This window comes from Mauremys mutica, chromosome 1 (assembly GCF_020497125.1).
Source record: "Mauremys mutica isolate MM-2020 ecotype Southern chromosome 1, ASM2049712v1, whole genome shotgun sequence".
Taxonomy (NCBI): domain Eukaryota; kingdom Metazoa; phylum Chordata; order Testudines; family Geoemydidae; genus Mauremys; species Mauremys mutica.
This window is the reverse complement of record NC_059072.1, coordinates 240,786,844-240,858,932: the sequence shown is the minus strand read 5'-3', so window position 1 is coordinate 240,858,932 and position 72,089 is coordinate 240,786,844. Positions and strand designations below refer to the sequence as shown.

At 43.0% G+C, this 72,089-nt stretch overlaps 1 protein-coding gene across 2 annotated transcripts; it reads left to right on the top strand.

Annotated features, from left to right (window-relative positions):
* Positions 1–29,493: 29,493 nt before the first annotated feature.
* Positions 29,494–42,356, top strand: SHOX (short stature homeobox). 2 transcript variants are annotated; one of them, XM_044986770.1, is made up of 5 exons: positions 29,494–29,877; positions 33,200–33,408; positions 37,503–37,560; positions 37,692–37,780; positions 40,000–42,356. In XM_044986770.1, exons 1-5 carry the CDS (start codon positions 29,604–29,606, stop codon positions 40,243–40,245), a joined length of 876 nt encoding a protein of 291 aa, XP_044842705.1. In that variant the 5' UTR covers positions 29,494–29,603; the 3' UTR covers positions 40,246–42,356. The 2 variants fall into 2 exon arrangements, with proteins under 2 accessions (XP_044842705.1, XP_044842698.1); XM_044986763.1 differs by having other exon boundaries at positions 37,692–37,783.
* The last annotated feature ends 29,733 nt before the right edge of the window (positions 42,357–72,089 follow it).

The window sequence follows — 72,089 nt, the reverse complement described above, 5'->3', positions numbered from 1 at the left end:
TTATAAACTTTTAAAAGTTTTAATCTTTTTTTAATTTTACCTGTTACAACAACAGAATACAACAAACAGAAGTGCAGTGTGCATGTGTAGGCCTACTTTGAAATAAATTAAACACTGAACTATGCAGGCCTTTTTGAGTCCTTCCCGTATTTGTGTAAAATTAAAATAAAACGTAGCCCACTTTAATATAAAAAAACATATAGTTGCAGCTTAGCAGTTTTAAAAAAGTAAACATAAAATTAGGAACGTTTTTTGACAAGTCCATTTCAGTGTGCTCTCATCCTCTTCGGGTTTCTTTCTCGGCCAGCAATCAACCGAAGCACCTGAACATACAATAAAAAACTACATCAGCTCCGGGTCTGAAATAAATGTTTTTTTCTGAATAATAATAGCCTATTAAATGCTAGTGTTCTCACCTGTTTAATGTGACTTCTGTTTCTGAAGCTCGATGCTGATCTTCCCTATGTCGGGGCTGTAAGATGTGACTTTGATCTTCACACAGGACTGTAGGCTCTCATTTGTGAGGCGGGAGCGATATTTGGACTTTATGAAGTTCATGCTCGCATAAGTATGTTGAGCCAAAGATGGACAGGACTCCAAATGCATACTTTTTCATGTTCATATACGTGTCGGGAATGGCACTCCATGTTTCAAAAACAAGTTTGTCGGGTTTGGGGAGGTTTTCAATATCATTCCATTTGTGCTCTTTAGCGAGAGTGGCCTTCTGACGGGCGACTTCTTCGAGATCCACTATCAGGCTTTTGAACTTGGACACCCATAAGTCTTTATCCGTTATGTCGGCCAGTTCAATTTCAAGATCGGGCTGACTTATCCCTGTGAATGCGGATATGTTCAGCAGGGATGGGTCGATGTCCAGCGGTGTGACAGGGAAGGACAGAGTGTTTTTTTCCTTTCTGAACTCGCTGAATCTTTCTCCAAATGTAGCTTGCATTGCCATAATTGCACGGTGTAAATAATCACAATTTATGTGATTGTTCTCTTCTTTGAACTCTCTCAGGGAGGGGAAGTGAGAGAGCGTACTTCTCTGTACATCTCTGGCAAACACTGTCATCTTGCGCTCAAACGCCAGAACATCCTCCAGCAACTGCAGGGCCGTGCTTCCCTTTCCCTGGAGATTTTTATTCAGCGTGTTTAAGTGACTTGTCATATCCACCATGAAATAAAACTTTTCCAGCCAATCGAGGTCTCCCAGTTCGGGATAGCTGAGGCCTTTGCTTTCCAAGAAGGTTTTCACATGTTCCAGACAAGCAGAGAAGCGTTTCAGCACGTCTCCCCTTGACAGCCACCGAACTCTGTTGTGCAGCAGGAGATCCAAATATGCGCTCTCGACTTTATCTAACCATGAACAAAACTGTCGGTGGCTTAACCCGTTTGCAATTATTTTGTTCACTATCTTAATAACGAGGTTCATCGCTTCCACACATTCAGGGGGGAGTGTTTGAGCGCACAGTGCTTCTTGGTGCAAGATGCAGTGAAATGTCATCAGCTCTCGATCCAGCGACTTTTGAAGTAAATTCACAAAGCCCTTCTGTGCTCCTCTCATACTGGGTGCACCATCAGTAGACACTGACACCAGGTGAGTGGTGTTTATTCCTTTGGCTTTTAGACAACTCAAAACAGCCTCACAAATGTCCTGTCCCCGCGTTTGGCCCTTTAGCGGTATGAGTTCAATCAGTTCTTCCTGCGGCCCATCAGAGTTCACATATCTGCATAACAGTGCTGTCTGCTCAATATCGTTTACATCACTTGACTCATCACAGGCAATTGAATATGCTTGAGCTGAATTGATGTCATCAATTTGCTTACTGGTGATGTTTGTTGCCATTTTAATGGTCCTGTCCTTGACGGTCTTTGCAGAGAGAGGCATTTCTTTAATTTTCTGAATAATTTCCTGTTTGTTTTTGAATTCGGAGAATAGATGCTCTGATATTTTTATGAACGATTCTTTCATGTATTCTCCGTCTGTGAACGGCTTCCCCCTCCTTACGATCTCATGAGCTGCCACAAAACTAGCAGCTGTAGTTGAGTTTGGAGAGTTGATCCACTTCTTGAAAGTATGTTTGCTCTGCTCAACTTTCCGTAGTAGTTCCGAAATCGCTCTCTTTCGCCCATCTTCAGTTGGGTACTTTTTCAGAAAATGCTGAGTGCTTGTTTTGAAAATGTCTTTCAACGTTACATTTTTTGTTGTTTGCTAATTTCTCGCCACATATCAAGCACACAGGTAAGCCAGAGTCGTTGGCAGTGAAGGCAAAGGAATCTGTCCATGCAGAATTAAACTCTCTATTTTCTTCTGAGATTTTTCTTTTTTGGGATGTATTCATGGTTAGCTTACCGCGGGGGTCGCACACTCAAGAAGCCGCCTGCAGGTAAAGGCGAGGGCTATAGACGTGGATGTGACGCATATTTTAATTGACAAATTATAAAAACTTTTTAAAAATTCGATGTTAAAGTATCACCTCGAACTCCAAGATAACTGTGCAACAAAATAAACAAAAATAAAATAATATATAAATAAAAATTAAATTAATAAATAACCGTTATTCTTTTTTTTTCTTTTTTTTTTCTTTTGTCCAGGCCGAAGGGAGCCACAACAAGGAGGCTGAAGAGCCGCATGCGGCTCCGGAGCCGCGGGTTGCAGACCCCTGGTCTAGATAGTACTTAGCCCTGCCATGAGTGCAGAGGACTGGACTAGTTGACCTCTCGAGGTCCCTTCCAGTCCTATGATTCTATGATTCTATGAAACATACGTAGATTGGGGTTAAACAAAGCTTGGCAACAAGCCCTAAATTTGCTTTTGGCAAACATTTGCATGACCAAAGCTTTTCTCACATTAATGTTCATGAAAAATAACTCAGAAGGGAATGAGCAATTCTGTTTCTGATTTTGTTTAGAGGTCACCAAAATGTTTGTGCGTACAGTAGAGCTGGTAGAAAATTGTGACATTTTTGCAAGAAATTTGTTCCAATGTTCAACCTTTGCAAATTTTCAACCAGCTCTATTTGTGAATAATTTTTCTCACTATCCATTCAGTGTATATATTGGGTAAAATTTTCCAAAACCCCTAAGTGAAAACCAATGGGCATCAGGCTTCTAAGTCAGTTAGGTGCTTTTGAAACTTCTATCAGTTAGCTTCTGGGTCAGCTATAAATTCCTTCAAACTCATGCTTTGCTTCTACCCAGACTTCCTCAATCCAAAATCCACTTCCATTCCATCCTTGAGCCAAATTTTTCATTCCACCGTTTTGCCAGGAACCGAGGAGTCTAGCTTGTTCCTTAACAGTGCAGTTCCCTTCTTTGTTGTGCCTGCCAGTCCCAGCTTGCCACATTTAATTTTCTCCTCAACCGTGGCAGTTCATCTCACTTGTACTTGGACGTGAGTATTCATCACACTCATCCTCACAAATCAGGAATGGCTTCTAAGCACTGCTCCCTTTTAGGGTGAAGGCCTGGCTGCATTGAAGTCAAAGGGAGTTTTGCCATTGACTTCAGCGCAGGCAGGTTTTCACCTCTGGTGTTCAAGGGCCTTCATGAATTTACTTCCTCTACTTCTCTGATATCCTCTCTGCCTATTCAGTCACTTGCTCACTGTGCTCCTTAAAAACTGCATTTCTTTTTGTTCCATATCCTTTCTTCTGCACAGGGAATGGTAACTCTTTCTCTTATACTGTTCTCACTATCTGGAACAGACTTCCAGGACCTATTGTTCTCCTTGTGTCACGTTGTAGCTTTTCTCAACAGACATCCCATTTTTTGTACCCTCAGCTCCTAATCAGCTGTCTCATACTAAAAAATCAAATCCTACTTTTGGAGCTCAGTGGTAGCTTTTCAAAACTTTTAGCAGGGAAGCAAACAAATCCTTGCCCTCTGGTGATGGGCATGGCATAAACACCTAGAAAGATGGATAAGAGGATTTGGCTCGTAGCATAAAAAAATTGTGTGCTATGGTTGAAAGACAAAGTCCCTATAGAGGAGCCTGGGGGGATCCTTCTTGGGAAAGCTTTTAAATAATACATATTATTTTATTCAGTCTGGTGTATTACAAGTCACGAAAAGCACTGATACTCAGATCTCTTGAAGTACTAGTGTACTAACCATTACAACTGAGCATGAGTCAAATCCCTCAGATGAGTGTGGAATCAGAACTGTTCTTCCCCCTCTACATCTCCACTGAATAATTATGCCAATTCATTTCAAAGGGTGGTGACACTATGGATAGATTCTGTATGACACATTATTCTTTCCCCTGTCTAGCTATCACGAACAAGGAACGGTCAATTTCTTGATAGTGCATTGGAGGTGTGCCCACAAATCCCACTGACAAATCAAGTGTGGTTGGCAAAATCATTTTCTAGATGTCTTGCTTTAATTATTGAAGAACCAAAATGAGTCAGATTTTAAACCGTAAAAGGAAAAGAAAATGACAAAACTGTTGAATGAAAGATTTTATTCACTGCTTTGGGAGTGTGTGGAGTGTTTATCGCCCTCGTATCAGTGGATTAGGAAACTCACTCAATACTGATCTGTCTCTAAATCTTCTGTAGTGACCCCAGCTTGTACTGGTTTTATAGCTGAGGAAGGAATGCCTAAAAAGTTGGTGAATTATGTTTCTCCTTTTCTATAATGTATTGTTGGTGGTTTTGTAGAATCAGCAAGTATCCTAACCACCATCCTGCCTTTCCACTAATTGATACCAAGCCATCTGGGGCCTGAAATTTGGTGGGTTCTTTTTATTTTGGTTGTAAAATATACACATTTGTCTAGGGTGACCAGACAGCAAGTGTGAAAAATCGGGATGGGGTGGGAGGTAATAGGAGCCTATATAAAAAAAGACCCAAAAATCAGGACTGTCCCCAGGAAATCGGGACATCTGGTCACTCTACATTTGTCATTTCTTGGGCCTGATTCTCCACTCACATCTTGTGTGAACTGGAGAGAATCAGGACCCTGATGTATTAATAACCAAATGTCTCTAATTTCTTTATGTAACTTCACTGCATCTGTTGCCTGTGTTGAAAAATAGGCAGTGAGGCTGAGATTTCACTTAGGAACCTAAGTTTAATTGAAAGTCAATGGGAATTAGGCTCCTAAGTGCCTCAGTCACTTTTTAAAATGGGACTTAGCTCTCTAAGGCTATGTCAACACTGCCCTGCAGTTCAGACTACTGGGTATAAATAGCAGTGTGCACCAAAGTGCTGCACTTTAACTCCGCTGTGTAAATGCTGCAGGCACAAACTAAAAGGTTCCCAGTTTGCATTAATGTAATCCTGTTGGAAGAGGACTACCTTCAGGAATCTTTTAGTTCATGCCCGCAATGTGCACACAGGGGAGTTTCACTGCAGATCCTTGGTGCGCATTGCTGTTCATACCCCCATGCAGTCAGGACTGCGGGGCAGTGTAGACAAGGCCTATGTTACTTAGGCCTTGCAGCAATGAGTGGGACAGTGCCACCTTTAAAAGTCTGGGCCTGAGTTTACTTATTGTATGAAATGTGAGTTTTAGAAACATTGCCTTCTAGAGACACTGGGCCAGATACTCATCCAACTTAAACCAGCTTGACATGCCTATAAATCCACTGACATCAGCAAAGTTACCCTGTGAGGACATGACTTGATTCCTGTTTGTTGATAGTGACAGAAGCAGCAAAATAACCAGTGTTATTATGATAAATACTTAAAACTACCCTGCAGTGGACAAACTAACAGATTTAAGTAGATTCTGTGTGGCATCATCCTCACTTTTTGTGTTTGTTCATTTACTAATTCACAAAATCCAATATTTTGCATTGGGTCTCCCAGGCATTAGTGTGCATTAGTGAGGTTCTGCTACATATCGTACAAATTGAGTAGATTAATCAAGGGCTGATTTCAGGTTGATTTAAAAAAATCAAGGCATGACATTATTCTGTCAGTCTCACACATACATTGGTGGTAGCCAATGATGTCATACTCATGCCAAGCAGGAATGGAAAATGCCCTGTAACACTTTTGAAATAAAGAGGAGAAAACTCTGACCTGGGGGTCCATTCTGTCCTCTCATTTTCACAAGAGGGATTTTTCCTAGTGCTCATGCCAGTGAAATCTTGCAAAAAAGTGAAACCAAGAACTTAGTTAAAACCAGAACATGTTAACCGACTTGTGGAAGCACCAACTTTGCCAATTCACGGGTCAGAAATTTTCCATCTGAATGAAACTGACAAAAGCGTTGCAAAAATATTTGCAATGCCTCCTCATCCACCCCGTGTTTCTCAACCAGCTCAACCAGGGCCTAATCCAATTTCTGTGGCAATCAATGGGATTCTCTCCATTGGCTTTACCGGGAGCTGGATTATCAAGTCCCTATGAAGCAATATTACTTTTAATATAGAATTTCTGGATGGTATATTTATTAAAGTAAAAGCAGCCATCTCCTAATGTATGCACAAAGCTGTACCCATTTCAAGTGAAAATCACTCTGGTGCAGATGGTCTGTACAGGGCCTAATGCACTCTAAGTTTCAGTTGAGACTCTAACTTGGGATCTTATGTGGGCCCTCCATACCTGGGTAAATTTCACCTCCATATCCCACTGAGCACATCCTATGAAACAACCTTTTGCATATGTCTTGTACCGAAAACAAAAGGTAAAACTTCATTGAAATAATCATAAAACTATTTTTCCTATACTAACTACAGCTGTGGGGCATGTTACTATGGAAACCGTTTTCCTTATGTGCTTCTCTATAACTAACGGTCTCAAATGGACCTTCTGTCTACTTATTGCCTGTATAAACTGCAGATTCTGTACAATAATTTCTAACACAGATCAGCTGAATCTCCTGATATGTGTCAGAAAACATTATCAGGAGACAAACACCAGTTATTGCAGGTTCCCATAAATTTATAGGTAATCAGGTCCTTAGTGGCAAGTTGGCAACTTAAGGGTAAGGACTGTACTGAGGAGTTTTTATTGGAGGTCATTGCCCTATGCTAAGCTGCAAAGCAAAGTTAGCTATAATTTTCTGTGGCTTCATCATTACAGTATACAGATTAAGTTTCTTTGCTTTGAATCATTTACACTACATGCTTTATTTCACCTGCCCTTCTGCATTAAATGAATTTGTTCTTTCTTTGAGATGAACTGAGTAAAAAAATTCAAAAGCAGAGATTAAATAAGTAACATTTTTTAAAGATTACCTTTAATATAAATGATCATCTCAAAAAAGAAGGCATAAGTGAAGTCCATAGTCCTGGATAATACCCTAGCACAGTGGTTCTCAACCTTTCCAGACTATGTACTCCTTTCAGGAGTTTGATTTGTCTTGCATACTCCCAAATTTCACCTCACCTAAAAACTACTTGCTAATAAAATCAGACATAAAAAATACAAAAGGGACCCAGCACACTATTACTGAAAAATTGCTGATGTTCTCATTTTGAGCATATAATTATAAAATAAATCAATTGGAATATAAATATTGTACTTACATTTCAGTGCATAGTGTATGGAGCAGTATAAACGAGTCATTGTCTGTATGAAATTTTAGTTTGTACTGACTTCACTGGTGCTTTTGATGTAGCCTGTTATAAAACAAGGCAACTATGTAGGTGAGTTGATGTACCCCCTTGAAGATCTCTGCATACCCCTAGGGGTACACATACCCCTGGTTGAGAACCACTGCCCCAGAGTAAGAATTTTAAGTAAAGGTGTACAGTTAGTGAAACATTTGCTACTTGCTTGTCTGTGACAATTACTTACCCACCTAGGTAACCCCAAATTCTAAAGCTAATAGACAATAAAATGAAAATGGCTTTCAAAATATTCATGTTCAAAGGGACACTTCTAAGTTAAAATCATATATACAAAATATTATGTTAGCTGTTAGCAGTACTGCTGCTGTTATGCACTTTTGCATTTCTGATTGCACCCAGTAGAGGGCAGTGCTACAGTTACCAGAATCATTATAATCCAGTGGTAGGCAACCTGCGGCCCATCAGGGCAAGCCACTGATGGGCCACAAGACTATTTGTTTACATTTGTTTACATTTGCAGGCAGCCCGCAGCTCCCATTGGCTGGGAATGGCGAACCGCGGCCACTGGGAGCTGCAGGCAGCTGTGCAAATGTAAACAAACGGTTTGGCGGCCCGCCAGCGGCTTCCTCTGACGGGCCACGTGAGGCCCGCGGGCTGCAGGTTGCCCACCACTGTTATAATCTCTCAGAACAGTGGTTCTCAAAGTGTGGTAGGTGTGGCCCTGGCAGGTCATGGGCCACAGTCAGGTGGGATGTGGGGTAGTGTCTAGCATAGGATCAGAATCAGATTCCATTATAACTGCACAGAATGTTGGGACAACTACTTCTGCATTTTAAGGGAAGTACTCAAAATCTGAAAGTTTGAGAACCACTGTCTGAGATTATAGATTTAAAAATCTACTTCACTTTTCACCAGCTATGTGGTTGGTTTATTTTGTGCACTTCATTCAGCTTGGAGAAAGGAAACAGATTAGACTGTTTCACTTTTTCTAGTGATTTCCGTGTTCTGGTTCTCATATCCCGGTACAACACTCCTCTGAACACGGATGGGAAATGTTTATGTTTACTTTACATGAAAAACTGACCTCACTGGAGTATTTTCAGTTCCTGTTCACTTTGCTAGAACCTTTTTATCTCCACAGAGTCTGTATACTGAGACTAACTGACATGATAATGCATTTGGAAATTAAATGGGAAAGGGAAGAAGCCCTTTAGCTTCTCTCACTTTAATTTGGATAAGCACATCAGATTCTGGTAGTGAACAGCAGTACCAAGTGGGGAGAAAAACACACACTATTTTCCCATGCTCAAAGGTTCCTGTCATATTTCAAGGGCAGCTATAGCATTTCAGAATTAAAAAGGATATTCTACTTTTAGCATAGTGGGAATATGGGTGTGCGATTCCCATTGATATCATTGGCAGTTATCACCTAAAAGGCAGGTCCCCAGCTTGCGTAAATTGTCAAAACTCCACGGAAGTCAACTGAACTATAATAATTTACCCTAACTAGGGATCTGCCCCTAACACTTCTGGGTGACAATACGCACTTTCAGGCCAGATTGTGATTTTTGGTTACAATGGTGTAAATCTGGAATAAATCCATTGATTTCAATGGAATTTCTTTAGCTGTTCACTTATATAAATGAGAGCAGACTGTGACCCTCGTTTATTTGTTATTCTCTTCCTATATAAAGTTAACTGTATTGGCGTTGTCTAGTTTTACAGCACTGATACTGTTCAGTATTTTATTTATTTCTCCTAAATTATTGGAAACGCCTATCTGAAATTTTAGGCTATTTGCACCCTTTATAAGAACAGATTCAAAAATAGATAAAGATCAATATCCAAAACAGATCTATCCCCACCAAAAATAAAAATCCTCCTTTCTCATCTCACTTTATCCCATTCCACCCACCCAGCTATGGTGTGCAGCATGCACTGATCTGGTCTATGTGAGACCAAAGGAGGCAGGATGCTCCAGAGGAAGGGATCCAATCACTGAAAACATTTTGTGTTGTGTTTCATTGTAAAGGCTCAATTGGTCAGATAAACATGCCATTTTTTAACATTTAATGTTTGCTTTCTAGTTTGTGAGTCATATATTTTGAACCACTCCCAGGCACTTTCTGTCAGATAAAGAGGCTTTACTTCAACCACCTGAGACTATCTCAGCACAATCAGACTGCTTAGAACCAAACTGCAGATTATCCTCAGATTGAATTTTAACTCTCCAGTGCTCTTTTTTTTTATATGAACTCCAATTCAAGAGATACAAACACAAAAGGATTCCTGGTGATTGTTAATCATGTAAGCATTTATTTCATTTTCAGGTCTTGTTGCTTTCACTTTCAGGATATTTGTGGTGTTTAGATGTGCTTGTAATTATTAGAACTGGAAGCACTGGCTGTTGGGAGTCTGAAAGGACAGAAAACAGGAAGGAAGGGGGAGGAGTTGAGGAGGCAGAGTGAGAGTTACAGAGGGTGCAGTAGCAGCTTGGTAAAGAGGTTTACACTGTAAATAAAGTCCTGTTGAAGCTTATTAGTAGCTTGCCTGCTTGATACAACAATGTTGTTGATTGTGTTTACCTCCAAACTGTTGCTAGTAACTCATCCCAAAAATAATTATGAAGTACATTTGCCCTAACACAATAACACTTGCTATCAGGCCTGTGTGTGTGTGTGTGTGTGTGTGTGTGTGTGTGTGTGTGTGCAAATTGTTTCCCTTTTGTTAGCATCCTAGTGCACAATCAAGCACTGTAATTAAGTCCTGCACCTGCTTGAGTTTATTTCAATAGTCAAAACAAATCTCCCTACAGTTAATCAAGAAGAAAATAGATAAGGAAAGAAGATCATGTTGAAGTGTAGTCATACTATTTTCATAGTGTCTGTTGAACTGATTGGGAGCCAGTGATACTTGTGGTCTTATCCTGTCTCTGCTATTGACCTGGGCCAAATTTTGAGAAACACCTGCCAAATCTGTATGTCTAACATTTGTGTGTCTGAATGTATGTGTGCATGGTTTTGGCCAGGAAAAGTCTGCTCACTTGTACAGAGGGCAATTATCTGGACCTGACTTGGCTATCAGGCAAAGTCATTTATGGTTGCCAGTACTTGTCACACCATTGCTTTAGTTGCTGGCTAAGGTTTCAGATTTTCCCACTTAGACATGGAATTGCTTGGTTTGTGTTAGCAGTGTCTGTCAGTCTTTTTCAAACCTAAAATCTCCTTTTCACTAACTGCCTCAGGCGCCATTCCATGTGAACATGCACATGAGTAACTGAGCTCCTGAGAAGCCAAAGTCAGTTCAATGCACCAGTTTTAAAATGTGCATATGGAGTGAAAACAAAACAGTCAAAAATTGTAGTCAAGCACATCTACCATTAACCAGTCGAAATCCACCAATGGTCTCCTAACCCTCTCCCCTCTCAAAAGGCTCATTCCTCAGAAATAAGGAAAAGAACTAGGGGTAAAATCCCAGCTTCATTGAAGTCAATGGAGTTTTGCCCCTGATATCAGTGGAGCTAGGATTTCACCCCACCTCTTTATCTGTACTCCTTATTGGAAAAGCAAACCAGCAAGCAAACAAGCAAGCAAGCAACTGTTTATTTATTATAAGAGTTAAACTACTAGTGTACAAAGACCACAGCCTATGATGCTGACCAATGTAGTCTCACTGTTTATTTGTACTCCCCCATCTGTCTGTCTCCATCTGTTGTCCCTTGTCTTATGCTTAGATTGTAAGCTCCTTGAGGCAGGGACTGTCTTTTTTTTCTATGCTTGTACAGCACCTGGCACAATGGGGTCTTGGTCCATGACTGGCGCTCCTAGGCACTGCAGTAATACAAATAATAAAAGAAGAAGAAGAGCTGTCAGTAGATTAAATATTTAAATACACGCAGTGAATCAAAGTCCTGTTTTCAAAATCAATCCACTCTTTAGTAAATTAACTTATAGGGAATAATGGAGAATGAAACATTCTTGAGAGAGTGATTTACTATAAATGATTCTGGAACAAATTCTGTTCCCTATGAACTCTTGTCATTGACTTTCAAAGGGCCATAATTTGACCCAATATATGAAAGTAATGTTCATCTTATGCATCCATATAGATATACTATTGTTACATTCACACATAACAGTATTGCCAACTCCAAGCATTCAAAAATCATAGTCAGGTCCCAAATAATCATGAGATTGGCTTAAAAGTTATAAGTTTTTTAAATAAATAAAATCAGGGACCTATTTATTTGCCTTCTGGTTTTAGAGCCTTTAGCAGTCACATTTTCAAGCTTTCCTCTGTAACTATCAGGGCTAGAAACTTATTGTGATGCATTTAGTTTAATACTGGCGATATCACCTGTGCAGACTAAAAGAACGGGATGTTATTTGAGATTTGTAAATGTAAAATGTTTATAGATTGAGAAAATATTAATACTGTTTTTACAATAGTTTCACCTGGAAAACAATAAATTTCACAGTTCTTGAAAATTATTTTGAAGAGTTGCTTGTTTATCCATTCTTAACGTTGAAGATGACTTCCTATTAGCAGACCACTTTTTTGTCCTCCCTCCCTAATCTGAAAACCACGAAAATTATACTAATCCACCTGTAATTTTACATCCTACATCTAACCTGAGGATATTAAATGTTTTGAAGGTTTGGGGGAAATTGGATCTGGCATGAGTGGGTGAGTGTTGGAGCCCTATTACTGAGGAATAATTTATTTTTTTTAAAAAAACAAAGAAATTCCTATAAACTTTCTTAAGTTGGAGTTAAGGTTTAGCAGATGTACTCCTCCCCCACAAAAAACCAAAACCAAAACCATCCCAATGAAACTTTACAGGGATGTTTCATCAAGCAAAACAAAACAAAAACTCTAGAAATTTTAAGTTTACAAAACCTGTATTTCACATTGTATCCATTCTAGGAGACGGGGTGGCTCCAGGCCCCAGCACGCCAAGTGCGTGCTTGGGGCGGCAAAATCCCTAGAGCCGCCCCTGCTAGGACAGAGAAACTCCATCCTATCACAGAAATATTAAGGTCAGGGATTCAAATCCAAAGAGTCTTGAGTCTAAGAAAACTTGCCTGATAATGCAAGAATTGACTACTAAAGGAAGCTTCCTTTTTCTCAAACACTTTATGGTTCTTAGAAGGCCAGTATCTTTTTATATGTCTTTCTTTAAATAGGAGAAATTACTCTCTGGATCTTCGAACTTTACCAGTGATCACTGAGCCATGGATAGACATACATGTCTGGAAAAACAAAACAAAGAAACTAGTAAAAGAGAGAGTTTAGTAAATCTTAGAAAATAAGGAACAGACAACATGGAGATCTTCCAAGGTTGTTGCTAGGAAGTTATTTTTTAATTAATTAATTCTGTGTTCTTCAGGAAAAATAATTCTATGACCAAATACCTAAACACTTAAATAAAAGAAAATTATCCAGAGCTTTCCATTACATTTTCCTTATATATTTAATAAACAGAGAAATTCTTAAGAGGCACTGAAAAAATATAGTCAGCAGTAAGGCCCCACTCCTACAAAAACTTATGCATATGGTTAACTTTACGTACTACAAATAGTCTCATGGAAGTCAATGGCATTTACTCACAATCTGAAAAGTTAAATGTGTGCAGAAGTCTTTGCAGGATCAGGGGCAATGGGTACTGTAGATATCCCTAAGATACAGAGCTAGATTTTTTTTACCTCTTCCTGGCCTTTGTCAAGAAATATTTATGAGGCTTCAAAAATATATTTTATCACTAAACATATCCATCTCAATTAATAATTACCTATTTAGTGTAGCCGGATCTATAGATTGTGTATTAATTATATTGATTACTTAAGAATTCCCAGTTATCACTTTGAGGATTGACAGGTTCCTGTCCCAAGATCAGGCCCAGTATTATTAAAATTACTATATAACTGGGAACCTTGATGTGCACAGTTGCAACACTCACACTAATATGAACTCTTCTATATTTACAAATAGTTCACTAATACATTTAGCAAAGTCACAAACACTCTAACTCAGTAAGGTAGATAAAGAGACTACAGACTATACATTTGAACATCCATATACTCACACCATCCCTTGCAGGACAACCTGAAATGTTAGTCTTTGTCTGCCTCATCACCGTCACCTTCCTCATCATCACCAGTGGCCATCCTTCTGACACCTCCCAAGGGCTACAGCTCTCTCTCTCTTCCACTGCCCACAGGCTGGGATGCAACTTTTATAATACGTTAGGCTGACACCATTATGACTCATGCATATTCAATAGGGGTTTCTCCCCTCTTCCTTATTTCCATTTCCTCATCCTACTAACATTGAGGTGTCCTTCTTCTACAGGTTAGTATTTTAATGATTTCAACTTCTTATCATATATGTCAATTCGTTGCCATGGCACTCTTGCGGTTGGATGTTCTTTTCAAAACTTTCCAAATGCTGGTGTAAGCTCATGTTTCTGTGGTTGGCTGATGTCATTATAATCTCAAATATCGTTTGCATTTACATAAATAATTTAGGTCCAGATTCTCTAATAGTGTTCACTAATTTTTGGTGCCTCATCTTTCGGGGTCTGTAGTGGGGCAGACTGCCCCACTCCCTGTGAGAGTGGGCTGCAGCAGGCCAGGGCGCCTGCGCAGACAGGGCTTATTGTGAGCCAATCAGAGAGGGGCTTATTGTGAGCCAATCAGGGCCCAGTTTAGAGACAGCCAATCAGGGCCAGGCTCAGAGGTATATAAAGCCTGCCCAGAGCTGTAGCAGTGAGTCTGTCCCAGGCCTTCGACGGGGGAAGGTCAGTCTCCAAGGGAGGAGACTAGCACCACGGACAGTGCAGTGCTGGCCAGGCTTGGGAAGGCTAGGGAGCTTGAACCCGTAGCCTGCCAGGCTGCAGGCCCTGAAGGGAAGGGTCTAGCGGGTGCAAGGGGCCGTAGGGGAAGCGGCCCAGGGAAACAGACAGTGGAAGGGGAGAGAAGGACAGCGAGGCTGACGCTAGAGGGTCCCTGGGCCGGGACCCAGAGTAGATGGCGGGCCTGGGTCCCCCCCTTCACTCATTGCAGTGCACCCAGCCATTGGCCGTAGGGAGCGGCCATATTGCTACGCCAGATCCCTGACAGGAGGGATTGGACTCAGAGGGCGGTTGGACATAGTGATTGGGGTGTGGGACTGCTGATCACCGACCCCCGGAAGGGGGTGCAGATGGACTAAGGGGCACTGCCGGAGGGCAGTGGCCTCGAAGAGGACGCCGCCGAGCACGCAGCAACGCGGGTCCAAAGACAACAACAGAGGACAGAATGACGGACGGGACACCACCAGGAGGAGGCGCTCCACTGGAACAGAGCTAATTCCCAGAGTCACCAGCAGGAGGCGCCGCTGGGTTGAGTCCCGACCCGTTACAGGGTCCCACATGAAACATTGTGGGCCTGACTTTCAGAAGCACAAGGCACTTACACCTCCAGGTGACGTCAATGGGAATGAAGAGGCAACTGAGCCTGTATCCCCTGCCCTGTGGTCTACTCCAGGAGTGCCCAGTCAGATGTCAGGCCTCTAGCCATGGGCTGTCTCTGGGCAGGGACCCATGTCCCACTCCCTTCTGACGAGGTTTTCAGGCTGCACAGCTCCCTGCCTTACCCTGTGATACCCCAGCAAGCCAGTCTGCTAAAGGCCAGCACCTGCACTTTACTTTCTCTCAAAGACCTCTGACCAGTGTATGCCAGCAATTACAAGCTACCACACATCTCTTCCAAAGTAAGATATTTTCAGAACACAAGCATATAACCCTCTAACCCCCTCCCCCTGTTCCGGCACCCTGCCCCCAACCGTCTTTAGTTCCTGGAGGAGCTTTGGTAACTCTCCCATGGTGTAGAACACAATCATACATAAGCCATTGATAAAATGAATTCAGTGGTCCCCAAAGATACTGCTTGGGGTTGCAATATCTGTCACACACAGAGCACCTCTTAAAATTTGGCTCAGGTGTCTAAAGGTGGGCACGACTCAGAAACTGAGAAATCCAAAATCACTGGCTGCTTTTGAAAACCTGGGCTGCATTCTTCCCAGCCACACCTGATAAAGATAGATCTGTTTTAATAGCAGCCTAGATTCTGCTCCTGCACAGGAACCTGCCTGCTTTGCCAAATCCCTTTTTCTTGGATGGGACTCTGCATAGGCACAAGGGTTTGTGCAGACATATCCCTGTGCAGGATTGGGGGCTTTGGGGAAACAGAACAGACCGTGCATTCCAGTGGAAAATATTTCTTATGTCCTGCTGAAAGCCCAAAATCTTCAATACCAGAGGTTCCTCTTGAATATGAAGAAAAAAGAAAGAAAAGAAAAAAAACCTTCCTCATCTCCCAACTATTTACATTCTCTCTTGTTCTGCTAAGGCTCCTAATCTCATTTTATGAATCACCTGTTATCAATCATGGTAACATCTTCCTTTATTCAAAATTGCACTCTTTGGACAGGGTAGCTAAGGAAAGTAGCTCCTTTTGGAATTACCGGGCATGCTGAGAAGGTAGCTTATCAGAACAGTTCAGATGGGTCAACTTGCTAGACAATAATAATAACAACAATTCATTATTTTTTCTTTAGTTACTTGTGTATTTACTTATAACCTGACTTTATTCACTTCCCAGAGATCATGTAAAGATACATGCCCTTTCTTGGCACAGGAGAACAAGATTAGATGAGCAGTAAGACTGGAGAAGCAGAAAAGAGAGACCTGTTAAATGTATTGTGGTAGTGTCTAGAGACCACCAGTGAGATGGGACCACATTGTGATAGACATGGTACAAACACCTACTAAGAGATAGTCCCTGGAAAGCTTGCAGTCAAAACCACCCACCAAGACAGACAAAGGAACAAATAGAGAAAAGGTGTATTATTATTCCCATTATATAGATGGGCAACTGAGTCACAGGGAGATTAAAAATGACTTGCCAAAGGTCACACAGGAAAGCTGTGGTAGAACCAGACATGGAATCCAGCTCTCATTCCTGGTCAGTGGTGACTTAATCTCTTTTTATGCACCAATTCCTTCGGATTACTGTGGGGCTGGCTTCTCCGTGTCTCGTTTCCTTACGGGAGGGCAGGGTCCTGGCTCACTAGCCTAGGTTTGGTGCTGAGCTGTAGACTGAAATGCGTTCAGCCATCGGAAACAACCAAACCGGGGAATCTGAAGCAGCCTTTTTTCGCCTTCGCAGCCTCCCCACCTTGAATTCCACAGCGAGCCACACTCCCAGGGACAGCCTGGATAAAGGCACTGAGCGTTGCTAATACTAACGAGCATTCCCAGGAATGCAGCCAGGGGTTGTTAATATAGGGAGGAGCGATATATAGGATGAAGAAAACGAGGCACATTACAGATGCGTTCAATTTTTGCCTCCTTTAAAACGTATCCCCAGAGGTTTCTAGCCAGTGTAACTAGTTTAAAAAGCAACGGTGTCCAGAGGCAATGTACTTAGCTGTTCCCTCCCTCCTGGCCCTTTTAGCGCCCGGCTTCTTGTCTTTTGGTAGTTGCCAAAGGGGTTTAGGCAGGGTTTTTTTCCCCTCCTAAACCCTGACACTAGCTCTTTGCACGTTTGCACGAGACCTTTGGCCTCCGTCCCTGGGCTGTCTGCACCAGCAGCTGGCTAGCCTTTTACCAGCCACCTGCAACGCAGCCGGGATAGGCGGGGCTGGAAAGCTCGCAACCCCTTTCCTATCCCTCTAAGGGTTCGCTGGTGGCACTGTCCCACCAGTCACCGCCTGACACTCCCCTTACCCGAGCTCTGCGGCCAGGGTCCCTCCAGCAGACAAGCGAACCGCGGAGAGCTGATAATCTTCTAATTAAGAACATGGAGTCAGTGGATGACGCGCGCTGTACAAATAAGCCGGCACACGGAGGTCTCGAGACCCCAGTGAATCCGAAGGAAGCCCGAGAGAAACGAATTGACATCTGGGGCTCCTCCGAGGGCTGTTGGCCAGCTTTGCCGCTTCCCCCAGCTGCTCGCGGAGGAACCGGAGAGAGGCTGCAGACAGCCAATTTTAAACAAAAACCAGAACCCGCCCCCCCCCACACGGCATTTAGAAGGGGCGAATAGTGTAGACGTGCCTAGAAGAATGTAAATGCGACTGGCTCTGTGTACACCGCACGGTCTGTATGTGTGTGCACAGGTTAAGTGAGGAGGTGCCAGCAATTTGTAAACATTTATTACGACGCTAACTTTTGGAATCATTCTCCTTAGCTGATCTGCAACACCCAACAGCGCTGACATTGGTATGTCATAAGTGGCGGGGTTTTCTTCCTACGTCTCCCTCCCACCCCCATGGTTCAGAATTAATGACATCAAGGGGGATTAACTATAATGAGAGACTGGGAGTTGGAAATGCAAGCTGAGGCCTCAGTTTCCTCGTAGCTGATACAGAGACACCACAACTATTTCTGAAATCCGCCGTCTACACATGCCTAACCAACAACATGAGCATTGAGACTTAACCAATCACAGAACAACTGCAATGGCATTTACTACTGCAACAGACGGGGAAAGCGGGAACAGTTTTCATCTGGGAAAACAACAGGCCAGGAGAAGGGAGAAAATAGTTTAGGCGCCGATCCTTAATGTAAATCAGTTGTCAAAATGTCCAGTGATTTCAATGGGGGCAGGATTGGGTCCTTAAATAGCTCAGCCCCTCTCTCTCCCAAACAGAGGTCAATGAGTTCTTGTCTTGTCTTGCACGGCACCTAAGAAAATCCCGATAGCATAGGAATCATTCTGGGCGCACACACAAAAGAGGCAAACCCACCCCCCTTCAACATACATTTTGTTTTCCCATCATGTTCACTATGATGAGACACCGGATAACTCACTCCTCATCATAAATGTTATTAGGTTCTTTCTCCTAACTCCATCCCCCTTCTCTACTCTCTCCATATTAGCTCCTATTTACAATAAGAAGCTGTGAACACAGGTTACCCTCTAGAAGTTTCATTAAAAGTCATTGCTTGTTGAAACTTCTTGTACCAGTTCCAGAGTGTAAAGGTCTGGTCACCCCTCGTTCCGAAAGGATACATATTCGCATGGCCTTTAATCAGCAGTTACTCACTTACAACTTGTGGTTTCCATCAATAGTATTTTGGAGCCATCATTTTCGTCATCCCAAAATGTCATGTTGACGCTTTTTGGAATCGCATTGGCACATCAGAATGCCTGCCAAATGGCCCCATAAAATGAAGAACATATTAGAGCAATTATTCATTTTAACGAGGCAACTTTGCCTAATGTTTGTGATTCATGGAGTGCATCATCTCTAACCAAAGTGCCCTGCCTCTGGCGTTCTGTTAGTAACAGAATTTCATATGCAAACAAAAATGGACCCTCCTTCAAACGATTGGTTTGGAAGTTTCGAATTGGTGTGACAAGAGAAAGAAACCTTTGAAATAACTGTAGGACACATGGCATAGATTCAGTTTTGCCTGTTTCCAAGTCTAATCTTCAAACACTTCTAAGCCTAATTCATCTACAGAAAGCCTCTCCTCTTGCAGATAATTAGCTCGGAAGAGTTCTTTGTTGCAGCAGTTTGGATCTGTATAATACATCCTAGTCAGTACGAAAATGTACTGAAATTAAGCAGGGATCATGTTACAAAACAAGTTTTAGGTTCTCAAATGCTACTATCATTGGAAAAAATAAAATCCGCCCTTTCCAAAAATGCTTACACGTGACGGACACAAGCTCCCTCACTTTTGTATAACATCGCAAGAGGCCACTACTACTTATTATTAATACCGGGGAGTATGTCCCACAAAATGATTGTGCTAGAGAATTATTTGAAACATTAAAGTGTGTGAAACATATATAGAGGGAAACCACAGTGATGGGATGTTTCAGGCTAATAAAGGAGTGAACGACTAGCAAAATGACAAATCTGGTAAAATCTAAGAGAGACATTTAGATAAGAAAATAAGTACTGTATAAAACACAGTTCCTTGTATCACCTAGCCCAGGCCTTCTTTCTTTCTTTCTTTCTTTCTTTCTTTCTTTCTTTCTTTCTTATAAACGATAATAAAGGAACAAAATCAAAGCCTTATATTTCATCTAGCTAAACTTGCCCTTTCTCGATTAAGATGCCACTTTCATTTGCTTCCTTAAAGTTAAGCACCTCTGCACATTAAATCTAGCCGTCTAGTAGCCATTTTCAAGATTTTGATACTGACAGCACTTATCAGAGGATAGTGCCGATTTGATCACTATTGTTTTTACTCCCGATTCTGTGTTCCTTCTGCGCCTCCAAAAAAACTCCCAGGGGAGTCAGTGAGTTGAAAATTTGAATGGAAAATTAACATTTATTTTTATTTTAGTGTTCAAAAGATTGAAAGCCTGAAGCCAGATCCTCCCCAAGATTCCAAAGAATATACTTTGTCAGGTGGAAGTAATCAATTTATAGTACCATCCTCACGATTTATAGAGACCACAAAACTGTTGGAGTCATATTTGTTAAGGGGGGGTTAAAACACAGTCTCGTTAGAAGAGTTTCTGCAGTTATACCACTCATTCTCTCCTACATAGAACTACTGTTGTTTGGCTCCCCACCCTTCATAATCTCACCTGTAATAATCCCCATCATAACCACCTCTGCATAACACCGCCTCTGTATAACACCAGAAAAAGCTATCTCCGGAAGGCGTTAGAATTTCTCCACTTTGGCTCTATTCAGGCACTGTATGTATTCTTTCTTTGCCAATATATGTCCTCGTGACCCACCCTTCTTTCCCTTCCTGAAAATAAAAGAACTATTCTCTTCTGTTTTAAGTAGACTTCATGCAATAAAAAAGCATTTTATTGCCTCCAGTAACTGGTATTTAATTTGCAGGCCTTTACAGCTTGTAAGGAACAGACTTCTTTAGCCAGAGAGCTGGTATGTGTGTACTTTGTGGATTTTATTCCACTGGCCCTTGCTTAGTTGACTGGTGTAAAATGAAACAATTATGTTTTTGCAATCAGCAAGGCAGCAGCTAAAGACCCAGGCAAATGTTATAAGGTCCTGGGTCCAATTTGAAGCAAGAGGGAAGACAATATAATTTAGGGGCGCTGCCAGCCTCCGACTTTAAAACTTTTCTCTTGCTAAGTGTTTGCCATTTTACTGTGAAAACAACAAAGGCTGTTATTTAAACCATGGGACTCTTAAAGTTGATTTTCTTCTCAGCTGGCTTGATAAATCCAAAGCGAGGCAACCTGTGGAAAGTGTGCTTCCCTCTTTCCCCACTTCCCGTAAAATGAACACATTCTGCATGCAATGATATTGAAGCCCAGAGCACCAACCTGTGGAGTATAGCTATTCACAGAATTGGCTTCCGCCTCTTTGTCCTATGATTAAGATCTTCTGAAGACCTACTCACTCAGCTCCATGCCTCTTAAGAGAACGTGGCCACCAGGCCTAGGTTGATACCTAGAGGATGGCAGAATCTAAGCAACTTTGTGATGTTTTTACACTACCTTGTTCCCTGTGTGGCTTTCTTTTGAAAGGGGATGGGGTGGTCGAAAGGCGAAGGGGCTCTTCTAATGGGAGGTTACCTGGTGACATTTTGTTTCCTGGTCTCCCCTAGCAAATTTCCTGTTTGCTCAGTGCCTACACTGGAACCCTTGGGCTGGGGAGGTGGCTTTTGGAGTAGGCTGTCCAGCAGTTCCATCAGGCTACCGGTCTGAGGTGCACACAGCTGAGGAGAGCAGGTCTTGTACTGGCCAAGGCAGGGCTGCCCAGAGGATTCAGGGGCCTTGTGGCAAAGCAATTTCAGGGGCCCTTCCATTAAAAAAAAGTTGCAATACTATAGAACACTATATTCTCGTGGGGGCCTCTGCAGGGCTGGGGCAAATTGCCCCACTTGCCTGCCCCTCTCTGGGCAGCCTTGGGCCAAGGAAGGGCATTTTTGCTCGCAAACCGAGCGCGGGAGCTTTAGTTTCTTTGCCGTAGCGAATAAGAAAAAGGGTCTTTTTGCTTTGAGAAGCAAGGTGGCAAAAATGTCGATTGTAGGTGAAGTTTGTGTGCGATCAAGACCGCATTTGGGGGCGACTGGGCCCGATCCCGACCTTCCCCAAAGGCCGGTCGCTGGGCGTTTGGGGGGCGGGGGCAGGTCATGCAGGATCCGGCCCTTTTCCCATGAACTCTCCTGCTTTTAGCCGGGGATTAGAGGCAGAGACATACATTGGGGAGTGTATTGAACACAGGGGCTGGAGCGTGAAGGGAAGATGAAACGTTCCTACTTCTCTCGGAGGCGAGACCTTTGGTTTTAGGTAACAGAGAGCTGTCGCAATCGCTACCACCTTCTGCCTCTTAAAGCCCTGTCCCTTTAACAGTTTGAGAATGATTGCCCATTTTAGCACCAGGAAAACAACTGGGAAACATCCCCATCCCCCCACTCTGCTGTCTGCAATGATGGGAAGCATCCACCCTGTGCCTTGTTTGACAGCACCTATACCAATCTCCCATTGACAGACTGCTCCGCCCCCTCCCCCAGCCGCTTTGGATGGCAAATTGTGCTTTAAGGGCAGCCCTGTGCACCAAAGTGGGCGGCTGGCTGGTGTCCAGCCGGTTCGAGCTGTTCTTTTAGCCCAGAGCTTCGCCTCAGGCCAGGAGGCTTTGCAGCGGGTGCAAATGGCCAGGAAGAGCAGACAGCCCTCCCCGGGCAGCCTCTCCAATACCAGGAGCCCCCTACCTGCAGATGGACCCCGGTATTCTAATTAGTGCGGCCGGCAGCCCTCCTTTCAGCCCTGTTTGCCTCTGCTCGGTGCGATCTTCTTTGCCTCCTCCTTCTGGGTGGAACAGGGACCTAGTTCAGGCGATGGCAGCATTTAGATTCAAAATAGGGCGGAAAAAAATCCCCTCCAGCCACCTACCTACCCACCCACCCAGCTCCAGTGCTACTTTTTGTTTGCACCTCTCTAAAGCGGAAAGTTAAAGTGTAATTAATTAGCAAAGCTGAGTACACCTTTGTCCATCTCTCTCTCTCTCTGCACATATTTATAGCATATAGTCATTTGTATATACACACACCTCTAGATAATAAAATCTACAGACATGTAATCTTATGTTGAATCTTCCAAATGTGATAGGTTAAAAAATACAGCTAAATCCATAGGCTTATGTTTGTAATAAATCCATAAATGAATTATTCCTTCCCCTGGGTATTAAATCATTATCTGATTCAACTCTTCTCTAATGTTGCAATAATTTCGCTCCACCAAAGAAAGGAAGAAGAAGAGGAAGAGGAAGAAGAAGAAGGAAGATAGTTGTGTCCTTGACAGAAAAAATAACTAAATACCTTTTCTTGTATAGGAAAGAAGTTAATATACTCAATTATTTTTTTGAAAAAGATCATAACATCTGGAAATTGATATCAAATGGTGTACAATCCCTGAGAGACGATAAACTTCCACTGTATAATATTTCCACTAGAAATCGTAATAATCCCATAAATCTTCCCTGTGAATTGGGAAAATGTAACAGTTCATTGAAATACGCATTGGGAAATAATTGAAAAAAATGTAATAGGTCACTGAAATATTCGTGTTTTTCCTTTTTTTTGTGCTGTTACTAACTCCACACATGTGTGTAAATATTCCTACTTCGTTTTAAAGACATACAATAATAGTCCCTTGAGCGCTGCATACCGTACAAGAGATATATGCCCTTTTGACTTATTAATCATTATTTCGGAGTTCAACATTGCAGCATATTACTGAAGAAGTCAAACAAGTCCCTCTCTGTGCGGTGTGTTGCTAAATCAGTACAAACTTTGCAGCCCAGAACTTTTTGGTGTAGTTTTTATGCCAGTCTCTGTGCCAAATCCTGCTCGAGTTAGTCCCGCTGAAGTTTAGTCTCTTTAGCTAGGCAAGCAGGATTTGGTCTAGTCTACTACACACATAGGTGACTGTATTTTATTTTGCAGAACTCTCAGAAAGGATGGATTTGAACATACCTCGCTTCCTTTTAAGGACGCTATGAATAATGAATATATCCAGAAAATGAGCCCATAACACAGGAGGGAGATTGTGTGATTCTCTCTGTTATTTTTTGTGTTGGCTTAATTCTTCTTTCTTTTGCTACCATTTTAGAAATCGGAATAAAGACAAAATTAAGCCCTTAACCTTTATGTCACTCTCTATTAATGACTGAAGATACTGCTGTCTGCAGAGCTTCTTAATATATTCATCAAGTAGGATAGTTCATGCAGCAGGCTCATTCTGGAAAGTAACCTATTAGTTTAAACGGTAGCCTTTAAAATATTATTTATTTTGCTTTTCATCTAAAATGTTTTGATCTCCTTTGAAAAATGATTTTTAAAAATAAAGCTCAACATAAATGTTTTAAGATTACATTTGCGAGGAAACAGTTTAATTTTCACCATATGTAGCCACAGTGGACTACAGGGTTTTTTTTTTTAAAAAGTATTTTCACTGAAACTATCAACCAAAAATGTTCTAATATAAAATTTATTCATCCCAATGCATTTCCCTCCTGTGGGACATTTTATGCCCCCAAATAAATCTTTGCAGAGAGGGGAAAAAAGTGCGTTGATCAGGGAAATGCAAGCCTGCCATGATAATGTCCTTTATTAATATTATAGATGTGTACTGTGCTGGATGGATCAATCATATCCATTCACAATCAGAATTAAGAGAGCCTATTTTAATGAAAATCTATTAGCCCCTCATTTGAGACACGGATGTTGCTTAAATCAATAAAAAGCATAAAAGAGAATACGACGCAGGTTTCTAAATTAAAAAAAAATCCCATCTATGAAATGTGTTAAGACGTCTGTAAAATCCTGAAACCCTCGATCGATACTTATAAATATTTAATGTTTTTTTAAAAAACACAAATTGAAAACCATTAACACTGCATCCATTCTTATTATCAAAACAAATTGTCCTTGGAATTATGTGCTGTGAAAATGGAGCCAGATTGAAGGGCATCCTCTGAAATATGTTTACTCGCTTTCATGTAAACCAATAAAAATCTACAAGAATCTGTAGAATGAGGAGAAAGGTTTGATGTATAATGCCTATGATTACAGTCTCTGAATTAATCTAGAGAGAGAGAGAGAGAGACGAGCACACAGAGAACTCAGTAGCTGCTGTGCAAAATCTTGAGCTTCATTTAAGGGCTAATTAAGGTGTGGATTAAACTGATAAAATAGTTTTGGGTTAGTTACTTCATTTTGACCAGAAATAATAGAATCACAGGACAGGAAGGGACCTAAAAACAGTTTCACTAAAAGTCATACAAAGGATACTGAAAATGTTAATTTCCCTTGTAAATAGTAAATTCAACAGCAGACACACTTTGCCTTAGAGATACCTAAACCTATGAACTATTCGTTCATAATTATTTTCCTGATTTACTTAAAGGAAACCGCTGGATGATCGCGAGGTCCCTCTGAAAGCAGAAAGAGAATAATATATAGCTATTCATATTATGATAAATAATTGCTCTTCTGTGATACCCCTTCAGAAGCTGTTGTCTAACACTGCTGCATTTTATACACAAACTACGTTGTTTATATGTATTCATCTCCAGTATATTCCCAGTGTGTGTGTCATGTAACTAACAGCAATACACACACACACACATAAAATACAACTTATATATGTATACGTATATATTTATATTTTCACGTATGCATGCCTTTACTTTAATTGTTCAGGATCATTATAGTGATGATGACAGGCACTTTTCTAGTACAATGGCTTAAAAAAAAATAGTGGCCGCCTGCAATCACTGAGGAGTCTGTGTCAATGATCATGATATATTTGTGCTCCTAGTTCTCCCCTTCAAGGTTGTTCTTCTCAAAGGCTCTGCTACTCTGACCCAGCTGCCCTGATCCAAAGAAACCCCAACGACTGTCATTGTCCTGAGCTAACGTTCTTCCTGAGTTGTTCGATGCTTCTGAATAGGGTAGGCGAGGGGGGGGGGCTGTTTTGAAGGAAGTGAAATCTCCTGGGTACAGGACAAAGTCCCAATCCTAAAAGAGATGCGTTCGCTCGCGCTGGCCTCTTGAGGTGAGGCTGAAAGGCCGGGCCAGTGGAGGGAAAAAAAATAAAATAAAAAAAAAGTTATTAAGCATGAACGTGTGCGAGTGTAAGAGAGAATAATTTAGCAATTATTTAACCACTTCTGGAGAGAGAGGGGGAGGGAGAGGAAAGCGAGATACCCAGGAAGTGAGGTCCCGTTTACACAGGAACCAGAGCATGGCTGGCAGTCCCATTTCAGTTATCCCACCCTAGCTCAGAGGAGATAGATGACTCGCTCCTTTAACCCGGAGCATTGGGGTGGGGGTGTGGGTGGGGTTAAGGGGACTGCTCCGTGCAGGTGATGTAGGGCAATGCTCCGAAGTGACGGAAAAAACCCTGTAGAACAAAGATTTAAATTTTTTTTTTAAATTGTCAGTTTACCACCTGACAATTCCCGGTTTCTGCTGGTCTCCCGGTCAAAGCTTAAATCAGGGGGTACAACGCATTGGTGCTTTAGATTTGTCCTCCTTTGTGTTTTGTGGGACGGGGGCCCTGGGATCCCAGTCGCCCAGACACCAAGACATCCAGAAAGCACAACTTGTTAGACAAGAGTTTTCAGGTCCGTTTCAAAACGCCTAATTTAAAGTTAAAACGGTGTTTAGATTCTTTTGTTTCCAGGCTGTTCTAGGGAGTTTAGTGCCGGATCAGGCAAAGGGGTTTGTGTGGCAATAAAACCTCCCTCTTTCTGAATTTGCAGCGATTTAAAAGTTTGTGACGGAGTCAAAGTTTCGCCTCTTTATTATTCTTAACTCCATTGGAAGTGACTATTTTTTTGGCGAAGGAACGTCACCCACTTTTTATCAGTAAGATTTGAATGTGACTAGCAGTTAACAATTTAAGAGGATATGATGCTCTGAAGAGAACGTGCAGGGTGTCAAAACAGGACCGTGTGTGCGTGCACCCACTGAATGTGTTCAGGTACCCCTGGCGAGCGTAGGGGTTTACACAGCAAAACATGTCTCCGATAGCAGATTAGCTCCTTCTCCATAGGCATGTTTGCCAATGTTTCTCAAAAGCTGCTGCGTCTGGCTGTCTGGGAGACTAGGATGTTGTGTGGGAGCAATGCACGGAATAGTTGGCGCTTCCCCCATTAAAAGTCAAACGCCTCGACTTTCCTAACTCTGAGAAAGTCCACAAGTTCAGAAAGACTAGCAAACTCCCAAGCTGTATGATGCACGTTCCTCTCTGCCAATACTGGGTCAAATAGTTAAACTGACTTTAAGTAGCCCAATGAAATAGTGGCACATGTTTATCGTATGCAGATTTTTAATTACCTCATGTAAAAGTCAAAATCTGGGGGGCAAATAGACGAAACTATGTGTTCTAGGGGACGCTCATAAAACGTGTCACTGGAAACAATATGGACTGTCCCCCTCCGGTTTATTTCAGAAGGGCTCTGATAGAAAACTGCCGAGTTCTTGGCACTGTGGTAGGACTGACTCCATATCCAGGTCTGCATTTCTGTGAAGGTGCCCGAAGCAAACTGGGCCACTTGCCCAGTAAAGGACGGAGCAACCTGAGGACCTGGTGGGTTTGAAGAACGCATGAGGTGGGGAGAGGGTTACTATCCCGGGACGTCGTCCTTCCCTTCAGAGCCAGGGGAAGAAAACAGAACACGAGGGTCAAAATAGGGCTGGGGGGGGTGGTTATTGCAAACTATCCGAGATAATGTAACTAAACTGGAACTATGGGAGACCGGGGCTATGAAACACCGACGTTCAAACTGGAAGGAGGGCGTGGGAACAAATATTTACCCCAACTATTTACCCTTAATTTGAGAAACAATTTGTCTGTTAATGAGGACGGGTATCCATAATTAAGGAGTCGAGGGGTTTGGAAAGTTTCATTGATGTACAAAATTGCAGCTCAGGAAAGTTCATGCGGCTCACGACCTAGGGAGTGAGTAAGACACGTGGAAACTGAGTTCTAAAACCATCCTTGCCAAATCCTCTCCTTTTCCATAAAGAAGAGTTTAACTTTGGAATATCTATTCGAATAGTACCTGTGTGTGTTTTACTAGAAACCTAATCTAAAAAAAGTGGGTCTATATATGTTAGCAATATATATATTTAAATATATATATAATATATAAAATATATATAAAATCAAAGTATTTTGACTATATCTTTTTTATCCAGAAATAGGCAATTTCCATTTATTATTGACAGGGTTCCGTGGGATATATATTAGGAACTCGGATCTGATTGGCTTGGGCGAAGACAAGATCTGTTTGTTAAATTCTAAGGCTTCAGTTGGCTCCCTCGCTTGTTAAATGAACTCTATAGGTAGGAGGCTACTGAGACGCAACAATACAGTAAATGTCAGGGATATCGGCAGTGCCAAGATCAAACGATCAATCCTCGTCCCCTTGATAATCATTTTAAAATCACACAGGGGGAATTGATTTTTTAAAGTGCTTTATTAATTGTTTCCTCGGTGTTCTTTTCTCCTCCTGCGGAGGTGTTAACTCCAGAGTGTGTGTGTGTGGGGGGGGGGGGGGGAGAGGCGTGCACCCCTGGATTAATTAAACACATTTGTATCGTTTTAATGCTCTGTTAATTTTCAGAGCAATCACACACTTTCCTGGAATGGAAACAATGGTCTCTGACTCACGCAAGGAGATATCGTTTGGATAAAATTCAGAGCAGAGGGTGGGCATGATGATGTGATTTGATTAACTAATGCTCGCGATGAGGACCTGACACAAGAAAATGCAAAATGAACGCCAGTGGTAACTAGAAATTCCCCCAAATGCCAAATCCTTTGTGTTAAGTCCAAAGGCGGGGTGGGGGGGGGGCGGGGGGGAGATCAGCTTTATATTCCGATCGAATTGTGCAGAGAGGAGTTAGAAATGTCACTGCTGTTATCTGGACATTACATTCAGGCGGTTATTCCAACTTACAGGGTGGTAATTATGACACGGTGCACAACAAAAATAACCGCCCACCATGAATAAGATGGAAAAATTAGTGACAGCTCCATCTTAAATATGACAATAGTCGTTTAGCTTTAAAAATGTAGACAAATCTAATATTCTATTTGATGTGTACAAACAGGACCACTCCTGCTAACAAATCACCCTTCAATACCACTCACCAGGACAGGTTTGCATTAGACAAAAATTAGACATTTTTAGATCCTGAATTTCCCAGAAAACATTTTCGGGCAACATAATAGCATTAGCCAGAAAACAGATCCTGTAATGTTTACACGCATCTGGAGGTGCCTGTACCTATAGGCAAAAACTGATAAGGACCTCAGAGATTTACAACAACCAGCTTCACTGAAAGAAGTGTTTTTCTCCGCGATAGACAACACTTTAAAACAACATTTTTGTTCACTGAATAATTTGACAATTTTTAATTAAAACAGAAAATCGTCATCACGTAGAAGCATTAAATATTATAGCAAATGCACATATCCAGCTTGTATTAATTACCTTTTTATTGAACAATCATTTTATTTGCCCATTGATATCTATACATTTAATTGCAAGAACAGATTTATTTGATTAGCTAGGTCCGTTTTTACTCACAGTGTTGGTAAGCTTAGGATGTCCTTACAATCAATAAAGTCTTCCTTGACTTTCATTTCTGCAACCCATTTACAGAATGCAGATACCTGGTTTTGTGTTTTCTCTTTCCCCCCTTTTATTTCTCTCTCTCTCTTTCTTTTCGCTTGTTCTCTTTGCCTCCCTAAATCAAGGTGCAAAGATGCCAAACAGTGATGAAATGAAAAGAAAGCCAATTGCTGGACTGAGGTGGGGGAGATAGCTGCTAGGAGTCCGCCTGCGACTATGGAGCAGTCAGTAATTGCTGGAGACAGGGAAAGCTGGGGGTTGGGCTGAGGTAGCCATGTATAAATAGTGTGATCTCAAATTGAAAGGCATAAATAACAGCAGGAGTGATCTAACTCAATACAGCCCATCTTCTACGTGCAAAAAAAAAAAGCGGGCAGAGGACGGCCAGATCTCCTACTGAAAACAAGTGGATCTCTGTGGATAAGATCGCCGGGCAGCCATGGAAGAACTTACAGCTTTTGTATCCAAATCTTTTGACCAGAAAAGCAAAGAGAGCAGCAGCAGCAGTAGCAGCAGCAGCAAGAAGGAGACTATCACGTACAGGGAAGTTTTGGAGAGTGGGTTGGCTCGATCTAGGGAGCTTGGAAACTCTGACACTAACCTGCAGGACATTACTGAGAGCAGCAACCATTGCCCGGTGCATCTTTTCAAGGACCACGTAGAGAGTGACAAGGACAAACTGAAAGAGTTCAGCACGGGCAGGACTTCGGAAGGTAAGCACCGTGCAGGCGGCAGCCCCCTCCGCAAAGCCGGCTCCACGCCGGGAGCCTTCCTCTCCCTCTTTCCACACTGCGGCCCTTCCGCTTTGCCGGTCGCCTTAAATGAGGGGTGAAATTCAATTAATTGAAACCGATGCGTCCCGATGAGAGCACAAGCTCATCCGTTTCATGCCTTTGTGTGTGCGCGCGTGTGCGTGTGTGTAGAGGGAGAGATTTGGTTTCACCGTGAAAGGTAAAGTAGTCACTTTAGTTTAGCCAGATCCCCTCATTTAAATCGGAAGTCGGACAGATTCTAAGTGCCTTAACAATGCTCTGTACGGGGGAGAAGTTCCATGTGTAGGAAAATGAGGAAATCTTGTCAAGGGAGTTTTAATGTATCAGAAGACATGTTCTTCCTGTTTCCGGGCCATCAGGATGCTGCTTCTTCTGGGAGAAAGCTGGACCTTAAGGCGCTGCCTTTGGACAATTTTGTATTTCAGAACACAGATCAGTCAGTAGATTGTTTTCCGATATATGTGGGTAGTGAGAAGTCATAAAGCAGCATAGCTCGGCGTGTACTTTAAGGGGCAGATAATCATGGAGCCAGAGAAACATTCCAAGCCTTGTATACATATGCTGTCATCAGGTTCAGGACATTCAGTCCTGTCGGGCAATCTCACCTTTGTCAAACTAGTTTCATCTCTATGTCCCTAGCCGCTATCGAATTTTAAAACATTAGTACTTTTTCTTTCATTCATTCACTCTTTCTCTCACACACACAGACACACACAAAACATGGGGGGGGACAAAACGCTGAGAAAGTGTCTCCGGGCAAGTTGGACAGGTCGACCTATCCAGGGAGCTACTAGGCTACACCTGGCGATAATAAAAATCGTTGAATTGGTTTGTGAACAACAACCAACCTTTCAATTAAAAAACAACAACAACAACAAAAAACAAAAAAAAACCGTTTAATGAAACGCTGACTGAAAGACACTTGAATTCATAGTCAAAACCCCATATATAATAATTTTTAGAATAATTCTTTTTTAAGTTAAACATTCTTTAAGTGTTATAATGTATACAGAAGTATACACTTCTCTATTTTTATTTTTAATGATCAAGATTACAAAGCATGGACACCATTTATAGACATGATCCAAAGAGGAAGTCTTATTAAAACGAAACCCGGATATTGTTCAAAACTCCTTTTTTTTGTTCTGTGCATATAAATGCTAGACTGTCTGTTTATCTAATCTAATCAGTCCATGTATAGAGGGGTGGGGTGGAGGTGAGAGGGCGGAGCTGTGCAAGATGAGGTGTTTGTGACAACTTCTGTTCAGGTGAGGATTCAGTCTAATTTCAATATGCTATTCCAATCCCACCGATCTGACTATCCAATATTTTGTATGCACGCTTGACTCTCTGCAGAACATACATCTACCACAAGACGCAGATTATCTTTCTACAGGGCTCATCTTTATTTATTCATTTAGTCAGAAATATCTTATTTAAATACGGCTTCATGAAAACCATACACATTACAACGAGGAATGCGGGCCAAACGCCTGTTTTCGGCAAAGGGCACGCAAACTTGGAAGTGTTAAGCCATCGAACAGCAGTCTATGAGGAGGGGGCAGTGAATTGATTTGAACTGTTGTCGCTTTAAGGGAAGAAGCGAAAACAAACATTTGGATTCTGGTGCCCTTTTCCCCTTGGATTTCCACTGGCACAGACCCCGCTTCATTCAAATATTTTCATTTAGTCACCATATATTTTCTTGGCGGGTGCGGGGGAGAAATACAATTCAACATTATCTCTGAATATTTATTCTCACTCCCAGCCCCACACTGGTTGTGAGGTGGATCAGAACAAAAGAAGCAACTGGGCGGGGGGGGGGGGAGGAGAAATAACTTGTTGGGACTCCTTAAATAGCGGGCCATGGAACAATCTGGGAAATCTTTTCGAGGCTATACAGTCAGGGTTGGTCGAGGATATGCTGCTGGCTGGCACAAGCGTGATTAAAATAGACACCCTCTGCTGATCTAATGGCCTTGGTCATTTTCCTTATGATGATTAAAAGAGGATTTGCGCTCTAGGTCTCTTTTCCACAACATGCCAGAAAGAAAACGCGGGGGTTTGGTTTTGGCCTCCTTATGTTTTCCCCTCTTCAGTGTAAATCTCCACATGCATCAGCTCAGGTTATAAACGCTCCCCCGCCCCTGGCACCTTCTTTTCTAGCGATTTCCCCAAAGGCGGGCAACATAGGGGTGAGGAGCTAGAGAGGAAGCAAGTTATTCCTTGATGGGTGGGCACTGGGGAGGGGGGGGTCTGCTTCCCCTCCCCCCCATGTAACAAGGCCAGATTCTTTCAGCGACACAGAAGGATGAGCAGCCCCCGCCAACAGCTTGGTGTTTGAGTTTTCCCCAGGTATCATTTTTGGCGAAGCGGTCCAGGCCCGTGTAACTAAACAATGGACAATTTCTCTTACCACGCAAATGTTTTGCCTTCACCCCAACAGCGGTGGGCAATGCCCTGCATAACAGCATTTACTTCTAAAGCAAACAGCACCGCAGAGCTCCCCGTCCCCACGCCCCTTTCCACTGGCTCTACATAGTGTTAGCAGAATGATTTCCCAGTATTCGTCTGCGACACTTCGTAAACTGCAGTTACCAGCGGATAATAGGTGCTGGTTAGTGACTTGTTTTTAAATGGACCTCACATGGCGAAATAAACCAGCTAACCAACACCCCCCCCCTCCAAGCCACTTTTTCCCTCTCCTTTGCTGTTCCTGAAACAGTGGCTCAGACCCTCCTGCTATTTAAAACGAGCGATGGCGGGACCCAGTGATTAAATATTTTGCAGCATTCCCCTAGAGTGCAGCTGTATTTTGGGGCCCGACACTGCAGTCTTCACTCAGGCATAACTTCCACTGTAGTCCACTGGAGTAACATCCCTGACATAGCTCTGTGATGGTGTGTTTTTCTTTTTCTGTTCCAATCGATTGCTTACGCTTTCCCTACATTGTTGCTCTAGTTGGGTGAGAGGGTGTAGCTAGTGCTAGAAGATGTACGTTGCCATGGGATGGGGATACATAATACATATTTCCCTATAAAGACACACAAAAACTGCCCTCCCTTCACCGCCCCTCTCCCCCGAAGCAAAAATTCTGTGCGTGACAACATGGGAGTGATTCTGTTTAATGGCACTTTCCTCTAGTATAGAATCAGGTTAGGGAAGAGGAGAGGAAAAGAGAAACTAGTCTCCTGTGCAAAAGAAACTTTTGTGAGATACTAAAGCAAAGCTCTGTGTCCCCCGCTCACCCCCCACCCGGCAGGGATCTACGAGTGCAAAGAGAAGAGGGAAGACGTGAAATCAGAAGATGAAGATGGACAGACCAAGCTCAAACAGAGGAGAAGCAGAACCAATTTCACACTAGAGCAGCTGAATGAGCTGGAAAGACTTTTTGATGAGACTCACTATCCAGATGCCTTCATGAGGGAGGAACTAAGCCAGAGGCTGGGACTCTCTGAAGCTAGAGTTCAGGTAAGAGAAAGACTCTTGCATTATGTTCCTGGAAATGTCCTCACCTCAGTTCCTGACTGCCAGTGATTCTAGCACAGTGCCCTGTTTCATTCAAAGCAGGAGAGGTGAAAGCAGAAACGACACGTCTGATGGGAAGCTGTTTGTATTTCCGGTGTACTTGTTCTGCTAAATATATTTCTTAAACTCCTCCATTGCTGCCTTTAATGGGCACGTTTTTAGTAATTAATTAATAACATAATGAATTGCTTTTGCAAACTCATCTGATCACTCAATATCCTTTCCCTTAACCCTCATCTTTTCCTTTCTCCCTGCTCTCTTTTTATGGGGACGTTATAAAAAAAATCAGAAAACAATTGTCATGGATAAGGCTAGACAGTTTGGGTGCTTTGGGACTGGATTATCTAGAGCCGGGGGAAAGGTGCTCCCATCTGACTCGCATAGCAAGCATATGAATTCATTGCACCCCATCTGGTATATTTCCCCCCTCTGCCTTTTTTTTAAAGTCTCATAATCCTTAGACATGGCCACAAAAATATGGCAATCAAAACCTCGCAGAATTGCTCATTGTGTCTTCGAATCGATTTTAAAAAATATTTTAACTTTCTCCTTGAGAGCCACGGTGGGAGAAAAAAAAAGAACTCAATAGGGAACTAAATTCCAAAAGCAAATGTCATGTAAAAAAGAATTAATAAGATCAACCTGTGGATCTCTGAGCAAGAGCACAGGGCGAAGAAATTTAAAGAAAAACTCTTATCAGCTTATTATTCTCTACGTGGCTAACAGAGGAAATACATCCTCTTACCTTTTAATCTCACCAGTTTCTCTGAAGAAAAATTACTATTTGTATATATGCATATATATGTAAATATACACACTAGGCTTCGGAGAGCAGAGGGATTCTCTTTGTTTCTTCCCGTTAAATATTATAAACGCCTAGTCTTTGGAAAGCAAAGAGGGAGAATCTGTGCCTTCCAAATCCTTCCAGTACTTATCTGAGTAAGTGGCTATCCAGCTTTAAATAAGTACCTCCTTGAGGCATTTCCCGAAATAAATAGTGTGGCTAGTTATTTTTTTCTCAGCTGTGGGGTCTTTCTGTATAAAACAAGCTGGAGAAGGGACCTTGGCGTGTATGCCTTAAAAAGGGAGACTTCTAGGGGAATATTGTAGGGGTTGAAAGGGCTGGTGGCCTACATTCTCCTGGAAGATTGATCTAACCGCACCATACAAATTAATGAAAAGATTAAACTTTTGCTGAAGGGGACATCAAATCTTATGTCATCTTCCCAGATCTTCTTGCTTTGGCTCTGTAATATCTTTCCAGGGCCTTGATGTACTGTTTCTATAAAAATAAATTACTTGTAATTGAATTCTGCACTCTTTCTTTCAAGTAGTTTATTACTGAGTAGCAGCACCTTAACAGGATGTTCATAGTTACAGCAAAATCGGTGCTTCAAGAGCTTGAAGATCTTGAAATACCACACCAAAAATAAAATATATATAAAAAAATAAAAATGGTGATATTGATTCAGGTGGGAGTTATAAACAAGACAAAAATTCATTTCTTTATTTTTTTAAAAGAGGACGGCATGAAAAAGGCTGATAATAGTAATGTAAAAAAAAGAGAAATAGGAAGGGAGAGCGTTTAGATAAGATAATTAATTGGAAAAAACAGAGGATTCAATATAGTTAAAAATAGAGAGTAGAAAAAAGAAAGGAGGAAAGGAAGGATATTTTAATACTTCCAGAACTGTTCTCTAATCCCTGTCTGCACCGCCTGTCCCTTGTTGTTAAAGGATATAGTTTCAATTTAGTGTGGAAATTTGCTGTAAATAAATTGAAGCTCCTATGGTAGCTAGTCCTTATTAACCTTTTATTTTTAGTGTTGTACTGGAAACTCATATCACCCAGCTGTCAGGGTTATAATTGAAAGTTATGAGACCATAGTGAGGAGCAGGCAGTAATTCAATTACAACAAATATCTTTGGGTTTATGGTGCAGGGCTAAATTAAATGTCATTATTCACTGTCTCTAATGGAAATCAAAAGGAAATCAGATTAGAGCATTTGTGAAAGAAATCACTGAGTGATCCTTAATGAAGAAATAACTGTCTAAAACAGTGTACTGTGCTTTACTTAGCATATTCATGACTAATTGGAATTGATCGTGAATCACACCAAGCCTGATTTATTATCGCTTAACGCAGTGGCTAATTCATCACTTTTATTCCTCTTAACCTTATTTTTCATAGCTAAAGGGAAAGGGCACTTCGTTTTGCAGATTTAAATATAATTTTTGTTTGAAGGATATTCTGATTTGCAGGGGAAGTTGTTTACACGCTGCTTAAATTCCTCATGACGATTTAAACTCCGTCGCCAAAAAAACAAAAAGACAGCCAGATTTCATGCAACGAGCACAGCCGTACCAAATACAACGTGGTCGCTGCATCACAGGTCCTCACCCGAAATTGCAGTAGCTTGGTACAAAGTTTTAAATGTCTATTATTGGGGTATATTTTTGGTTTGAAAACTACGATTTTTCAGTAGCCTGTAGTTCAAGAAAGCAGAGTGACAATAATACGAAGCCAAGCTGGCGTGAGTTTGAAAGGCAGATACTTTATTAGCACACGGAAAGGTCGTGCTCTTGAAAAATCCAGCTTACAGTTTTCAGTTATACCCGTAGCTAGGGTTTGCTCAGCTGAAGAGTATTCGCTATTATTCACGCGATCATCTAGCGACCCTGAGCAGAAAGAATTGCGCTCCAGAGTGGAGAAGGCCAATTCCTACTTAAGAAAATCAGTGAGGTACCATGGGTAATTAATGCCTTTGGAAGCCTTTCTCTGCACTAATTACTCCGTTGTAAATGACCATCATTAAGGCAATTGAAGAAAGCTTGAAGGGAAAACTTGATGTAGGAAGTGCAGTTAGTATTAATTAACCGTATGATCACTTGGCAAGTGTAAGAACATCAAAGGTTGAAGGTGTTTCTTAGCTACAAGATTTTATCAGCACCGCAAATCAATGTTTGTCCACATTTAGTAGGTTTCGTGTAAGAATAAAACTGAGCAAAAACATTTGAATCTGAGCGTCTGACAATCAACTCAACTCACTTTATTAAACTAGCCATTTGAGAAGGGAGAGGAAACAATAAACTCAAACGTTTGAAATACTCTCGAATAGAAGTCAAAGAGAAACAATGACAACTGGATTTTCGCATTTGTTTAACAGTTATAATTACTGGAATTAGATAAGGATTATTGGATTATAGATATTTTCCTGGTGGTAGTATAAATAATTCCTTAAATCCAAATCTGGAAAGAGTCTGTTATTGCCTGCAAGTAAGAACATTAAAACGTCAGTAGGAACATTTAAAAAAATAAAAAGTTAATGTAATGGAGAATAATTCAGTCCATTTGCCCAAGTCTGGATTTATTATTTTATGTGAGACTTTAAAATCTCTCAAACCCCATAAAACTGAAGTTTTGGAATGGAACAGATAATCCAATTGGTAACAGATTTTATGGGCTAGAAATCGAGCACTGAAGCTTGACAAAATGTAAAATGTTACTGGTTTGGCTTAAATATGACAAGAAAAAGACTGATACATCCATCATGAAGGGAGATCGGTGAGGGACACAATTTTGCTATTTGCTTTACCAATCGCGACTGCTGACCCTCTATGGGTGGCACAAGGGAGTGAAAACCTTGAATCCTGCAAGCCTGGGGAATACTGGGGCCGTGGGTTTAGAAAGAGGGCCACGGTTCCAGTGTTTGTTTTCAGGACTGTAGAGGCTTTACGGTCACGTTTGATGTGCTGGCCAGGCTCGATCCACTGGCAATCAAAAAAGGAGGAGAACGAATGTTGGTTGTTTTTTTGGTGTCGGTCCCACGTTCTCTAAGCCAGTCTAACAGGAGTGTAAGAGCCATAATCACTCACACAACGCGCAGTGGCCACTCAGTAGCCTTGTGTGTGTGTGTGTGTGTGTGTTTATTTTATACACATCATTAAAATTATACGAACTGCTTGGCCTCCGCTTGCTAGTCCCGCGTCTCAGCAGCTGTCTGTCTACCTTCCTCTTTTTGTTTTTATTTTTGCAGGTCTGGTTCCAGAACAGGAGAGCAAAGTGCCGAAAGCAGGAGAATCAGATGCATAAAGGTGGGTCTGAGAGCCCGGATTCAGGGAGTGCATGGGTGGCATGGTCACTGAGCGCTGGAGAAGAAGGCCGGGGATTGCATGAACGGAAAGTGCCACCCACGGGGCTGACTGTGCCATGTCTCTTCTTGCAGGTGTGATCCTGGGAACTGCCAGCCATTTAGACGCCTGCCGAGTGGCCCCTTATGTGAATATGGGAGCCCTGAGGATGCCTTTCCAACAGGTAGTTCGTTTTGCTTCCCGTTAAACGCCTGCCCCAATGCCCGGAGCTCCTGTCTGCCCTCCTCCTCTGCTGCCCTTTCACCGCCAAAGGAGGAAGTGGGACACGTTTACAAGTGCCATTTATAGCGAAGTTGGCACGTATTAAAAGCAAGCTGTAAAACTTCAGAAGGGGCCTCTTTCCAAACACCCCCCCTCTTCTCGCCTCCCCTGCTCAGGCAGAGGCAGGCGGCTGTAGGTTTGCCCCTCCTTTCCCGGTGTGCTCTGGCCTTGTGGGAGCCCCGATGCGCAAAGGAAGGAGTCAGCGGCCCAGCCAAACCCTCCACCCCCTGGAAGGCTCAAGTCTCCTGCGCTCAGTCGAAGGGGAGTTTGGCTGCAGGATCCGGCCCTGGCATTAGGAGAGGGAAGGGTTGGGCAGCCCTGCCCAGCATCCTCCCTCGCGGTCCCCTGATGCTGACAGAGCGCAGGACAACAGGAAGGGAAGGTGGGGAAGCCTCTTCCTTCGCGAGAGGTGGGCTGTGTGTGTGCTACTGGCACTGGCCGCCCTGGAAAGGATGAAACCGGTGCATTGTGCAGCAGCCGGCTCGCTGGGCCGGGACGTGGCAAAGACGAGCCTCCCCGTTAGGAGCTGACCCTTCTCCAAGCCCAAACCCAGGGAAGGTGACTCGCCCGGAGCTGGCCTCGTCCCTGCAAAATGGACTCCACCGCGGAGAGTCCAGGAAACAAAAATGCTCCTGGCGCTGCCTGAGGTCATTTTCCTTAGTAAAACCTGGGCGCCGGGGACGATAACGCGCTGGCTTTTGCTCCCAGTTCAAGGGCTGGGCGCTCAGGTTGGCTCAAACTGTAAACCCTGTATATAATGGAAACCCCTTCAACACCCTAGTTCCAGCACCTCTATATGGGGGGAAAGTTTCCCCCTTCAATGTGTGTGTGTCTCTCTCTCTCTCTCTCTCTCTCTCTCTCTCTCTCTATATATATCTGCTCCCTGCTCCATGGGTGTAAATCAGGAGCAACCCCCTTGAAGTCAGTGGAGTTACACTGGCATACAACCCAGGTAACAACGGAGAAGAGCGGCAAGCCCGCCCAGATACCACTTAACAGCGCAAGCTACAGTTTGTGGCATGTCCTTTTTGTGTCTTTACATAACCGACGGTGGAATCGGTTTCCCAAAAGCAAACTAGGTAGAAGGGATAGATTAATGCTACTGATTTTTGAAAAACACATATCTTGGGGCAGAAAACCCACACCCGAGGCGGGGATCTCTCTTTCAAGCCAGTGTGTTTGTGTAAGTCTAGAAAGCTCCGAAGTAAACATTGGCGACTGGTCCCTGTTCCAAGGTTAAAGAGTTTTTAGAAAGCTATAAATAAACATCCCTAGGAAAAAATGCTATTTAGCACTTGTTGGCGCCCATGCGATGGCCAACTCATTTTTGTAAATACTGGAAGGCCTAAATATGCCTCTATTCTCTCTGTATAAGTGCTGAGCGGAGTGTTTAATATCAGCCAGTCAGTTCTCGTCCAGCTTTGCAGTACCTGTTTGATTCAAGCCAGTGCCTAGCCGTCTCCTTTATTCATGCTCCCCGCATTTGCTCCATGCAAGGGGTTAAATCGGTGACTCCAATCACAAGTCCCTTTCCCACTTGCAGCTCTGGTCCTTTCCTTGAGAACGCAGTAACTTGCACAACTGGTGCTGTGCACGGGGGAAAGGTGCTGTGCAACAAACGTGTTCGTTTGTTCAGGGGGCGGTGGACATTGTGTTCCCCTGGAACTGCGCCGATTCGAATTCCTCGGCCCGCCGAGCCCCGCCGCGCTTTCTTGCCACAAGATCACATCTTGTGCTGCCGGACCACGCGAGCGGCTCTATCGCCAACGCGCAGTCACCCTTGCGGAGACAGCCGAAGTTGGATCCGCACTAAGACTAGGCCGGATCGGCGGGCAGGCAGTCGAGGAAACGGCTCATAAACGGCTACCACTGACACCTCTGCTCAGGGCCGGTGGGTAGCGAGAGGTGAGCGGGCGCCCTGTGGATCGGCTTCATAAACCGAGTCCGTTTCCCGCCCTCGGAGCATGTGGCTCGTAGAGGACGCACTCCAGAGGCGGAGGCTGCTGCGGCTAGTGCCCCGGGAGGTTGCTAATCCCCTGCCCGGGGTGGGCGAGGAGGGGGAGGGCAGCTCGTGACCCGCACCCACCTTCTCACCCGGCTCCCCTGGCTCTGCTCCCCCAGGTCCAGGCGCAGCTGCAGCTGGAAGGCGTGGCCCACGCCCACCCCCACCTCCACCCGCACCTGGCCGCCCACGCGCCCTACCTGATGTTCCCCCCGCCGCCCTTCGGACTCCCCATCGCCTCTCTGGCCGAGTCCGCCTCCGCCGCGGCGGTGGTGGCCGCTGCTGCCAAGAGCAACAGCAAGAACTCCAGCATCGCCGACCTGCGACTCAAGGCCAGGAAACATGCCGAGGCGCTGGGGCTCTGACACTGTCCGCCGTGCTGTGTGCGTGTGTGCGTGTGGCCAGGACTCCCGCTTGCCCAGCGTGACTCTGCGGGGGACCAGGGGGCGCTGGCTTTTGGAAGGCCGGCAAGTACTTTTAAAGACGATCACAACAGCTCCCTCCCGTCCCTAGTTCCTCTGTTTGGCTTCCCTCTCTCCTCCCCTGCGCATCCGACCCGGTTCGTCTGAAGACTGAGGGGGCCTTGTCCTTTTTTATTTTCCAGGCACCCAGCGCCCCACTGTTAAACCTCCCCCAGATGCAATGGTAGGGTGAGACCATCTCGGACCAGACTTAAGTCATCCGATTAAACACACACACACACACACACACGCACACACACAAAAGTAAAGACTTTCCGGAGGATAAAGTAGGCGGGGAACTAAATCGTTAAATTATGCTAATCTGTGAACAGTAGGACATTTGGATTTTGACCCTGGCAAAAGTTATCACATCAGCGTAAGGTCATCGGCTGCCGTCAGTTCTGCGACCATGTGCATGTGTCTAACTCAACACATTTTCAAGATCGTAACATCTATTAAAACAAAACAAACAAAAACATAAAAAAGATCCTTGGGGCTGGTCTCCATTAAAGATGACATTTCTTTGTTGCCAACAGTATTATTTTCACTGCCATGAATATCTTCCATCGCTGAGGAGCTGCTGCTGAAGAACTGGTTTGAATTTAAATGTGGAATTTCAGATTTGAGGCAAGGCAGGTTTTTTTTTTTCCAGAAAAAAAAAAGCAGCAATAACAAAAAAAAAAAGTGCGTCTCAAATGGCTAAAAGTCTTTTGGAAGGAAGAAAAAAAACGAGACAGACTAGAATTTACTGACCATTAGTGGTGACTTGAATGATGGGAACAATACGAATGCACCTGTTTTAGCCAGAATCACCTGAATTAGCTGAGATGCATTGTGCCATAGGAGCAGGTCGACTTTCTGATTTTTTCTCCCTAACGTCTGGATCTTTGAATTGAAATCTTGCTATTTTACAGGATATAGAAAGAATGACTCACACAACAAAGATGGACATATGGTTTTAAGGCATAATACTGATGCAGCATTACTTTTAGTGAAATGCAATTAAGTGCAGTAAAGTGCAATACTGTAAATATTATAGATTAAAAAATAGCCGTACATTCTTATTCTGTTAATAACCAGTTCCGCAAGAACCATAACTTAAGTCCTTTATGCTCAGACTGGGTACATTGCAGTTTAGTGCCAAAATGACAGTCCGGGTCTTCTAGGAATGGATAAAAATATATGTATCACATATGGAAAAAGATAGATACTATGATTTCTAGTCAAGTTAATGTGCCATATTTCTGGGAAGTAAGATGAAAAGCCTGTATGACATTTTTGCAATCATTTTAAGTAAAACAAAACAAAAAAAGTAAATGTTTTGTAGGGGTGGACAAGTTCAGTGTTTGCCAATTTTTCTTTTTTCCAGTTATGGAGACACCAAATACAAACTTGTCTAAGCAGCATAGCTAGTCTAAATGGGGGAAACTCCCTTGAAATTATATTACCAAAGTGTCTGGGTTTACTAACCCCCCATTGTTTTTATTTGTTATGTAATTCTCTTCTAATCAATTTATTATGTTGTGGGTTTGTTTGTGAGAACAAATACTGCTCTTGTCTACTTCTAACAAGATAGCTCAATTTTTTGCCTTTGTTATCAAGGCCTGCATTCATGAAAGCTTATCCTCTCAATAGTACTGCCAGTAAGCCTGTTTTTTCTTTCTCAAGTGTATTTATCATCTAGTAATCCATTACTAATTTTGGCTTTTGCTGATATTTATCAAATCCAAATATTTCCATAGGGCAAAAAGTAATGCATTAGATCTTTTCAGTTTTAGACATTTGCATTCCCCCCCCCCAATTTTGATACTTTAAGACAAGCAGATTTTCTGAAACGTCAAAGTGCTGCCATTTTCCACCTATTTATTATGTGAAAAGTGGTTATATTTTGGACATGTTAGAGTTTATAAATTTTACCTGTCTTTGCTACCTCTTTGTGAAAGCCTAATATCTCTTTAAACCAAGGCCATAATGCTAATATAACATTAACCATGGCAAAGGGACATGGGGAATAAACCCAGACAATTAACAAGGTTGGAACTAAGACCAAACTTTATCTAGAAGTATAAACTTTATACTATATCATTACTATAAATAACATTTATACATTCTAAATAAAGTTTGGTCTTAGTTCCAATCTTGTTAACTATATCACATTTTACAACAAAAATAATAAATTCTTTTCCCCACAACAACTCCAGCATTTTCAACTCCATATTTTTAACATACACATAGGGAATTTCACCATAAGGAGGCACTAACCTCTAACAGATGAGCAGTTATCTGGCTACCCACAATACTGTGGGGTAGTGTGTTGCACAATATTGATGGCTAAAGGTTCAATCCTGCAGCCTTTATTTACTTGGTAAGAAACTCACCTTTGTGCAGAGGGCCAGCACAAGCTTATGCACTGCTCACATCCCATTTAAGCCCTATTTTGAGTGGTCATCAGCCATGCTCAGGGCTTCTACACAGGAGTGAATTTAAATAGTTCCAGTGACTTCAGTGAAACTTCTCAAGTGAGGCGATGCTACAGAATTGGGCCCTGAGAGCCTTCAACCATCTTAGAAATGAAGTTATCTGCTTAACTGCACTTCCTGAAGTGTATTACATTTATAAAATATATCTGGTTACATTTTGAGAACAGTTGCCTACTAACAAGTTGACTTTTGGTGTTATACTGAATACCAGCACAGTAAGAACTTTCATATGCCAGTCAGATTTCTCCAAATTTGTCTGGGTTTGTGTTACTCTTTTTTGCATTACTGAAAACTCTACCAGTTTCTTAAGATTGGTTAATCATATCAGTGGATGGCTCAGAGATATCTAAATTGCACTGGAGAACTGGAGGCAAGTGGCAGCAGCTACTAGTTTAGCAGGGTTTGAAGTAGGAACAATAGATCATCCTGGGAAAAGGGCAGGATGCCTCACTGTATCTACGTGCTGCTCCTGCATTTCATTCAGCATAGCACACATGCCAGATGCAATCCTGACAAGGGAATGAAGGTGCTGCTGCCAAAACTGCTTCTGCTTTTCTTATTTCAAGAGCAGAATAGTCGCAGTGACATTGGGTCCAAAAGGCTCATTGGGTCCAGCTTTGGATGGGACATGCATTTGGCCCTCTCTTCTTTCTTCCTGGCCTTGTGAGAACTCCTGCTTCAGCTGGCACTTGTAAGGGCCAGATGCTCAGTGGGTGAAAATCAGTGCAGCTCTGTTAACCTCAATGGGACTGCCCTGATCTGCACATAGTGAGGATCTGGACCTCAGTCTCTTTTCTATCTCAACCACTGTGCTCTATTCTTCTTTCATTTTATCGTGAACTTCTTCAGCAGGTAAGTGGTTGAAGATAAGACAATTAAGGTTCTGAGATATTTAGTAAAGTTAAAAGATTATCTTTACTGAATTAATTTCACAGATAGCATGAGCCTCATTTATTGGACATCAGTGGCCAGTTAGTCTTTGCATAATCTCACATTCTGAGAAATGAGAGCTTTCCACAGATCATCAGAACAATGTGCATTGGATGGAATTCTCTTGGCGTGGGTCTTCATTTAGTGGGAACTGGCTTCTGGCAAAGGTCTTCCTCAAAAATTGGGCATGCTATTTTGAAAATAACTTGAACCACCTCAAAATAAATAATTTTTCCTAGAAACAAGTATATAAAAATTCAAAACAGGGCCCAATTAATCATACACAGCTCTTTATAATCAAAAGATGAAACTCAGCTACAGATTTGTTTTTTGAACTGTCAAAATATGCGTAAGTATTTGTATCAATTTGAATAAGCAGCTGACTCTATAACTCAGTTTTTATTGACTTGGGAAAGTCAAGAAAGAAACCAACGAGATCTGATTTTTTGGCTTAGTAGGGCCATAGATGTAGTAATATTTTGGTTTATTAAGCATAATCCTTAACACTTATATAATGCCCTTTATATGAAGTAGGTAAGAATTATCATCTCCATTTTACAGAGGAAGAAATTAAGGCATAGAAATTAAGTACCAGATTCTACCGTCCATAATCATATTGAATACTATTTTTTGTATTGTGGTAGCATCTACAAGCCACAATCAGGAATGGGACTCCATTGTGCTAAGCACCATCCAATCATATAACAAAAAGAGTTCCTGCACCAGAGAGTTTACCGTCTAGTATCTTACTCCAAAGGTAATATTCAGCATGATTATGGGTGACAAGCCTTAATTTGCTTTCCTAAGACCATGCAGCTACCACCCAATCGAAAGCCCCTTTCAGTCAATGGAGTTTTTCCTTTGACTTCAGTGGAGCCAGGATTTCATCCCAGGTCTCTAGTTTGTGGCGGAAATATGATTAGAACTCAGAATTTCCTAGCGCCTAATCACATGCACAATTCCCTAGAATATCCTGACTGCCAGTCTCATCTACTAACAATTTCTCACACAGACTAAACACCCCTGATGTCACTCTTTTGCATGCTTGTTCTGCCCTTTTTTGTTTCGACATTTGCCCATGAAATGATAAAAAAAAAAAAAAAAAAAAGCCCTAGCAACATAATTTTGAGTTGACACACTGGGATCATTGATTCAAATACTTTAGTACACAGAGTCCTGTGGCAATTTGAGATAACAATAAGGATAAACACAGATTTTTTGGAGGGTGGGAGAAATTATATATGCATTCTACTCTTTTAATTATGCGAGGCAAAAGGATTGTTTCATTTCTTTTTATAGATAGTTATAACTTATGGAGACATTATTACTATGGCAGTGGCAGGATCCTCCTTTCCCCGTTCTTTCTGAGGAAATTTTACCAAAAAATAGAAAAAATAAATGACATATTTCTGAATAAACATACTTATTTTTATAACATCTGCTATCCTTGAATCACTAACCATCTTCAGCTCTGTAAAGTGACACAATCCACGTGGCTGGAGATCTTTCTTGTTGACGGTTAAAGCAGACAGTGACATGCCCACTCCTCTTCTGTAAGTAGCTTGGTAAATCCTTTATGTTGCATTCTTCCCTCAGTGTGCATGTAATTCCCATTGTGGTCACAACTCCAAGTGGCAGTGGTAATATAGTGACTTGGAAGAACGTCTGATTCAGTACCTTGAAAAATATACGATGGTTGCAGGAGGATGTGGTGACATCAACTAGGGCCTGATATTCTTTGGAGACAACAACAACAAAAAAGCTCTATATGCTGTACTAATACATATCCTCTCACTGGAACCACTGCTCAGGGTTAATGGGAGTTATATGTACCAAGAAGAAAATATAACCTTTCACTTTTTTGGTAAAATGGTGCCTCCTTTTGAGTTACTCCCTCCTTCAAAGCTGTAACCCAGGTCACATGGACACAATCCAGCTGCTTATACCAGTTATTTCTTGGCAGTTGGCTTCTCTAACAAGGTCAATGATAGGCCATGGACTTCTGTGTTTGAGGCATTCTTCAAAAGAGGTACAATGTCTAATGTCCCTTGAATATTGGGTGTCCATTGGACAAGGTTTGCATTATCAGCCGGTGCCTAATTTATTAAAAGTCAGCCTAAGAATTTGCTGATTTTCAATAAAGATTAAAACTTAATGCAGTTCATACACATTTTATTGAAATTTGATATTTAATTAAAATCAGTTGAAGAATGTAGAAAATATCAAATTTTGAAGCTGAAGATATTTATTGAAAGGCAATACTTTCATGAATCTAGGCCTATGGTATATATTAATTACATCAAAGACAGGTAAATATCTCTGTTTCTTTCTATTGATGTATGTGGATGTTTTATTTATTACTTTGAAAATTTCTAAATCTGTAATATTTTAATTATGATGAGTGTAAATTTGACAATGCTTTGCATTTATTTTTATATTTTTTAAACCTGTTGCTTTTGCAAAATTATGAGCAGCCAGTATGGTTTACAGTACCATTGCATTGTTTTGGTTATGTATACATAGTATGTCTGAGTTTACAGACATTTCAGGGATTGCTAAAATGAAAAACTCTCCAAAACCAACTGGTCTTAAAGTTTGTACCCTTCTGTTATTGTGGAAGAAACCTTTTTTAGGTTTTGGTTATGTCAGCATGCTCCTACATGAATTCACCAGACATGTTGAGTTCCGGTTCCAGAGTGTATTATGTTGAATCACATGATATGAATGTACATCTTGTAAAAGTGAGATATGAATAAACTTATAAACATTTGTAATCATGTGTTAAAGAATACTCAAAATAACTGATGCCAAAGTGATTATTTAATAGTGGACCATTTACTTCATTAAACATACACAAAGCTTTTCATTGATTTACCATTTTTCATTCTTTAGGGTTTTTCAGAGAACGAATACAATATGCTATACCCTGCCATCAGACTGTATTCACTGAAGTCAGTGGAAGTTTTTCATAGAAATTGATAGCAAGATATGGCTCAGCGATGATGAACAGATGCCACAATTTTACACTTTTGCTTTTATATCTATGACTTTTTTTTGTTTTTTTGTTTTAGGGCTGCTAATTTTTCCTCTAGCATCATCCCTTTAAACAAATGACTATGCACGCATGACCATTTTGGGACTATGTGGATCTGATCCAAAGCCCATTGAAGTCATACTCATTTGGCCAGGGGCAAGGAAATTTGTCATGTCCCTCACTGTCTGTATATTGGATGCAATTTTCTCTCATAACTTAACCCCTGCTAGCAGTAAATCCAGCATCCTGAGGTGGAAAGGTATACCCAATTTACCTTCTTGCCACTGCTCACTGCATAACTTCATTATCAGCCTGGTCTAAAACCTATTGGATTCAATGGGAGTCTTTCCATTAACTTCAATGCACTTTTGACCAGGCCCTAAATTCAGAGATCATTCAAGAGTTAAACCATACTTCTAATCTCTCTGGAACCACAGTCCATGATATCCTTGCTGTATTTAAGCTTAATCAGCCTTACAAGCGTGGTTGTTCCTTATACTAGGAACTCTCCAAATTCCTGCCAGTGTGCCTTTTTATTAGAGCCATATTTATTTTATTTCTTTTCTGTAGCAGTTTATGTAAATTGAAGTCAGAACAAGAATTTGGCTTTTGTAATCCTGCTCTTTCTACTAGTGCCTAGATCTGTTTGAGGCACCTACATTTGCTCTTTGTTATATAGGTAGAATGCTGTCAGTACATATTTCAATTACTGTTTCACACCCAACCAATACTACTCATTGATATGCTGCTTTTCCTAAAAAATATTATGAAGTCAGTAACTATGGAAGAGATGGGATATCATGAAAAAAAATCTTTACTTTCTGTTCCTTGAAAGCACTCAAACAATGGATGGTGATCAGTAATGTGTACTATAGGATCTATCAGGCAAAATATAAACTACATAACTTTATGCTCAAAGAGCAGCTGCTGCAGAAGATAATTTCATAGCAATTTATAAATGTGTTTTTAATTCTCTTTTTGTGTCTATTCATATTCAACTAAAATATTTAAAAGAGAACTAAAGAAAATAATGGTTATAGGAAATTTAGTAATGTCAAAAAATACAATTACACTTTTTTTTGGAGCTTTGGCCTGTAGGAAGTGATTTATTTTCAACCACTTCATCCTTTTCCTCTCCATTTTTGTTGAGAAGAATAAGTACATTCCTTCAAATATTACTTGTCTGATTGTTTTCTAAAATCATTGGCAGTTTCAAGGGTTATTTCCTGCCCGACTTTGTATTTATTTTTCTTCTGCTTTAAGTGAGAATTTTATTTTCAATTCCAAAAAGTTATAGTTTGACCTATTGCCATTAGCATTTTTTGATACTGTCTCTAGTTCTCTTTGTAGAATTTGAATTGGATAAGAATAAACACAGTAACAAAATAAAGTCCTTAAAAGTTGTCAGTAAAAATGTATTTCTTTCTTTCCTGAGGAGCTTCTCTCTCAGCCTTTTTTCCTGAGGTACTGAAATGTAGTAATGAACATATGAGGAGAGAAGAAACGGGATGGGGTAGCTGTTGGCCATAGTACATCTGAAACATGGAAAATCTCACACATATATGGCCCAATCCTGCATTCCTTGCACATTGAAAACTCCCACTGAGGTCAATGGGAGATCTGTGTATTTAAGATATGCAGGATCAGCCTAGAAAAGATAGATTATCTGAGCTCAAGTACCACATGCAAATAGAGTGAGTACCAAAACAAAGAAAAATGTATGAAATCCTTTCCATTCTCCAAACCAAATACCCAGACTTCATTACGATATCATTAAGGGTGAATAATCCTGCTCTGACATAATATCTTTCATTTAACTGGCTCTCAAAATGTTTTACAAACTTTACTGACTGGCTGTAAAAAATATAGTCTCCAAAGGCCGACCCAATTCCCATTAGGTCAATAGAAAGAACTTATTGATTTCAGGGCTAGATGGATTGTGTCCTAAGGGTGAGAACTCATAGTGAGGTGGAGTGGCCTCCCTCCAGCGAGAGACCACTACATTCCCCTTGGTGGGCGGAGCCATACCTGTCCCACACCTCTCATTGGAAGTACCGGGGTGCGACAGGAAGTATAAAGGGAGGGCCCTGCAGCTTATTTGAGTGGAGTCAGGAAGAAGACAGATCTCTCCAGCCCACTGTCGAAAGCTGGAGCTATGCAGCACCCTTCCAGAGGAGACCGACCCTAGAGAGGGGTTGCCAGTACTGCCGAGGAGACAGGACTCTTGGACTATGGATCCCCCTGCCCTGACTTTGGTAGGAAGTAGCCCTGGGAAATCAGACTTTAGTCAGGTTTTGTTGCTGGAACATGGGTCAGTGTGTTTTGGTAGGATCCCCACTGACCCCATGGTGGAACCATTCACCACTTTTAGGGCCCTGGGATGGGACCTTGTGGAGCAGGGTGGGCCCAGGTCCCCTATCCCCTGCCCCCAACCTCACCCCTGGGGTGGTAGCCTATGCACCCCTAGGCCGGAAGGCCTGTGCTTTACTCATATCTGTGGGCCCAGACTGTATGTTTGCTGGTTGCCTTAGCCAGGAGATGTAGGCAATAGCCTGCTCTCTGCTCTGCCCTACCCAGAGGGCCAGAGCTTCCCTCATAGACTGTTAATTGCTGTCTGCCCCAGCCAAGAGGCTGTGGGCTAATGACTGCTTATGCTTTGCCCTGTCTACGGGGCCAGAGCCCTAGACTCTTGATTGGTGGCAGCTGTAGCTGGGAGACTCTAGGCTAAAGACTGCTTACTGCTTGGCCCCACCAGCAGGACTCGAGCCCAAGTGCTGCTGCTTGACTGGAGCTTCAGTGAGGCACAATGGCCTCCCTCACGACTTGAGAGTGAGGGACACTACAGAGCTGTATTAGAGAGGAAGGAGGAGGTACACATCTCCAGTGGGGTTAGCTGGAGGCACTATGGCCGTGTAGGCTAGGAATAGGAATAATGCTTCCATACACCCAGGGGGCAATGAGATATCCAGCAGCAGAATTTACTACACCCGTCTGCAAACAGACTGTGTTGTCTCCAGCATGGCTCCACAGACACAAATTAGTGATGGAGTTGATGCGGAGGCTACTCTCCTGGGCTGAGAATGACATTTTGAGCTCTGGCTGTTCTTCACAGTGTGTCTTCTGGGAGCATAGTCAACCAAATTACAGCTGTTTCCTATGCAGGTACATGGAAGGAAGATCTGTCTACCTATCTATTGGATTTCTATTGAGCTCACCACGGCAGTATCTAAGCATTTTCTAGGTAAATTAGACTTGCATAGCTAGGTTTCTAAGACACCTGATGCAATCTTCTGTTCTTTTTTAGTTATAGAAAGCTCTGATTGGGGACTCTATGTACCTTTGGAAATGAAATATAGAATTAACGTTGCCCATGCATTATGACAGTCTTTAATTACATGATTACACAATATTTTTTCCACAGGACCTCTGCCTCATTCAGTGCATAGAATGGTCTGTGTTCAGGGACTCAGTCAAGGTTTTGTGCTGTTTTCTGTAGGACCCCTCCTCATTCACTGTAAAATGGAAGGTATGCATGTGCAGAGAATAAAGCAGGTAGCAAATTAATGCAGAAAAATAAAGGCTGGTCTTGTGCTTAAGACAATTGAGAATGTCCATCCCCCTCCCCGCTCCCAGAAGGAGGAGGTTTTATCCTGGGCTCTGCCGCAGACTTCCTAAGTGCTTCTGGGCAAATTGTTGGCACCAAAATTTTTGCATGTGGTCACTAAACGTGTTTTTCATTATCTGGGTGCCTGACTTGAGACACTTGGGGTCTGATGTTCATAAGTGTAGAGCACTCACCACGGAAACTGAAGTCAACCAAAGTTGTGGGTGTTCGATACATTTAGTAGTAAGGCAGTGTGATTTGGAGGTCCGAACACTGAGATTCAGGCAGTCCTGAGGTCTAATCTTGGCTCTGTGATTTACTGTCTTGCTTTAAGCAAGTCACTTTGATTCTTGTCTCAGTTTCCCAATCTATAAAATGGCTATAACAATACTCTCCTATTTCGCAGGGGGACTGTGACAATACATAAATTAATGTTTGTGATACACTCAGATACTACATTGCTGAGCACCATATCAAAACCCACGAGGTAACTAATAGCTCTGTCTTCAATGCAATGGTTGGATGATGTGCAGTAAATAAAGCATGAGGCTAAAAACAAATATTGAACAGCTGTCTTATTTCCTGAGCACTGTGCACTGAAAAAGGCAGTGGTCTTGTGGACAAAATGGTATGTGACTCATCATGTAATTAAAGACTGTATCATAATGCATAAGGAGAAGGGGCAGAATTAAGACTGCACAGTCAACTTCAATACTGGCATTTCTTAACTTTTGAGTGTTTGCTTTTGCAGCCATAATGGAATTCTATAAACACAGGTTTTTTTGGGTTTTGGTGAGTGTAATTTCCTAGTTTTGTGTGTGTGTTTTATTTATAAATAAAAGGAAAAACAAAGTTCTATTCCATATACCTGCAAAAACCTCCTCCCCATCACATATCACTATTGTTTGATCTGTCAACCTTCAGTACTGTAATATAGACTGTCACCAATTGAGATACAAAGTTCATTGCATTAGTACAGTGGTTTTCAACCTGTGGTCCACAGACCCCTGGGAATCTGCAGACTATGTCTAAGGGGTCCACAAAATGTTGTTACCATAAAACAATGGTTTTCAAACTGTGGTCCTCAGACTCTTGGGGGTGCGCAGACTATGTCTAAGATTTCCAAAGGGGTCTGCACCTCCATTTGAAATTGTGATGGAGCTGCAAATGAAAAAAGGCTGAAAATCATTGCATTAGTAGATAGGAGGACATAGCCTATGTGAACCAGCCACTAAAAGAAGGTGATAGCAGGGGAGGATAATCTCCTGGCTAGCTCTCCAAACCAGAGTTTCTCTTATCTCCTTTAAATGTCTGGACTCTGATTCTCTCCCTGCCAGATATGAGTAAATTCCACTGAAGTTACTTGTACCTACAAGGCAGAGACGATCAAGCCCCAAGACTCTGGCACTTGATCCTAATCTAATTATTTTAACTTTTCTTCCTTGTCAATTATTCAATATCCTTTTGTTTTACTAACACCAGACTCCATCCAGATGGTGTCACCTCTCAATGTCTGCTCTTTCTGATGTCTTCTTTTAAAAGGGTCACACACACATTACTATCACTCACCGAATTCCACAGCTAGGCATCACATTATAGTGCAGGCCTTATTTTCCTTATTTTTTAACATGGAGTTATGACCTATAGAGACTACAGGTCTCAGCATGTGAGACTCCATCTTGAGCTGAATGGTCCTCCACTCATAAGAAGATGGAGCATTGCCTGCTAGTATTACAATGTGGTCTACATGAGGCTACACCTTAAATCCGCTCAGAAATGGAATCTGGTATATCTTGCTGGCAGCACATAGCACCGCCGCTCTGTGATATCTGCATTGTCTGCTTGTTTTTTTTTTCCAGTTGGAGTTTAAAGTGTTGGTTTCAACATATAAAGTCTTTAATTACTTGGGATCTACTTACCTCAGAGACCAGGCTGTGTATTACTGGTCAGTGGGGGTGCTTGAGTTGGACTCTACTTGGTATATAAGAGAGGTGAGCTGCTGGCAGGGGATCTCCTCAACTTTGGAACTTACTTCCTGCATTGGTCCAAAATAGCTCTAGTTTGTTGTCTCTGAAGGAATGATGCAAGACAGCTATTTACCAAGGCTTCTGAGGAATGATCTCACCTCAAGTGTATTTCTATCATCTCTACTCTGGGATGCCATTTTCATCCTGCATATAATCATCAGTCCCAGAGCAGCAGTTCACATTTTGCCCAAAATACAATCAGCAAAAGGAAGAATCCTCTGAAGCTTAAGTTCCTGGTTAGAGCCAGTAGGTTGAGATGAGTCCTGTCCAACAATGCACTTTCTTCCAGTCTGGAGAGTGAGACTATCATACCTTTGTCATCTCAACTATAGCTGTACAGAGTTCCAGGAACTGTACATTCCTCTGTAGCACTGCATGTACTTCCTTCTCAGCTGTATGCTCTGACTTCTGAAACACTACTTACCCACTTTCCCATTGGGCTAGCTCACAAGAGGTTTTAGGTTTACAAAACAAGCAAACTTTAAAGAATCGGCTTTTAAAAAAAATTATTGCTAACTTAAAATCATCATCATCACCATATTTTCCAAGATTATTTATGGGAATACTCCAAATGGTCCTTTTTGCTATGAAAGTTTTATCTATACATGCAATGTTGTCTTAGTACTTATCACTGGCAATGTCTGAGGATTATTATCCATCATAGTGTTTGCACTTTTAAATATCTGCATTTTGTGAAAATACAGTCATTTTGTTTTAACTAGCTAAACTGACTTGCTGTACCTATGCTGCTTGGAACTGAAGAAGCAAACAGAGTTCAGCTGTTTGCATATGGATGTAAGAATCATGATGAAATAAAGTTTATTTCATGAACTCCATGTAACTATGGCAACACATACTCATTGTATTTCAAATGGGAAACATGAGCAGCTGCCAAGTTAGAAAAGAACAACTTACGGCAACTATTGATTTATGCATACCTCAAATTTTGCAAAGCAAATTAAAAAGTACAGTCATTCCAATCAACGGGATACATTTAATACTGGTACTCAAAGAACATTTTATTCCTATTAAAGAGTGTTATGGAAAAAGCCTGTTAAAACATAGTTAAAGAGAAATGTCTCAAAAATACATCTCCCAGAGACCAGTTTAACAAAACCAAAGTTTGAAGTCTCTCAAGAGGAAATAGAGTGTTAACTTTTTCATGTCTAGTCTAGCAAAATACTAGAATTTTCCAACTAAATGTCCAGAGGGGAAATAGGATTGTGACGGAGTGGTCCACTCACTGCTAGGCTGGTGCCACCTCCTGATCACTCTGGGGAACAGCTTGTGAGGTTAACACCCTTCTAATGGTTGTACGCTGTCCTCTGCCTTTCTCTCTGGATCTGCAGTCCCTCTCTTGCTCCATGAGCTGCTGCCTCGTTGTGACTTGGCTCTTCGGCCAGGTCACCATATATGTGTTTCCCCTTCTGGGGTATCAAAGTCTTTCTTCGCCAGCAGTCCTAGATGGTCTTCCTATTCACTGCCTTGTAGTGCCACTCCCTCAGTGACTGGCAGGGGAACCCGGGCCTGCCCGCCCTCTGCTCTGGGTTCTGGCTCAGGGACCCTCTAGCCAGAAGTCAAGGTCTGTTCCCTTTTACACCTTACTGCCTTTCCCTGAGCCCTGTCCTACCTTCCTGGCTTCCCCCCATCTCTGGGTTTGCCAGCCCAAATGCACCTCCGTTCTCCCAGGGAGTGACTGCAGACTTTCCCAGCAGCCCCCTCTACTTTCAATTTCCTATCTTTATAAGTCCAGCCCAGCTCATTCCTCCTCAGCTGGTCTCCCTCACTCACTCGGGGGATTATTTGGCCACCTGATTCTCCTCAGCTGTGACCCATTAGATTAATTAGCCACCTGGTCACTCTGATTTAACCCTTTCTGGGCAAGTGTAGGCAAACACCCCATCACAGGGATATAGCTATTTATTTAAACAGTACCTAAATGTTTAGTAAAAATTCATAAACTTCTGTATTGGGGGTACATAGTATTTACAGGCATGTTAACGGAGTTGCTTATTTTAGCTCTTTGTTTTTAATAATTTAAAATATTTTTGCTTTTTTATAGCCTTATGTTGTCCCTGACTGCTGCTACACTCATACTGTATGTGTCTGAAGCTCTTTTTTCTCCCCACCCTCCTGCAGTATCAATGCTTCCAAAATTGCAGTAAGAAACACGAGAAGGTACTTTATGGAGCAGTTACGGAGAACCCAGGCTGAGTGCTAATGATCTTGATAGTGACAAATGAATATAGAAGTTCTCAAGCTAGAAGGTGTTGAAAGAGACCAAATAGCATGAGTGTGAGAGAGTCTTTCAACAGTAAATGAAGCTACAAGCATAAAAAAATGAAACCATCATTACTTTATTGGCTTTTAGGGTGAAAATCACACCCATCCAGAGGGTCAGTACAAGGCCTATGTGCCACTAAAATCCTACATAAGTATTATTCTGAGGTCTTCCATGAAATTTCATAGGCTCAGCTCTGGCCTACTCCCTAGGGATAAAATGAACATGGATCTGTCTCAGGTGCACACTTTAAGTACAATAATAAAACTAAGGCTTTGCCCAACTGCTTTCTTTGGAAATCCAAATTTCCTAACATTAAACCCAAATTCAGGTACAGGAGGAGAGAGTAATGGCCTATGAAGATTCCACTGAGGTTCTTTATCAGAACATTGGAACAACAGATGTAATTGCCTTGCCACCCACCCTGAAAACTTAATTCTATCTTATACATTGGATATGGGATAGAACTTTAGGAGTTTAGCTAGTTCTGTGTTGCTGTCCAGGCCGTCTGTGAGGCCTGATTTAGAGCCCATTAAGGTCAATAAAAGTACTTTAATAAACTTCAGCAGGCTTTGGATCGTGTCATAAATGTTCAGGAAAGCTGATAGTTACTTTAGTAGTGAGTCTTAGGGCTTGATCTTGTGAGGTGCTCAACCCCTTGTAGGACAGAGTCCTGAGTGTATTAATTCAAGGTGATTATTTTAATAACCTGAAACACTATGATGAGGTTGAGAAAACAAACAAACAAACAGCTGTATACAAGAAGAGTGTCAAACTTCTTTTCAAGAATTTCTCTTGACTTTGAACAAAGGAATTACCTATATGGGAAGAATCTTGTTATCGAGAGGATATTCTTTATTTACAGTATAGCCCCTCCCCTGAGGCCTGGCTCAAGCTTCTCTGTGGTGCCTGCTAATCGGAGTGGCTTTCCCCCTTTCCTTGCTTGGGTTTGGTTCGGGTTCTTTTCTCTGACCCCTGGTGCCTCCCTCCAAAGAGACTCCTCACTGTGTCTGGCACACAAAGAGTGCTGTCTCTTGAGAGAATGAATACTGCTACAGACCGGTAAGGAGAATAAGGCCCAGGACACAATGAAACAATAAAATACAGCAATGAAACAAAGAAATGACACACACCAAAAATAACAATATAACAAAGGTGGACTTTATTGGGAGCAGGAAAAGAGGATGTGGGGAAGTAAAAGTTTAGGGTTAACTAATAAGTGCTAAACATTAACAAATCAACATATCCCCCAACCTCCCAATGCTCAGTGGCAGAGCTAATGGTGCCTTTTAGGTGTATGTGTGGCACTTTTTGAAGCGTATTATGTACTTGACAAAAGAAAGTGTATGACACACATTTTCCCACAGGACTGGAGAATCAGCTCACCCTGCACTCACCCGGCAAGGGAGGCTCCTGTCCTGGAGGGCTAGTCCTGGCTCCCTGCTATGGGCGTTGCCACATGGTACAGAGGGTCCAGTGGTGCTGCAACCCACTGTGCCATGTTGCAATGCCACTCACTCAGGGTACGTCTACACTACGGGATTATTCCGAATTTGCATAAACCGGTTTTGTAAAACAGAATTTATAAAATCGGGTGGAGCGCGGCCATACTAAGCACATTAAATCGGTGGTGTGCGTCCATGGTCCGTGGCTAGCGTCGATTTCTGGAGCGTTGCACTGTGGGTAGCTATTCCCTAGCTATCCCATAGTTCCCGCAGCCTCCCCCGCCCCTTGGAACTTCCGGGTTGAGATCCCAGTGCCTGATGGGGCAAAAATCATTGTCGCGGGTGGTTCTGGGTAAATGTCGTCAGTCACTCCTTCGTCTGGGAAAGCAACGGCAGACAAGCATTTCGCGCCTTTTTCCCCTGGATTGCCCTGGCAGATGCCATAGCATGGCAATCATGGAGCTTTTTTTGCCGTTTGTGACTCTCACCGTATGTGTACTAGATGCCGCTCACAGAGGCGATTCAGCAGCGCTACACAGAAGCATGCTTTTGCTTTTGCATGACAGCAGAGATGGTTACTAGCCATATTGCACCATCCAAACCCTTCCATAAATTGGAACTGAGGATGATCATGGCTACCAGTCCTTTTGTACCATTTGCTGCTAGTGCCCCTGGTCAATCAGCCAGGGGCGCAAAAGCCAAGAGTGGTTACTAGCCATATTGCACCTTCCATCGTTTTGTACCATTGGCTGCTGTCATAAGTGCCCCTGGCCGATCAGCCAGGGGCGCAAAAGCAAAAATTGGGAATGACTCCCTGAGTCAATCCCTCCTTTTTGGTATCTAAAAATAGAATCAGTGCTGCCTAATATAGGCAAGTGTGCTAGAGAACCACCTGCTCTGTGTCAGAGCCCGCAGAAATTATTATCTGTATGCTATTCACAGGGGGTGCTCCTGTAACAACCCCACCTGTTGATTCCGTTCTTCCCCCAGCCTTTCTTGGCTACCGTAGCATTGTCCCCCCACTTGTGTGATGAATTAATAAAGAATGCAGGAATAAGACACACTGACTTGTTAGTGAGAAATGAGTGGAAGGCAGCCTCCAGCTGCTATGATAGTCCAGACAGGACATTAAGCAGTGTGTAGGAGAGAAGCCCAGCATCCCACTGCTAGTCCAGGGGCAACTGAATCTTTTCTTTACACATGAAGGGTGGGGGCTGATGGAGCTCAGCCCCCTGTTGCTATGATGAGGATGGTTACCAGCCATATTGCACCATCCATCCACCAGAAAAAATTAGGGCCAATAGGCTGATGACGAGGATGGTTACCAGTCCTTTTGTACCATCAGCTGAGGCTGATGATGAGGATGGATTTCCATCATTTTGTACGATCAGCTTATGCTGATGATGAGGATGGATTTCCATCCTTTTGTACCATCAGCCGCCCATGGCGGGGGGTGGAGCAAGGATGTTGGTGTTGAGTGCTGCACTATCGCGTCTATCTGCAGCATTCAGTAAAGATAGGGTGACATGTAAAAGAGTCAGAGGATTGTTTTACCTTTCGCTTCTGGGGGTGGGTGGGGGGTGGGTGAGTAGATTGCCAAGCTATGCCCTGACCCGCGGGCACTGTGTTTGACCCTAGAAGCATTTGGAGCTCAGCCAAGAATGCAAATAATTTTAGGAGGCTGCAGGAACTGTGGGATAGCTTCAGTCCTCCAGTCCATGCGCATCCATTTGATTCTTTGGCTTTCCGTTACGCTTGTCACGCTGCAGTGCGCTGAGTCCCTGCTATGGCGTCTGTCTGGAGATTTTTAAAAAAGGATTCTGAATTTCATCTTCTGTAACGGAGCGCTGATAGAACGGATAGAACGGATTTGCCTGCCCTTACAGCGATCACATCCGCATGGTCCATGCGGGAGCTCTTTTTTTTATTTTGATTTCGGACTGCATCGCCACCCGTGCTGATCGGAGCTCCACGCTGGGCAAACAGGAAATATTCAAAAGTTCGCGGGGCTTTTCCTGTTTACCTGACCACTGCATCAGATTGCGGTCCAGAGCAGTCACTGGTGCACTGTGGGATAGCTCCCGGAGGCCAATACCGTCGATCAGCGTCCACACTAACCCTAATCCGATATGTTAATACCGATACTAGCGTTACTCCTCTCGTTAGGGAGGAGTACAGAAACCGGTTTAAAGAGCCATTAAAATCGATATAAGGTGCCTCCTAGTGTGGACGGTTTTGGCGTTAAATCGGTTTTACGCTCCTAAAACCGATTTAAACGCCTAGTGTAGACCAGGCCTCAGATGTGGCCCAAGCTTCCCTCCGCCCAGCCTCATCTCTGCACCAGACTGGGATTGGGGCTGCAGTGCTGGGGTGGAGGGTGCTGCTGTGCGTGGTTGATGCCCCCTCAGTAGGGTGAGGAAGAGGAGAAGGTGATGGTAGCAGAGGAGGGAGGCTACATCTGCCACTGAATCCACGTGATTACGCTGTGTTTAAAACTTTAACTGCATGCATACAAATCTGTTCACTTTACTTGTAAATCTACATTTGCCCTTTCTGCAAGAGTTATAGTCTTGGGCTGTCACGGCTGAGAAAGCAAAATTGGATAGTGGCAATGCAGCATCCAGAGAGTGGCAACCCGCTGCATGCTTTTTGCAGGCAAAGTCGTTCTTGTGGGGGAGAACAAAGAGGATGTGGTAGAAGATTTAGAGAGATGGGGTTGTGTATTTGAAAGAAAGGGCATGAAAATCAGCAGAAATAAAACAGAAATATATGATCTGTAGATTCAATGATACTCTGCAGGAAGACAAAGAAACTGTAACTCTGGAGAGTCAGCCATTGCCAAAGAGACAGAAATTCAAGTACAATAATACAGGGTAATGGTGAACTCAGCTACGAACTTGTAAGCAGAACAGGCAAGACATGGACTACATGGAGAGAAGGGAGAGGAGTGATCTGCAGTAGAACAATGCCTATCAAATTGAAAAGTAAGATCCACAAGATGGTAAGTAGGCCTGCACTTTTGTATGGCTCTGAATACTGGGCACTGAGGAAGAGCCAGGTGCAAATCTTGAATACAGGAGAAATGAAAATGTTAAGATGAATGCTTGGAGTTACAAGGACGGACCATGTTCAGAATGAATGAATTAGGGGAAGTGTGAAGGTGGCACCAATTACAGAAAAGCTGAGGGAATCCAGGTTTAGCTGGTTCTGAAAAGAAGATCAGAACAATATATAAGAAATAGTATGTTAAACTCAAAAGTGGAGGGCAAGAGAAGGGTTGGAGGACTAGATGGATGTCAGACAAAAGGATTTGATTAGCTGTGGCGTTTCCAAGGATATGCTTCAAGACAGACTGGAGTGTAGAAGAGGGACTCTAAAAGCCAACTCTGTATAGATGGAACCAAGGCTGGAGGAAGAAGAAGCTATGCAGCTATTATTGGTTTGGGAAGTAAAACCAAATGGTCAATTAATTTCTGTACTGGGGTACCAGGAGATTCTTCTGAGGAGGGAGGATTTTTTTTTTAAAAGCAAAGTCAATGGATATAATTGAAGAAGGTGGCACCACCAATGACCCACCCCCCTTCCCCACCTCTTGTTGCAAAACCTATCTCCACCACTGCCAACCCTCACAACTCATCCCAACTCCTAACTCCCTCCATGGCCCTTTCCCAGGCAGATGGTATGCTGTGGATGAATCTGGAAATGAACGCTGCAGTGCTGTGAACATTGGCTGGTTTAAACAAGAAGCTAGTGTCTTCTCCTAGCTATTACCAAGGTTGCAGCTGCCTGGTCTGGACTCCTGTAGAGGTCTCAGCTGGATCTTGGTTGCTGACACCAGGTCATATACCTGCCACTCTGGATGCTGGTCTCTGCAGCTGGTCTCCATGTACTAGATCCCACAGCAGTTCAAAGATTCCTTGTGTGAGGAATGGGATTAATCAGAGACTCCCTGAACCATTCTGCTTCTCTTTCAGCTCCTATACTCAACAGTTCAAACCTGAAACTAAACTAGTGTCTTTGTCTCTGAGGCAGGCTGTCCCTTCCCACAGAGGGGCTGAGCAGCCCTATCTCATCATTGGCACAGCAAACTGCTAGTCCAGGTCACCCTGTGCAGAATCCTCCCTATTGGCCTCCACAGGAGTTTCTAGTTCATCCTGTGCCCAACCCTGACTCCAAGTGTGCTGGGTAATAGTGTCACAGGGCTCTGGTAACCATTATTGTGGTAGTCCCTAGGGTGAGATGGAACCCCTGGAGGCTCAGTCTGGAGTTCCAGAAGTTGGCAAACTCCAAGTGGGGTTTACAATAGTTTAGATTTCACGGCTGCATTTCTCCCTGCTTTCATGTGATAGTTTATCTTCATTTCAGACCAGTTCTCCACTCTCTACTCTGGCTTCTTATAGCATTTAGAATCAAGTTCAAGGTCTTGTTCCTTATCTTCAAATCACCCCATAGTCTGAGCCCAAGATACCTAAAATATGATCGAAAGCTCTGACATGAAGATTTTAGTAGACAAATATGCCCTTCCGGCACAATGGAACACTCTACAATAAGGGTAAAGCTCTTCTGTTAGGGAGAGAGAATCTTCCCCAGGGGGTGGACCAAGACTGTAGAATGTACTCCCCAGGAACAAAGGACCATCACAAACCTCAGCACCTTCACTCCAAGTGTACAGCACATTTCTTTGTTCTCACCTGTAATATAAACACATAGCAACAGGTATATTAATAAATATAAACAAACAAAAAACCCACACAAAACCAAATCAAAACTCTACCAAAAACAAGACACTCCACTGCACATGCTTCTCCCTCTGGTAAAAGGATGAGATAACAAACAAAAGGTGACAGATGTGAGACTTGTCTTTTAATGCGCTACTGGAGGGTGCTCAGATACTAAAGTAATGCTATACTATGGTATAAGAACCTATAGAGACTAAACTAGAATAGACATAACTATTCTCCCTCCTAAAATCACTAGAATATTCCCAGGTGAAAGATTTTAAATGGTTAGAAGTATAAACTTATCTTCTTTTGTAAAGTGCTTTGAGATCAATGAATTAAAGGAACTACATTAGAACTAAGTATTAATACTATTTACTCTTATTAAGATTTCTCATTTGGAAATGTTCTTGTTGGTGATGACTTGTCCCTTTTTCAAGGATTTCTCAGAGTTGATCCTTTAAACAACTCACCACCACTGGAGCTCATTACTGTGATTCCCACTGAAGATATCCACCATTTCAGAGAGAGGCTGAAATTCAAGGTCTTTAGCTTTTTGCTAGGGTACATTTTGCAGACATAATGCAAAGTGAAAATTGGTTTATATTTGTCTGCATGGTATTTTCGCTGAGATGCTGGAAGGTGACCTCCAGATATCATTAAAATCCTTATTTCTAGAACAAATTACATTTATATTTTAAATTGTAACATTTAAAAAATAAACATTACATACAAAATTGTCCATTCCAATACACACTCTAGCTCTCAACTCCAATAGTCTGTTCTCCCTACATGAGTGGAACTCCCATTGATGTGTGGATCTGAGAGGAGAATTTTGCCCTAAGGGCTCCGTTTTGCTTTAAGACTGACATATGCATATCATCAAAAAATTGAATAATCTATGCATCTGAGGAGCTATCAGCATCTTACATGCAACATTGTTGCTCTTTTGAGATTTCTGCTATCCTACAAAGAAATGTATTAGGCTGGTAAATATGTGGGTCTAATCGATCTGTACTAGTACATCCCCTCTCCCCAAATAGATTGAACAAAAGTGTGAGGTTATTCATAATACTCTAATTATTCATGTTATGTCATCCCAGACAGACAAATTCAATGAGCGCTCTTTGTTCTGTATCACTTCATGGAGTAACTAGCATTCGTGAGCCTCCTCAGCTGCATAGTCAATTGGGAATTGTCTGACCGTGTGTAATTTTCCACATACTTTAGCAATCTCAGAGACCCAAATGCAAAATACAGCATTTGCAACATTCCTTAGAGGACTCTGGTTTAATGAATGAAGGAATAGATTACAATGGGCCATAAAAATTGTATAAACCAGGGGTCTGAATAAGCTGTCTCCTGCCATCTGTTAATGAACTGTGGTGAAAGACCTCAGGAGTAGACAGTCTTTGCATAGACACACCTACTTTGCCTAGGTGATCAGCATTCAGACGTATTTTGCCAAAGTGATCAATTTTGGCTGTAAAATTCATTTAAGTCTTGGATACTTATTATACCCTATTTGAAGGAGTCACCCTAATTGAACCTCACTTGCTAAGTGTGGAGTAGTGATGCCAAACCCAAGTGAGGGATAGAGAGGGTGTGGACTTTCATAGAATCATAGCACTGGAAGGGACCTCAAGGTCATTTAGTCCAGTTCCCTGCACTCAAGGAAGGACTAAGTATTATCTAGACCATCCCTGACAGGTGTTTGTCCAACCTGCTCTTAAAAATCCCTAATGATGGAGATTCCACAATCTCCCTGGGCAATTTATTCCAGTGCTTAACTACTCTGACATTTAGGAAGTTTTTATTAATGTCCAACCTAAACTACCCTTGCTGCAATTTAAGCCTATTGCTTCTTATAGATTCATAGACTCTAGGACTGGAAGGGACCTCGAGAGGTCATCGAGTCCAGTCCCCTGCCCTCATGGCAGGACTAAATACTGTCTAGACCATCCCTGATAGACATTTATCTAACCTACTCTTAAATATCTCCAGAGATGGAGATTCCGCAACCTCCCTAGGCAGTTTATTCCAGTGTTTAACCATCCTGACAGTTAGGAACTTTTTCCTAATTTCCAACCTAAACCTCCCTTGCTGCACTTTAAGCCCATTGCTTCTTGTTCTATCCTTAGAAGCTAAGATGAACACGTTTTCTCCCTCCGCCTTATGACACCCTTTTAGATACCTGAAAACTGCTATTATGTCCCGTCTCGGTCTTCTCTTTTCCAAACTAAACAAACCCAATTCTTTCAGCCTTCCTTCATAGGTCATGTTCTCTAGACCATTAATCATTCTTGTTGCTCGTCTCTGGACCCTCTCCAATTTCTCCACATCTTTCTTGAAATGCGGTGCCCAGAACTGGACACAATATTCCAGTTGAGGCCTAACCGGTGCAGAGTAGAGCGGAAGAATGACTTCTCGTGTCTTGCTCACAACACACCTGTTAATGCATCCCAGAATCATGTTTGTTTTTTTTTGCAACAGCATCACACTGTTAACTAATATTTAGCTTGTGGTCCACTATAACTCCTAGATCACTTTCTATCATACTCCTTCCTAGACAGTCTCTTCCCATTCTGTATGTGTGAAATCGATTGTTCCCTTCTAAGTGGAGCACTTTGCATTTGTCTTTATTAAACTTCATCCTGTTTACCTCAGACCATTTCTCCAATTTGTCCAGATCATTTTGAATTATGACCCTATCCTCCAAAGCAGTTGCAATCCCTCCCAGTTTGGTATCATCTGCAAACTTAATAAGTGTACTTTCTATGCCAATATCTAAGTCGTTGATGAAGATATTGAACAGAGCTGGTCCCAAAACAGACCCTTGAGGAACCCCACTTGTTATACCTTTCCAGCAGGACTGGGAACCATTAATAACTACTCTCTGAATACAGTTATCCAGCCAGTTATGCACCCACCTTATAGTAGGCCCATCTAAGTTGTATTTGCCTAGTTTATTGATAAGAATATCATGTGAGACCGTATCAAATGCCTTACTAAAGTCTAGGTATAACACATCCCCTGCTTCTCCCTTATCCACAAGACTCATTATCCTGTCAAAGAAAGCTATCAGATTGGTTTGACATGATTTGTTCTTTACAAATCCATGCTGGCTATTCCCTATCACCGTACCACCTTCCAAGTGTTTGCAAATGATTTCCTTAATTACTTGCTCCATTATCTTCCCTGGTACAGAAGTTAAACTAACTGGTCTGTAGTTTCCTGGGTTGTTTTTATTTCCCTTTTTATAGACGGGCACTATATTTGCCCTTTTCCAGTCTTCTGGAATCTCTCCTGTCTCCCATGATTTTCCAAAGATAATAGCCAGAGGCTCAGATACCTCCTCTATTAGCTCCTTGAATATTCTAGGATGCATTTCATCAGGCCCTGGTGACTTGCAGGCATGTAACTTTTCTAAGTGATTTTTAACTTGTTCTTTTTTAATTTTATCTTCCAAACCTACCCCCTTCCCATTAGCATTCACTATGTTAGGCATTCCTTCAGACTTCTCGGTGAAGACCGAAACAAAGGCCTGGTCTACACTAGGAGTTTATGTCGAATTTAGCAGTGTTAATTTGAATTAACCCTGCACCCGTCCACACAGCGAAGCTATTTAGTTCGACATAGAGGTCTCTTTAGTTCAATTTCTGTACTCCTCCCTGACGAGGGGAGTAGCGCTAAATTCGACATGACCATGTCGAATTAGGCTAGGTGTGGATGGAATTCGACGCTAATAGCTCCGGGAGCTATCCCACAGTGCACCACTCTGTTGACGCTCTGGACAGCAGTCCGAGCTTGGATGCTCTGACCAGCCACACAGGAAAAGCCCCGGGAAAATTTGAATTCCTTTTCCTGTCTGGCCAGTTTGAATCTCATTTCCTGTTTGGACATCGGGGCGAGCTGAGCAGCACTGGCAGCGATGCAGAGCTCTCCAGCAGAGGAGTCCATGCAATCTCAGAATAGAAAGAGGGCCCCAGCATGGACTGACCGGGAAGTCTTGGATCTGATTGCTGTGTGGGGTGATGAGTCTGTGCTTTCGGAGCTGCGCTCCAAAAAACGGAATGCAAAGACCTACGAGAAGGTCTCCAAAGCCATGGCAGACAGAGGATACAGCCGGGATACAACGCAGTGCCGCGTGAAAATCAAGGACCTGAGACAAGGCTACCAAAAAATCAAAGCGGCAAACGGACGCTCCGGATCCCAGCCCCAGACTGCCGCTTCTACGAGGCACTGCATTCCATTCTAGGTGCAGCCGCCACCACTATCCCACCCACTGACCGTGGACTCTGAGGATGGGATAGTGTCGACGGATGGTTCCTTGGGGATGTTCGCGGACGGGGAAGATGAGGAAGCAGATGAGGAGGACGAGACAGTCGACAGCGCTCTTCATCACCTCACGGAGATCCCCTACCAACCCTCCCCGGCCGTTAACCCGGACCCTGAATCAGGGGAAGGATCAGTCGATAAGTGCTTTAAACATGTAAACATTTATTTCTAACAGAACAGGAATATTAACTATGCGAAAAGAAGGTCAATATATATGGGGATAGAACAGAAATCCTCCTGGGAGATCTCCACGACGCTCTCCTGGAGGTAATCGAAAAGCCTACGCATGAGGTTCCTGGGGAGAGCTGCCTTATTGGATGCTCCGTGGTAGCACACTTTTCCACGCCAGGCTATCCTCAGGTACTCTGGGAGCATTGCCTCCACGAGCATGGTAGCATAGGCCCCCGGTTTGTGCTGGCTTTCACGCAGCATGCGCTCTCTATCTCCTTCAGTGATCCTCCTCAGGGTGATCTCACTCGGCGACTCCTGCATTGACTTAGGTGAATTAGGGTAATGTTAGTATTGGGAATGCTTCACTGTTCCTTTGCATAACAATAAGCGTCGGTTTACAGCCACGTGGTGGAGGCTGCAGAGGGGCAGCATACAGGGATCTTTCCCGGGGACAGCCGCGAGGGGGTGGAACAGGGGCAGAGTTCATGCTTTCTGGATTGTCTGCAGCAGGATGGCACTGCTATACATTAAGTTTTAAGCAGCCAAAAGTCTACGGCTTACCATGCCTGCCTGCTCCACGGATTCTGCTGTCCTGCCCCGCTTCTCTGATCTCCAGTGCAAGACCCCAGCCAATGAATGCGAAGGCCGAAAATTCGAACTTGTCCTGAGTGCGCATGAGATAGGTGCTGTGCATGGTCTTGTTCACAGAGACAGACTAGACAATGTTCATTGTTCGCAAAAATGTATCTTTGTAAGGAATTCACTCCCTTTTTCCCATCACACAGCTGCGACTGTCTCCCGACCTGCCCCAGCATCCCCCTCACAGAGGCTGGCGCAGATTAGGCGGCGAAAGAAAAGGACACGGGATGAGATGTTCGCTGAACTTATGGGCTGCTCCTGAGCCGGGGCGGCCCAGCAGAGCCAGTGGAGGGAGACCCTCTCTCAGTACCAGTGCTCACACAGCGAACGGGAGGACAGGTGGCGGCAGGAAGACCAGCAGGCGACTCAAACGCTGCTTGGACTAATGAGGGAGCAAACGGACACGCTCCAGTGCCTTGTGGATGTTCTGCAGGACCACAGGCAGGAGGACAGAGCCCCCCTGCAGTGTATCTGCAACCGCCCTCCCCCGCCACAAAGTCCCATACCCCCCTCACCCAAAGTAACAAGAAGGAGGGGCGCCAGGGGCCTTGAAAACTGTCATTCCACCCCTGCAGAGTGCTCAATTTCCAAAAAGCTCTCATTCCCTAAATTTTGAGAAGTCCTTCCCTTCCTGACTCACCCAAGCCCCAATCCCAGTTTCATCCCCTAACTGTCTAGTTGATTATTAAAAATACTTTGCTGTTAATTACTGTTTCCGTCATGGTCTTGTACCAGAAGACTGTGTTTGAAGGGGGGAGGAAGGGGGTTGTTAATTGCATAGGACAGTCACCTTTACCAGGCTACAGACACGGGGGCAGGATCAGCAGCAGGTCACACACACAGTGCAGTCAGTAGGCACCCTGGTCGGTCTGGGAGGTGGTTTTCATGTTCTGTGTGGGTGGGGGGGTACGTGACTTTGTGGCGGGGGAGGGTGGTTACAGATCTTATGCAGCGGTCCTTGTCCTGGACCACAGAGCCACGCAGCAGGGGAATCTGTAACCATCCTCCTCCGCCACAAGGTCACATAGCCCCCGCACACAGAGGCCCGAAAAGGAGGGATGGCAGGCTCCATTGAAACAACCAGTCCGGCACTGCAGACCGCTCTAGGAGCAGGAGCCTGTCATTCCTCAAGTTTAGAAGCGGTCTTTACATCACTACACACCCTACCCAGCACAGTCTGCGTCCCAGTTTCAACCCTTTACTGCTAAGTCATTAATAGAGAAAACGTTGTTAATTAACAATGTTCCATGTATTTTATTTTTAAACGTGTGTTGGAAGGGGGGAAACGGGGTGAACGGGATATGTAACTGCAGAGGATAGTCAACAGTAACTGGGTAAAGAAACAGGGGCAGGTTCAGCTTCTCTGTAAAGAAACTGAACAGTCACAGGTCACGCTGCTCGCTGAGGAACCTAGCGTTCAAAGCCTCCCGGATGCACAGCGCTTCCCGCTGGGCTCTTCTAATCGCACGGGTGTCTGGCTGAGCGTAATCAGCAGCCAGGCGATTTGCCTCAACCTCCCATCCCGCCATAAAGGTCTCCCCCTTGCTCTCACAGAGATTGTGGAGCACACAGCAAGCTGCAATAACAATGGGGATATTGGTTTTGCTGAGATCCGAGCGAGTCAGTAAGCTTCACCATCTCCCCTTGAGACGTCCGAAAGCACACTCCACCACCATTCTGCACTTGCTCAGCCGGTAGTTGAAGAGTTCCTTGTCACTGTCCAGGGCACCTGTATAGGGCTTCATGAGCCAGGGCATTAGCGGGTAGGCTGGGTCCCCGAGGATCACTATAGGCATCTGCACATCTCCAACAGTTATGTTGTGGTCCAGGAAGAAACTACCTTCCTGCAGGCATCTGTTTAGAGTTCCTGAAAACACGCGCGTCATGAACCTTGCCCGGCTACCCGACGTTGATGTTGGTAAAACGTCCCCTATGGTCCACCAGTGCTTGCAGCACCATTGAAAAGTAGCCCTTTCTGTTAATATACTGGCTGGCCTGGTGGTCCGGTCCCAGGATAGGGATGTCAGTTCCATCTATAGCCCCACTGCAGTTTGGGAATCCCATCACGGCGAAGCCATCTATGACGACCTGGACGTTTCCCAGGGTCACTACCTTTGAGAGCAGTAGCTCAACGATTGCGTGGGCTACTTGCATCACAGCAACCCCCCCGGTAGATTTGCCCACGCCAAAGTGGTTCGCTACTGACCGGTAGCTGTCTGGCGTTGCAAGTTTCCAGAGGGCTATGGCCACTCGCTTCTGCACAATCAGGGCTGCTCGCATGCGGGTGTCCTTGCGCTTGAGGGCAGGGGTCAGCAAGTCACACAGTTCAAGGAAAGTGCCCTTACGCATCCTAAAGTTTCGCAGCCACTGTGATTCATCCCAGACCTGCAGCACTATGCGGTCCCACCAGTCCGTGCTTGTTTCCCGGGCCCAGAATCGCCATTCCACAGCATGAACATGACCCATTGCCACCATTATGTCCACGGCGCGGGGTCCTGTGCTTTGTGAGAGGTCTGTGCCACTCTCACACTTCATGTCCTCACCGCGCTGCCGGAGCCTCCTTGCCTGATTTCTCAGCATCTGACTGTGGAAGAGGTGGACGATAAGGTGCGAGTAGTTGACAATGGCCATAAGTGCAGCGATGATCGCAGCGGGCTCCATGCTCGCAGTGCTGTGGCGTCCGCGCTGTCACTGACCAGAAAAGTGCGCAAACAGATTTCCCGCCGGCGCTTTCAGGGAGGGAGGGCGGGAGTGACGGTTGAATGATGACAGTTACCCAAAACCACCCTCGACACATTTTTTTCCCCCAGCAGGCATTGGGGGCTCGCCCCAGAATTCCAATGGGCAGCGGGGACTGCGGGAACTGTGGGATAGCTGCCCACAGTGCACCGCTTCCAATGTCGACGCTTGCCCCGTTAGTGTGGACTCACAAAGTCGAATTACTGTCCTTAGTGTGGATACACACGTTCGACTTTGTAAGATCGATTCCACAAATTCAAGTAAGTTAAATCGAACTACTCTGGTAGTGTAGACATACCCAAAAAAGTCATTAAGCATCTCTGCCATTTCCAAGTTTCCTGTTACTGTTTCTCCCTCCTCACTGAGCAGTGGGCCTACCCTGTCCTTGGTCTTCCTCTTGCTTATAATGTATTGATAAAAAGTCTTCTCGTTTCCCTTTATTCCCATAGCTAGTTTGAGCTCATTTTGCGCCTTTGCCTTTCTAATCTTGTCCCTGCATTCCTGTGTTGTTTGCCTATATTCATCCTTTGTAATCTGTCCTAGTTTCCATTTTTTATATGACTCCTTTTTATTTTTTAGATCAAGCAAGATCTCGTGGTTAAGCCAAGCTGGTCTTTTGCCACATTTTCTATCTTTCCTACCCAGCGGAATAGCTTGCGTTTGGGCCCTTAATAGTGTCCCTTTGAAATACTGCCAACTCTCCTCAGTTTTTTTCACCTCAGTCTTGATTCCCATGGGACCTTATCTATCAGGTCTCTGAGCTTTCCAAAATCCACCTTCCTGAAATCCATTGTCTCTATTTTGCTGTACTCCCTTCTACCCTTCCTTAGAATTGTGAACTCTGTGATTTCATGATCACTTTCACCCAAGCTGCCTTCCACTTTCAAATTCTCAATGAGTTCCTCCCTATTTGTTAGAACAGCTTCCCCCAAGTAGCTTTCTCAACCTTCTGAAATAAAAAGTTGTCTGCAATGCAGTCCAAGAATTTATTGGATAGTCTGTGCCCCACTGTGTTATTTTCCCAACATATATCTGCATAGTTGAAGTTCTCCATCACCACCAAATCTTGGGCTTTGGATGATTTTGTTAGTTGTTTAAAAAAAGCCTCATCCACCTCTGCCACTTGGTTAGGTGGCCTGTAGTAGACTCCTAGCATGACATCACCCTTGTTTTTTACCCCTTTTAGCCTAACCCAGAGACTCTCAACACTTCCGTCTCCTATGTCCATCTCTACCTCAGTCCAAGCGTGTACATTATTAATATATAAGGCAACACCTCCTCCCTTTTCCTCCTGTCTATCCTTCCTGAGCAAGCTGTACCCATCCATACCAACATTCCAATCATGTGTATTATCCCACCAGTTTTCGATGATGCCAACAATATCATAGTTGTATTTATTTATTAGCACTTCCAGTTCTTCCTTCTTATACCGATACTTCTCGCATTTGTATATAAGCATCTAAGATACTGATTTGATCTTGCCTCCCAGTTTTGCCCTGACCCTCCTTTCTCTCTGCCATTATAGCCCACGCTCCCTCCTATTTCCCACCCATCTCCCAGGTCTCCATGTTCTCCACTTACCTGCGGGCTTCGCTCACCTGTCCCCATCGGACCTAGTTTAAAGCCCTCCTTCTTGTCCTATTCTCAGAGATTAAGAAAAACAATTTTTCCCCCTCCTTCTTGTAACAACCTTTTATGTACTTGAAAACTGTTATCATGTCCCCTCTCAGTTTTCTCTTCTCCAGACTAAACACACCCAATTTTTTCAATCTTCCCTCACAAGTCATGTTTTCTAGACCTTTAATCATTTTTGTTGCTCTTGTTCAAAGGGCCTTAGATGCTATTTGACCATCTCCCTCTAATTTTTAATGACAGACTAAATGGAGAGTCCTTGTTTCTTCTCGGTGATTGCTACAGCTGATAAAGCTGGTCTAAAGGGCTAAGTCTTAGACCTTGTAGAGGGACAGCGTTGTGATGGAAAACAACACAAAGGAGGCAGTAGCAGTGAGGTTCCCCACCACCCAGTGAAATCACTAAGCATTGGACTCAGCAATGGAACCTCAGAACATGGCATTGCAGCTAAAGGCAGGAGTGAGCAGAGGCAGCAGCAAAAGCAGCATCTTTTGACCATCATCCCCCTCAGGGTGGGAAGTGAATGCACCCCTGGATTCTGGGACTTCCCTGAGCTCAGACAACAAACTGTGAGAGGGATACAGTGGACGGAAAAGACAAGCAGCATGGTAAATGGACATTTACCCCTTGGACTTTCACATTGCAAGGTGGGTAACTGAGTCAAAGGACACTGCTCAAAATACTGTGGGGCAGGTGTATACTTATAGTTTGTATACTTTCGAACCATTTCCCCAGATTAATGCTGTGTTCCCTTTTCTTTTAATAAATGTTTCTTTTGTTATACACAGACTCAGTTCTTGAGAGAGGGGAAGTATTGCTTCTTAGAGGCATCCAGGGATGTTGTTTAGTTTTCCCAGATTTCTAAGTGGGGGCTCAAGCCAGTTTGTTTTGTAATGTTAAGAGAATCCCCTAAATATCGAACCTGGCCCTTGTTGCTGCTGACACCAACTGACAAAAGGGTTACATTTTTATTATTTTCATCAGTGTCAGAATTTTGCGTTAATATTTTCATTATACTTCATAATACTTTCATTCAACATAACAGTTCTAATCTGCAGAATGTAAATCCATATCCCCTTCTCCCTTTCTGCAGCAAGAGCTCTGCTTCTTTTCCTGCTCTTCCCAATTCCCCACTCTCTCCTACTCTCCTGACCAAAATGGCTCTTCACCTCCAATGAGTGCAAGGGCAGAAAGAAATCCTCATGCTTTCCACCCATCTCTTCTCTCCGCCAATGACTTCATGTTTCCCTTTTTGTACACATTGCTGGCGAAGTGCTGGTCATTCTAAGTCTCTGGCTTCAAGATCTACTTCTCTTTTGCTGGTTTCTGGCCTAAGGAAAGGGAAACATGACACATGCTGGGAGCTCCTCATAGTAGGGAGTTGGGATTCAGTCCAGCCAAGAAATCTGACTTAGCCCACCTTCAAATGGCCACAAACACTCCTTTTCTCTATCACCATGTCCGGTAGCAGCTCTTCCTTATGGTAACAGTGGGAAATTTTAGGAAAAAATGCTGAGAAGCTGGAAATTGCTTTCTCTCTCCCAGATCCATGTTTGAAGCAAATAATGCTTAGATGCAAATGTCAATTGTCTGTGCAGGTCATCCTCTCTCCTTTTGAACGGATCAATACGCTATATGCCATGACTCACTGATGGTAAAACCATGATCCAGGAGCACCTAAATCATTTCCATATTACTAATCGGGCCTGT

What these genes read in the sequence shown, in the direction of transcription:
- SHOX (XM_044986763.1), top strand. Translation starts at nt 29,604, where the DNA reads ATGGAAGAACTTACAGCTTTTGTATCCAAATCTTTTGACCAGAAAAGC. An exon ending in CACGGGCAGGACTTCGGAAG is followed by an intron (nt 29,878 to 33,199) that starts GTAAGCACCGTG and finishes CCCACCCGGCAG; the next exon opens with GGATCTACGAGTGCAAAGAG. An exon ending in TCTCTGAAGCTAGAGTTCAG is followed by an intron (nt 33,409 to 37,502) that starts GTAAGAGAAAGA and finishes TTATTTTTGCAG; the next exon opens with GTCTGGTTCCAGAACAGGAG.